The 72089-nt window shown below is 32.4% G+C and overlaps 3 protein-coding genes across 15 annotated transcripts; 1 reads left to right on the forward strand and 2 right to left on the reverse strand.

Moving 5' to 3' along the window:
• Positions 1-32380: 32380 nt before the first annotated feature.
• Cln7 (CLN7/MFS domain-containing 8) lies at positions 32381-39089 on the reverse strand. Of its 13 annotated transcripts, none has more exons than XM_035093342.1 (11): positions 38818-39089; positions 38270-38330; positions 37316-37470; positions 36416-36895; positions 36095-36338; positions 34741-34829; positions 34461-34680; positions 34291-34390; positions 34065-34199; positions 33409-33518; positions 32381-33325 (listed from the first exon to the last, which is right to left on the reverse strand). In XM_035093342.1, exons 4-11 carry the CDS (start codon positions 36593-36595, stop codon positions 32760-32762), a joined length of 1644 nt encoding a protein of 547 aa, XP_034949233.1. In that variant the 5' UTR covers positions 36596-36895; positions 37316-37470; positions 38270-38330; positions 38818-39089; the 3' UTR covers positions 32381-32759. The 13 variants fall into 13 exon arrangements, with proteins under 13 accessions (XP_034949233.1, XP_034949229.1, XP_034949237.1 ...); XM_035093338.1 differs by having other exon boundaries at positions 37316-37496; XM_035093346.1 differs by having other exon boundaries at positions 37316-37374; positions 38229-38330.
• A 7604-nt stretch (positions 39090-46693) lies between these two features.
• Positions 46694-54799, forward strand: LOC118073070 (uncharacterized). Its single transcript, XM_035093363.1, has 7 exons — positions 46694-47281; positions 47347-47491; positions 47957-48094; positions 48172-48392; positions 53452-53678; positions 53752-54231; positions 54296-54799. The coding sequence occupies exons 1-7, from the start codon at positions 46730-46732 to the stop codon at positions 54735-54737; spliced, it is 2205 nt and encodes a 734-aa protein (XP_034949254.1). The 5' UTR covers positions 46694-46729; the 3' UTR covers positions 54738-54799.
• On the reverse strand, positions 49811-52075 carry LOC118073071 (uncharacterized). The gene is made up of 3 exons (XM_035093364.1): positions 51378-52075; positions 50855-51293; positions 49811-50767 (listed from the first exon to the last, which is right to left on the reverse strand). Exons 1-3 carry the CDS (start codon positions 51813-51815, stop codon positions 50076-50078), a joined length of 1569 nt encoding a protein of 522 aa, XP_034949255.1. The 5' UTR covers positions 51816-52075; the 3' UTR covers positions 49811-50075.
• Positions 54800-72089: the final 17290 nt, after the last annotated feature.

Consider the following 72089-nt stretch of genomic DNA (forward strand, 5'->3'; position numbering starts at 1 on the left):
CTCACCATTTCTATTAACTGGAATCTTTTGAGATAATACAGCACCAATACATGTCCAAGGAAAGTGACTTCTTTTTGGAAAAATATACATTTCTTAGGATTTATCATAAGAGAAGCTTGTAAAAGTCTTTCAAGAACATTTTGAAGATGAATAAAATGTTCATTTAGACTTTTACTGAAAATAATATCATCCAAATAAACTAAACTAATTTTACCAAGAAGACCTTCTAAAACTATGTTCATAAATTCAACAAAGGTGGCAAGAGCATTACACAAACTAAAAGGAAGAACTTTAAATTGCCAAACCTCATTCCAAATACAATTTCATTACCTTTTTTTGGAACAAGAACAACAGGAGAAGCCCAAGGACAATTACAAGGTTCTATTGCATTCTGTTGTTTCATTTCCTCCATAACTGAATCAACTTTATCCTTATAATGTAAAGGAATACGACGAAGAGCCTGTTTAATAGGGAGTGCATTTCCAACATTAATTTAATGTTGTAAAATTTTGCACTTTCCTAAATCAAATAAATTTTTCGCACAAATATCTATATTTTTCAATGAAAGTTCTTCAAAACGAAATTTATCATTGACATTCAAAAATTTTGAAGATCTTTTAAACAAATTTAAAACAAATTCTGGAAGTTTATTCAAAGAAAAACTAATTTTATCAATTGAAACAACTTTATTACTTTCTGAGAATTTTTTATCAAGAAGATCTTGGAAATCAATAAATAAACCAGACTTGATTGAAAAATCTAATCTTAGAATACATTCTTCTTCAATTTCAGCAAAAACAACCTCTAAATTAACTTTAATATTGGAAATCTTTACTTCTACAGTCTCGATAAAATCAAAATTAAATTTATCACCTGAAACTGTAAAAGTAGAATGAGAAGTAAAAGAATTATTTGAAACAGTCACCATCCCTTTAAACAAAGAAGAATTAACAACCGTAATATCAGCAGCAGTATCAACTGTCATAATAAATTCTTCCCCATTAACTTCTCCTCGAAGTAAAAGTTTCGGTTTCGAACCAGAAGAATAAGAAAAATCAATTGAATTATTTTTTAGTTTCGACGAAATTTTTTTTCGGATGAACCTTCACCAGTAGACTCATTAGAATTATGAATATTTAATGAACTAGATTGAACAGCTTGAAGAACTTGACAATTCTTCTTAGAATGTCCTTTTTCACCACAAATCCAACATTGGAAAATTTGTGAAGAATTTTGATTTTAGGAATTTGACCTAAAATTTCCTTTAAACGAATTATTTTTATCATTTTTTTCAAAATTGTTTCTAAAATTATTATTTTTATTGAAATTATTATTATTTTTACTAATATTATTATTATTATTATTATTATCATCCTGCGATTCGTCAGAGGTGTCTGGCCAGCGATCCCAGGGCTTCGACCCTCCTAGGGCCTGACCAGACGGGATTATCCTGCAGGCACCCGACTTCCTCAGGTTTGAGGGTGAGCCGGGGCTGCAGCCGTTCAGTCATTCGTTACAGTCGTCTCAGGATTCGGAGAGAACCAAGGATGACCGCTTTCTGCATACGAGCCCCGAGAATCTCAGCCTGACTACGGCAGGCTAATATTGTTCGAAGCTCTGTCAGAAAGCGGTCCCTCATCCCTCCGAGGGCGCCAATCACCAGGACTACGTGCGCTGTGTATTCGTGATAGACATTTCTCATGACCTCAATGAGCCCTCTGTAGCGTTCCTGTTTACTCTCTTCTTTTGCACGTATATTTGTCTGAGCCGGGGCTGAGAACTCAATGTAGTATACGTGCTTAGTGGTATGGTCGAAAAGAGTAATATCCGGCTTATTGTGTTCAATACATTGGGGCGTAGAGAGCGGGTAATTCCAAAGAATTTTTGATCTCCCGTTCTCAACGACTGACTCAATTTCACCGGGCACATAGGGCAGCACTGGTGTCTCGTCTATTCCATAAGAGTGCCGAAGGTGTTAATACAGCACTTTGAGGGCGGCGTGATGCCGGTAGATGTAGGCTAGGCGCGCTAATATCGGGCAAGCCGATAACACATGAAATAGCGTCTCATCTACATCACCGTGGCGAGCTCGGCATCTTGTTTCCTCGAGTTGCTCGTGCATAATATCACGACGATAGGCAAGGGTGGAAAATACACCATCTTGGCAGGCCATAATGAACCCTTTGGTCTCAGAGAACAAGCCAGCTGACTCAAGGTATTGGAAAGTCAGCTGGTGTGACAAGTCCTGTGTTGCGAGATGACGGTAAAACACACGATGTAAGGACTTTGCCACATGTTCGTCGAGCAGTTTCAACTGCTCGGTTGTTTTTTTATCGACCTTTCGCTGCCCTCTGGTCAATTGCAAAAGCCTTAGACCGTCTGGACTGCTAGGGTCGAAAACTGAGCCGAGGTTCTGCGCTGCCTGATATGCTGCTCTATATAGGAGCGCATCCCTTCCCAATAGTTTGAAGCTGTTCACGAACTTGAGAAGAGGATCAGAGCTCTCATAGATGTCATAAGCCAGGCCTATCACTAACCTGTCATGTAGACACTCCAAACTTAGTAGTCCACGCCCTCCCAGATCACGGGAAAAGTATAGGCGTTGGACAGAAGATCGCGGGTGATGACTTCGATATAATGTCATCACTTTCCTCGTGATAATGTCCAGATCTTCAAGCTCTTTTCGGAGCCATTTGAGAACTCCGAATGAGTATAGCAAGACTGGGACAGCGAGCATATTCGTGGCTTTGACTTTGTTAAGGCCTGATAATTCAGAGCCCCATATTCTCTCAAGTCGCCACTTGTACTCACTGCGGAGAGTATCTTTGATGACAGACACGTCCTGTAAAGGAGATTGTGCCTGTCCAAGATATCGGTATGACTCTCCAGTATCCAGAATTTATGATGCTCCCGTCTGTAAGCTCGACATTATCACTCCAGTTCGGCGATCTTCCTTTTACTAAGTGGGCAACTGCGCACTTGTCCAACCCAAGCTCCATGCCGATTGCACTGGTATACTCGGACACAACCTCTAGGGCTGTTCGGAGTCTCTCAGGACTTGCCACGTACACTTTCAAGTCATCCATATAAAATAGATGTGTGACTTTGTGTACGCGGTTGGAGACTTGTCCGGCTTTATATCCAGGCGTTCGGCGTAGAGTGACAGATAATGGCAGCAGTGAGATGCAAAATAGAAGAGGACTCAGGGTATCTACCTGGTATACGCCTCTCTTAAATGGCACTGCTCTGGTAGACACTCTTGTTTCACCAGATGTTACGGTGAAACGTGTCCTCCAGAGCGGCATTAGATGTTCGATGCATCTCACTATTTGTGGGGGTACTGAAAGGCATTCGAGCAAGTAGAGGAGAAGCTTGTGTGATGTTGTATCAAATGCCTTACTGTAATCGACCCAGAAGGAGTTCTCCTTCCAGCTCAAGTTTGTCTCCGACTTGGTCTCTTTGGCATGATTTTTAAAATATTCTTCTAAAAATCACTAACAAAACAATTTACGGCACGCGAAACGAACTTCTTTCCGACACCAATGTAAAATAAGAACAAATAACAACTTTAGAAAATTAATAAATCACGGAAATAGTTTATTAAAGAATGACAGCAATGAATTAAAATCAAAGAATCCGTGCGGTCAATTCAGGTCTCAGTCTAAAACTGGAGATAAACAAACTCTCCCCTCGTTGCTATAAACAATCTAATCTTCAAGCAATCGTCGTTAACTAACGAACTGTCGTTAGTCTAATAGTCATTAGATGGCAACATACAAATATTTAACAATATATTTATATATATATATTACTTTGATTATTTCCATTTTATATACATTATTTTATTATTAGAAATAATTTAATAAACTTCACTTAGCTATTTTCGTTGTTAATTCTTGAAATATCTCGTATCATTCCCAATTGAAATATATTGAGACAAAAAAATTGAATAAAATTAAAATATAACAAAAATCATATGCCTTATAATATTTTATTACGTTTGCTAATCTTATATCTTAAAGTTGATGAGTTAGATAAAAGACGCCATACTGCTCATCTTTTCCGATAAGCTGATTCGTTTGTTTAAACGAAAACTATATTGAAGTGTTGTAATATGGTATACTATAGTAATATTTTGTGGTAAATGAAAGAATAGATAATTGTTTGAATTATAATTTTAAAATGTTCACATAAGTGATAGCAACGCGCGTGCGAAGCGTGCAACCAAGATGCTTGTCAGAATTATTTGCTGTGAGCACGTGTCTATGCAGCGGCCATCATGGGCTAAGCAACGGCGTCAAACATTACTGTGTGATACACGTGGCTCGTAGTATCAAATATGTCTATCTTTTTTCTATGTCTTTATGTTCTGCTGCGTTGTTGTACTCTCATTTGCACAATTTACTTTTCAAGCGCCACGCCTGCAACTAAAAGGAAGTTGGAGCATACATATCTGCCGTAAATACGGCAACGCGTTCGTGCGCAGCTTCCTGTAGTCTCATTTTCTGCCCTGGCTGGGCAAGACTGAACGCTCGAAACGGCGTTCCAATTTACTTTTCCAGTATTTGCTTTCGCACATGTGTCACTAACTATGGTTAGGCCGTCTACGCGTGGGCCCTAACTCCAGTTTGCTTACTTAACTTGATTTAAAATCGCATTCAGTAGTTAACTGTAGTTAAGGCCTTAAAAGAAAATAATTATCACCTTGTTACTTCACGAAAATTTAAAAGTGTCGTTATTGACATTCATTTTCATATAATATATCGAAAGAAGAGCAACCCGAAATTAATGCCGGAATTGAAATCTAAAAATGTGTGGTTTAGGCGAAAAATATTTTTATAGACATTTTTTTACCATAGTAGTTTTACACATAAATATTTAAATAAAAATTATTTGTCATAATTTTACAAAATGTTATAATAAAAATATTTCTTCATAATTCTTAAAGCATTACTTCACTCACAACGTATTCATTGAAAAGTTGGTACAATTCTTGAGCGATGATTTCGACGTCCGTAACTGATACTACCGGTGATGTTTTGTAGATAGGGACTAGTTGTTCGAGAATTTTTGTCATTATTTTCTCTCGTTGAAGATAATTAGCTCGTGTGTTTTGCCTTTTCTCAATTATTATGGTAAGCTGTTCTCGATTTATTATGGTAAGATGTTCTTAATGTTTATGTACTAGTTAAATAATGTACATTTCTAAAACTCTCTGTATTACGGAGCAGCGATACAAATATACCCTCCTAGCTTTTGATTCTGAAACTGAATAAGAAGCAGACAGAAGCCCTAAAGCTAAAAAGATTAGAATTGAAGAAAACGAACATGCGACTGAAATTGAAAATTCTCAGCCGTCTACTTCTACTAACATCATTAACATTGATTGGTTGAGCAGCCTCAACTATTAACTTCAACTGCCGCTGGTATCTCTTATGGAACTGTGTAAGACAATTGAATTCAAGTACGAGGCTCACCACCTTCAACCGTAAAACCTGAAGATATACCTTTGAATCTTAGAAAAGAGCGATAGTTCAACGTTGATTACAGCTATAAAATTATTGCAGAGTTTCATGGCTCTTGGAACGTCGGTGCTGACAGTACACCATCTACAACCTCCTGTTCATATTTACAGTGTAGCTGTGATATCAGTTTTCCTTATAGACTTGATACTGAAGAAGAAACTGATTACGATATGCCTCCATACGGTTTACACCTAACTCCCGAGTCATCATCGTCGTCAAGCGTGTCATTAGTCGATGCTTTTGAGGAAAGCGATGATGAAGTACCGGATTTAGAAAGGGACACCAATGCTGATCATCCTCGGCAACCAAAATTATCATCATCGTCAGAAAGTAAATATTTTTGAATTCCTTTATGTTAAATTCATGTCTTTTACAATTATCAAACTTATTTAGGTTTTGAATATTACGATTGGGGACCTCGTGGAGAATAATGGTGTTTACAACTATCAAATTAATTATAGATATTCAGAGAGGCGGTGCTGCAGCCAGATCTACAACACTCAAAATTATTGATTCAAACGTCAAGGTCAACGTTTCACCAAGCACCTCATCACCTTTGCGGCTATCTATTCACCAGGCCATCGTTTTATTATCGACAGAGAGCGGGTGAAAAATTTCAAAAAGTTTGAAGTTACAGGCAAAGAATGTCTAATAAAAATACCCCTACCATCCTGGGATCAAAATCATTTAGAATGATTTGAGGGCACTTTAGCTGATATTACCACATACATTACACAAGGTTGTACATCGCGTGATAGAATAGCCTTAACTATTAATTATAAAAGGCTGACAAAGTGACCAATATGGCCTCGCTTTACTTTGCAATATTTCTCAAAGTGCCGGTGGTTTAAATAGTAACGATAATGTTGTTTTGACGGTTTCATTTGTTCGAGGAGTAGGAGGACGTGGCCGTAAAGAGCTGACTTTCGAAGATATTTTTAAGGTTTCTATATTACGTATCACGAATAATGATAATTTATGCTTTCCACGCTCACTCGTTGTCGCTGAACGCAGCAAAATTCGCACCGGTAATCTGCAAAAACGTTGGGAGATAATGTGTGACCGTTGGTGTAATTTGCAACGCGAAGCAGCCTTAGAACTAGTAGGCAGATCAGGCGTTACAAATACAGATTTGTAAAAAATGTTTTCATCTAAAAATATATAGTAAATCTGATACGAAACAGCATGTGTGTAACGAATCTTTTTGCCGTAGTTGTAATTGTAGCCGCCCAATAAATCATCGCTGTTATATAAGTCCTCTTGAACCAGTGCGGCCTCAAAAAGTAGTATTTTTATTCTACGATTTCGAAATACAACAGCATGAGCATGTCGAAGGTGATAAAATGACAAAACTACATATCCCTAATCTTTGTGTTGTTCAGAAAGTACGCGTGTATTATGCTGGTAATAATAATTTATCACAAAACTGTGCTTTTTGTGGTAAACGTGAATATGTATTTCATGACAACCCGATCGGTAATCTTGTTGATTTTGCATTTCAAACATATAAATCATTTTCTAAAATAATATGTATTGCTCATAATGCACGTAGTTTCGATGCACAGTTTATTTTTCTTTATTTGATAGAAAACAAAAAAACACGTATTCCAAAGCTTATTTTAAATAGTAGTAAGATTATTGTCATGACAATAGATAATGTAACATTTTTAGATAGTTTAAATTATTTACAAATGCCTTTAAGGGCTTTGCCTAATAATAAATAGTAGATAGAATCTTTTCCAATGGCAACGAGTGTACACGTGTTGTCTCGGTCATTATTAACCTTTTTATACAATTAGTGAATTTATCAATTCGTGAGTGAATTGTTAGTTTTACATTAGTGATTCCATAAGTGTGCTTTTTCCAATGGGTCAACAAAAGAATAAGAGGATATCCCACTTAAGGAAGAGAGTATATGTGGAAAAGTAAGTATTATTGTAATATATTCTTTATAAGAAAAGTTATTAGATTATTTAATAATTAAATTATAGACTAATTCATACTATTTCCTTTAAATTAAAAATTTCCAAGTCGAGATTGTTTTGTATTAGTTCGACGACAACACAGAAAATCCGTAATTTGTTTTATGAAATGACATTTTCTACTTATGTACTAAGCCTATTCTCTCGATATTAAGAATTGTTTTGTTAAATGGTGTGGCTAATATGATAAGATATTGAAAAAATTGTCATTGAATTATTCAACGAATAAGAGTACTAATATCAAACGCTTTATATGTAGGAAACACAAAGAGATACAGTGTGTTATACTGTGTCTTCGTTCTAGTGGTTTAAGTTGAATATTTGAGAAATCATAATCTTCAACTTATTTCTTCTAGACTCAGCATTACAAATTGAGTTGTTTGAAAGTAACTTTTTTTTTTTCTTTTTTCTGAAAAGTCACAAAGTAAGTTGAAGGTTTCATTATCATAACTTTTTGGCAAAATTAATTTAGGAACGACATACATAATGGTGTTGGTATTGAATATTATTAACCATTAATGAATAAAGTATATCTTTGATCACAAGAGAAAACAAGAATTCGGTTTGTTGATATTTCTCTATAGTCAAAACTGATCTTACAGGAGTACCATTTAAATAACAGTTATTGAAAATTTTCTTTTTTGGCTCTAGAAAATCGAAAAATTAATATTTTTAAGTGTTTTCGATTTGAAATTTTTGTTTCTACGACGGATTTAAGGAAAATATTACAGGAATAAAAAAAATTTAAACTTGTATTAGTTTCAGGGCTTTACATGCTCATGTAAACGCACTCATTCACGTACAATTTTTGATAACTTTTTTATAAGTAATCGGATGAAGTTTTTATATATTTTTTCTTAATTTACACAAGAAAAACAAACAAATTAAAAAAAAAATTTATTCCAAAAATGTCGATGTTTGTTTTTACAGCTTAAAATCATAGCAATTCCTCTCAAAATTGACTGTTTCTCACATATTATCGTTTGTACATTTTTATCAAGTAATCATCAAAGTGATATAAGCAAAAACATGCTCAAAATTTAAGTATTTAACTATATTATATCTATACAGCAAATAATTTATTAACTTTCAAAAATCTAAAATTTTAACCATTTCAAACGTTGGTATCTTGCTAACGCTTAATGTTAGAGATTAAGCGTTATCAATTATGTTAGAGATAATTGATAAAATATGTCGTATGGCTTATAAGAGTTCTTCTGCGAAAGTTGTTAAAAAAGTACATCAACCGATCAATTTAGATGTAAAAACATTAATTTTAAGATGGCCTTATTAATCATAATATGATTGTTGTTGTTGTTTGTTTCTCAGATGATAAGAACATATCACTGGAAATTACAAAGCAACACAAAGTCAATTTAAAGGTGTTATACTCTTTCATGAATCATCAACACCTTACGAAAGGCAATATCTGGTATTACGATGTTCAAGGACAATTCCATATAACGGGCAGAGATTATTGCTATTTTGCAACTTTTACAAAACAAAATATGCAAGTAACTTTGATCGAACGTGATAACATTTTCTGGATAGAACAAATGAAGCCTAAGCGTGAACGATTTTATTTGCAGGCTCTTCTTTAACAAAATGCTAGAATTACCGAAAAGGAGGTTGAATAAATAGCTCGTGATCTAGTAGCCAATTATAATGCAATTGTTCAAAACCTTACTGATGAAGATTTAATATCCGAGATTTTACCAAATTAGAAACTACTGAAGGATACAATTATTCATGCATTTGTGCGTATTCTTATAACGTCCAGTTACTAGCGTACAATTTCTTTAATTTTTTTTCAACATCTCAATTTGTTGTTCCCATCCAAATCTAAATATGATATTCAAATTATTGGTGGACGTGCAAGCAATCCGCATTGGATTTGCGTGTATGCGAATTGCGATGGTACTTTTGTCTATGATAGTTTAAATCGTGGTGATTCAGATTTCCATGAAAACCAATATTTATTGAAACGATATTCTAATAACATGCGATACCTTAAAATATATTATCCAAAAATTACACAGCAGCCAGACAGTTACAGCTGTGGAATTTACGCTGCTGCCTTTGTGACAAGCATAGTTTTCGGTAATGATCCTAGTAATATGCCTTATTTGGAAGATGCGGCAGAAATGAGATAGCATATGTATCGAATAATAAGAAGTAGATGTTTGGAAAAATTTCCGGTTAGTACATCTGATGATGCCTGAAAATGTAAGAAGCCACACGAATCAGTTAATAATAATAGTTAATAGAACATTTTTAAAGATAATAGTGTATCTCGATTTTCGAGACAAACTACAGTGGAATAGACCGAATGAGAATACCACTATAAAAAAAGTGCGTCGAACTGCTCTACCTCATGGGTGACTTGAAAAAGAGCTATACTCATTTACGAGAATTTATTACTGTTTCCATAATAATACACAAAATCCATTTTCGTAAACTTTTTTCTTTTAGTTTTTTCAGTGAGGGATCAAGTTTACAGATAAACGCAATGTATAGAAAAGTCCGGTCCTGCTACACTCTCAGTAGAATCATACCTTTTCGTCTACAATTAGTATACTATCTGCTGACTTAAAAACAATCTACAGTATATATTATAATTGTTTGAGTATATAGAAATCTACTCTTATTTCATTATTTTTATTGTATTGAAGTCATTATTATACCATGGTACATGATGTATACTAAATGTAGAGCATTGTGACAAGAAGTGAAAAGAAGCAGAAAAGAAAGAAGAGAGGGGAGCGAAACATCACTAAATGAGAACCATCTTAGGTAAAATAATTCAACTAATTAACACGATGTATTTAAAATTAAATATTTAGGTCAATTGAATAACAAGTTTAGGTAATTTATTGTTGATTTATTGATATTTTCAGATTACATTATTTTATATAAAATATTTTACTTACAAACATTCAGCATAATATTATGTCATTCCAGCTATATATAGAAATCATAATATAAAAAATACCATTAAAGCACTGAACTTATTTTATTCATCTTTCAAACGTCTCACAATCACATACATTATGTGTTCATCTTTGACGCGTTGTTTTCTAGTTATTGAATAAAAAATGCACCATTCGAGTGTTTGACTTGTTTGCCTTGGCTCTTTTTGCAAGCAACAAGTACAATGATGTTCATGTTAGTTCGATAATAACAAAGATATTTCAATTATTATTCTTAATATGAATATATAGTTTTTTGTTTATTAGATAAGTTTATCTTCCTTTTATCAACATTCTACTCATCGGAAGATAAAAATAATATGCACAGAGAATATAATCAGAACTTGATTATTTCATAAATCAAGTAAAAACCTTCATAGAATTACACAATATAATTATTATATATTGATATCGTTATTTGCATCCACACTTAACTCATTATCGGATGCATTATTGTTATTCTGTTTCTATTTTTATATTGTCAATATCACACATTGTAAACTAGTAACGCCCTCTGGTATAGAATATGTCGTACTGTATGTTTTATTGAAAATAAAGTTAGTTCTCGTATGTAACCTACGCGTTTTTTTATGAGAGGTTATGGGCCCAGTTTTTTTTAGTTTTTTCTCGTAATTTACTTGAACATTCCTAATGGAAATAGATTTTGCAGATTAAGAAAAACTGTGATTAACGCTGTGACTGTAAAAATGACGATGAATTACCTTGTCAGTGTACCTCAATTGAAAGGGCGAGAGAACTATAGTGAGGAAGCTATTGCAGCTGAGAATTTCCTAGTTCTGGAGGGAATGTCTGATTGCATCAAGTTGGAGACTGTACCAGCAGAAATAAGAGCAGCAGGTGACGCGAAAACAAGAGCCAAGCTAATTCTGACAATAGATTTGTCGCTGTACGTGCACATGAAAAGTGTACAAACGACCTATGAACTATGGAAGAAATTGAAAAACCTATTTGATGATTCAGGATTTGTGAGGAGAATCATTTTACTGAGAAGTTTGATTTCCATACGACTCGAAAATAGCGTTTTAATGACTTCATAAGTGACACAAATTATCGAAGCAAGCCAAAAATCAAGTGGTACGGGTTTGAACATTAATGATGAGTGAGTAGCATCGCTTTTGTTAGCGGGATTAACAGAAAAATATTTTCCTATGATAATGGCGATTGAGCATTGCGGCATACCATTGACAGCAGACGCCATTAAAACTAAGTTGTTAGACATGGAAGAAAGTGGAAACGAAGGCGACAATAGCGCTTTTAATTCCAATACAATATTACAGCAGAAGGTGTATTATGCGTGCCGAAGTTGACTACAAATCTGTTGTCTGTTAATCAAGTTATATCAAAAGGAAACAAAGTTTCATTTAGCAATTATGGTTGTCAGATTTTTGACCAAGCAGGAGTACTGGTGGCTGCAGTGAGTCTGTTGAATAGGGTGTATAAACTAAACATGCCTGAATATTGTTCATCAGCTGCAGTGATGGTGTTCAGTGAAGTTTAGCATCGACGTCTAGGTCATGTCAACAACCAGTATTTGAACAGGATGCAAGATGCTGTACAGGGATTGATATTTGATAACAAGACCGACATATTAAAGTCATCATGTGTCGCGCGCTGTGAGGGCAAGCAGAGCCGCCTACCTTTTCCCAAAGAAGGTAGCAGAAGTACTGAATTGCTACGTATTGTGCATACTGATCTCCGTGGACCAATGGAAAACCGATCTATATGTGGTTCTAGATACTTTATTTATGTTGTTCATAGATGATTTTAGTCGTATGATATATATTTATTTTTTGAAAGCAAAAGATGAAGCATTGAAATGCTTTCAACAGTATAAAGCAGAGGTTGAGAATCAATTTAATCGCCGCATAAAGATCTTGAGAAGTGACAATGGGACAGTATTCTGTAACAGTAAGTTTGATGATTTTTTAATGTCACATGGGATAGTACATCACAAAACAAACCCATACACACCTGAGCAGAATGGCCTCTCAGGGCGATACAACCGGATTATTGTTGAGAAAGCCAAGTGCCACACTGCAGTGTATTTACAGAACAGGACTGTGACCACATCATTAAATTATAAAACACCTTTTGAGATATGGACGGGCAGAAAGACTGTAAGTCATTTATATGTTTTTGGTAGTACAATCATGGTACATGTGCCAAAACAAAAGAGATGAAAGTGGGACAAAAAATCTGAAAAATGTATCCTTGTCGGCTATTCCAATGATGTCAAAGGGTACAGGAGTTACAACTCAAAGTCTAATATCATCACTATCAGTCGAGATGTTATAGTATTAGAGAAGATAGAGACAGAAAATGTTCTGGAGGTACAGGAAAGTTGTTCAGATGAAGTGAATATGGTTCCAGTGGGGGAAAAAGATTTGACACTCGTGGAAGATTCACTTGAACAATCAGAGAGCTTGAACACAGATGACAGTGGCGAACTGTATGTACCTTGTGAAGATCAAACATTGGATAGCTCTGAATCTGGTACAACAGACAGTAAAAACTCCATAATACTCAACAATGCCAACACAACGAGTGGTCCTCGACGTAGGCAAAAACCTGACAGATATGGATTTGTAGGTGCTTGTACAGAAGATGACAACATATTCACGGGTGAGTTATCGTTGCAAGAAGCTTTGGAAGGCCCTCAGAAAGCACAGTGGTTAGCGGCAGTGCAAGATGAGTTACAGTCGTTTGAGAAAAACAGTGCATGGGAAATAGTAGATGTACAAATAAATGGTACTCGTGCAGTGCAAGTGGGTTCTGCGGAAAAAGAATGATAGTGAAAACAAAGTGCGTTACGTGATCGTCTAGTCGCAGAGGGTTTCACCCAAAAATATGGTGTATTTACGATACGTGTTTTAAGATGAGTTAAGATAAGTTAGGGTATCTAACAAATATTGTAAAGAAGGTAATTCAGAAATAACAGGCTATGTAGATGCTAATTGGGCCTCTAACTCTATAGATAGGAGATTATATACTAGAATGTGTTTTTTGTTATCTGATGGTGTAATATCATGGGAATGTAGAAAACAGAAACATGTAGCCCTCTCTAGCACTGAATCAGAGTATATTGGTCTATCTGAGGCATGTAGAGAAGCATTGTATTTAAAGGAATTACAATATGAAATAACTGATAAGATGTACACAATCAGTCTATTCAATGATAACCAGGGTGCACAGAAGCTGTGTGCAAACCCAGTCTTTCACAAACGTTCAAAACATATTGATATCAAATATCATTTTTGTCGTGATCTATTAAAAAATAAAATTGTTAAAGTACTGTATTTGCCAACAGCTGATATGCCGGCTGACATTCTAACTAAAAGTTTATGTTCAGCAAAACATTATAAATTTATGTTGCTTCTTGGCATAGTTTGTATTAAATAATTTTGTATAAAAATTGTTTAGTGAATATTGTGATAACCGGAGGTGTTATTCTGTGTCTATTTTTGTATCGTCAATATCACACATTGTAAACTAGTAACGCCCTCTAATATAGAATATGTCATACTGTATGTTTTATTGAAAATAAAGTCAGTTCTTGTATGCAACCCACGCGTTTAATTTATAAGAATTATCTTCGTGAATTTCATCCACTTTCTCATTGAAAAATTTTTTTCTCCAAAACTCTATGAATATAACCCATGGTCCGATCACAGGGATGAGTTCTTTTATAAAATCTTCTGTGAGCAAATGGATCACATCGCGTGTTATTTTATGTTCTGGAAAAGTTATAAAGAGGAATCAATATCCATTTACTTTAAACTATTGTTAAATAAAATAACTTAACATTTCCTTAAGGAAAGCTAATTAGTTATTTATAAGATTGTTATTTCCGAGAAAAGAGCTATATTTGTACAAAATTTCTGTTTAATGTAATTTAATAAAATTTAGATCAGTTTTTATAGTCAACTTTTAGAATAATACTGTAGTGTACTTTAATGAACAAAAAAGGTAAACTGTGCTTACGTTCAAAAATATCAATAAAATCATGTAGCTTCCACGATTGAAGAAGATCTTTGACCAATTTGTCAGCCATTATTCGTTAGATCCAGTAAAAAAGCAGTTTCATCAAATCCCACTTTATTTGGAAAATAATTAATAATGAAATATGTACACGTTTTGACTTCAACTCAATTTTAGCCTTTTCGCAGAACAGAAAACTTCATTTATTTTATACTCATGCGCATTAGATAAAATCGTGATAGAGGGAGTAAAAATAATGGTGTGGCGTCTAAAAGCATATAGTCCAACTGAGAAGGATTCTTCAGGTGCTTTCCACGTGTTCTTAAACGCTTGTGCAGTAGCGAAAAATGTGGTGGAAGGGATTAAATTAATGGTGGGGAGCCGAGAGCAACTGAAGAACTCTCCCATCTTTCCTTGTCGTCCTTGACTCTAACTGTCATGAGAGAAAATGTAAGACGATCCTTATAAAAAAATTTAGAGATAGAGAGGATCACTGTCAACAAAATCAAGAAGTTCAGTCGGTGGGATCCCTTTATACCCAACAACAACAAAGGGTTAACTATCAACATGTACAGGCGTCATTATCTCCTGCACCATCGAGATCTTTACCGATGGAACCTGGGCCGATGGAAAACATTTCTGCTCAACGATATCAAGGACTCAATAATCAACTGCTACAGCCGTCATTACAATCTGTAAAAGCTCGTACCCCACAACAACCAGTGAATATGGCGCAACGTACCATTGCGTTCATCAATCACCACAGCAAACTCTTCCAACAGGTCATTCTCAAGCTCAGATAAAAAAAAAATGCTAATAGGATGTCAAGAAAATATATATAATTTAAACGTTGAAAAAGATAAACTTCATAAAAGGTTAACATTTGTTGAAGAAGTAAGTAAAAGTTTTTGTAATAGCATCCCACAAACATATTTCTCGTTTTTTAAACCTCATAGCTGTAGTTAATTCTGACCCATATTCTGCCTTGTTATATGTGAAGTCTCAACTCCCTGTACGCAATTACATTAAAAAATTATTTCCTACTTTATTTATTAATTTGTAATCTCCAAAGTTGTATACGTTGTTGAGGATGCTATTATTAACAAAGAGAAACAACTTTAGAGAAAAAAAGTTAATATTGCCATGCTTAATAATTATTATCCACTTTATTCTTTAATTTATAATCTGATTATTATAATAATTTTGATTACTATAATAATTTCTGCGTCTTTTTTTTGTCTATTCTTGGCTAGTATCTGATATTTTCAAACAATATCTGTCACTACTCAATGGACACCACGAGAGGGTAATAGACTTAGTCCATCAAAAAATTTTATTATACATACATCGTTCATCAAACTCGTTGATGATTTATCAACTGTTTGAATATATTTCGTTCTAACAAAAAATATACTTCATCATATTCACTTCAAATTCGAAAGTGTTTTATTCTAATTCACTTTAATTGTTACAATATGACGGCACGATTTGTTGTGATTCATGTCAAGAACATGACTCGATGTTAAGCTCTGACATAAACTATGTTTACATAGGTTTAAATATATCTTTTTACTGAAAGTATAATCTCACGGACTTATTTGATGCTAGAATTGTTACAAAAGTTTATATATCATTTATTAATTCTACTTCATCATCTGTAGGACACAATCGCATGATTGGTGCGAGTGACCAGTGAAATTTTTGATTACCACAGCCGATAAAATCTGCAATAGCTATCGTTTCTTTACTCATTATGTTTGCTGCTGCTTCTTCAACTTTATCAGTATCAGCATTTTCTTCATTTATCAATTGAGGATCTAATATTTCAGGAACTAAATGTCTCAATAAAAATCGTTTAATTTAATGATAATAATAATTCACAAGGCTACGCAGTTAGAGGATTTGGCCAAGCCCTAGTCACTGCAAAAACCCTTAAACGGGAAAAACCCAAATTGGCTATTGTCGTAGTTATCCCTCTTCTTAAGATGCTCTATATCGACGAACTTAGTACTGCACACTGTATGTGTGTACTTATTGGAGGGCTTGGTTACTCGTTTTACGCTATTTCACATTATTTCCAGCACAAGGACCCAATCGAAGTTCATATCGAACACTTACGAAAGGTCCCGACGACCCTTAGAGGCAAGCAAGCTCTTATCTGTATGGATGCGAACGCCCGATAATCTCTATGGTCACCAGACTTCGACACCAGAGGGGAAAAGCTTGCGAATTTCTTTACCGAATTTGGTCTGGAAGTTCTCAACAGAATCGAAGAAGGCCCCACATACAGCTCCTCAAGAGGAGAATCGTACATTGATGTGACCGTAGCTACTCAGGGACTGTCACAGTACGTTAGCAAATGGTCAGTCAAAAGAGAGTGGGTTCAGGGATCAGATCACATGGCCATCGGAATCCAGCTTGGTCAAAGCGGAGTGCAGGATGAATCTTACACAGAGGCAGCCCGACGGTTTAATGTCAAAGCAACCGATCGGGAAGCCTTCGGTAAGTTGATGCCCGAGCTAAAAAACACACTTTCCGTTGGGCCATTGCTGGACTCTCCGATGAACATTGATGAATTCGCTGACGCCCTTCCAAATGGGTCAACAGATCTCTGCGAAAAATCCATGCCACGTCAAAAAACACGAAGGAAAGCAAATCCCTGGTGGAACAACCACTTGTCCCGTTTGAAGCGTAATGTCTATAGACTGCGCTATAGATTCCAACGTACCGAAAAGCTTGGTGCCGATACCCACCGAATCACAGCAGCGAGAGTTTGATACCGCCAGCAGGTAAGAAGGTACTCCCAAGTAATTAAAACGGCAAAAACAAAGGACTGGAAAAAGTTCCTCACAACCCACGGAAACGAGGAGAAATGTGATGTGGTATACAAAATTCCGGCCGACAAAATGCGAGCTGAAAAAGTCATGAATGCACTTTGCACTGAAGAGGGTAATGGAACCCTGAACTTTCAAGAAACAGCCAAGCGATTGCTGGCAGTCCACGTAGTCGATGACCATCCAGAAATGGATACAGACGAACAGAGCAGGATAAAGATAAACGCTCTCAACCTACCCAGCACAAATGATGCAGAACCATTCAATAAAGAAAAACTCAAGCAAGTCGTCCGAACGCTAAAGAACAGAAAAGCTCCAGGGCTAGACTTGCTGGGAGTGGAGGTTGTTAAACGCGCAATCGCGTACCTCCCAGACAAAATTTCTAACATTTTTTAACGAATGCTTGTCCCAAGGCGTCTTTCCTCGGGCTTGGAAGAAGGGAACAATTCGTATGCTCCTGAAGAGTTCCGACAAAGATGTATCAGACCTCAAATTATATCGACCTATATGTCTTCTATTAGTACTAGGCAAAATCTTCGAAAGACTTACAAAAATTCGTCTTTCAACGAGCGACCTTAAGCAAGGAAACATCTTAGATCACCAATATGGATTTATGGAACGGCGATCAACGGTAGATGCGATACTGACAGTGCGAAGAGCGGTGCAAGAGTACACGGAACGTAACGTGGTTGCATTGCTCTTCAATATTTCAGGTGCGTTTGATAATGTATGGTGGCTTTTAGTCCTCGAAGGACTCAAGTCACGGAAATGCCCTAAAAATATCTACAAAGTGATGCAAAGTCGAAAAACGACATGTAGAAACCGGGTGCTTTCGGTCAATTGAGGTTGGACTCGTAGTGGTATGTTGCGAGGCCTTGGGCTAGATGCGTGTATCCTCGTGCCTTTTTAAATTATCCCAAATTATTTAATTCTGTCGATCCTTTCTTTAATGAAGTGGTTTGTTTTGTTTTAAATGTTTCTCGTTTACTTCCAACCAAATTGTTGATTACTCTATGAATGCTTTGACTGATATTGGTTCAGTAGCATTTTTCGATTGGATCCAACCTAAAATTTAAAAAATGTATTTAATATAAATTTATTGATAGTTTTATTTATTCTGTTGTATCAAAATTCAAAAAGAACCTCACCATATAGGCTATTATACACTTCAGTGTGGATAGCTGGATAATTGGATTTTTTCCCAGTGGCAGAGTATAGCTGCATATCATCCTCGTAAATTTCCATTAATGCATGACGAACTAATTCTTTCCAGTTAATTTGACCAGTTGGTAATTCAGCTTTTCTTACTAGATATGCCGCCACTGATTTTGGCAGTACAACTTCGGAGTTATCAGCAATTTTTATTTTATCATTGCCTTCCGTTGTAAATGTTTCTGGTAGTTCGGGGACGTCACACTGTGAGCTTGGATTTAATTGCTCATTCCAATTTTTATTTTTTTTAAAGCCTTAAAAACTTTATTGAAAAAACATATTTCTTCCTTCGTAACTGAAAAATAAAATTGTTAAGTTTAATTTGTATGTAGAAAAAAGTAATAATTGGATGTTAATATGATAATGGTTGTGATGCAATATACCTTCACTGGGTGAGTTATTTTTAATGGTCATAGACTTTTTCTTGTTGCATGTTATTTTATTGATCTCCGATAAGTATGTAAACAATTGCTTTCATTCTCCGATTTTCAATAAATTTGTATAAATACTTTACTGGAATTAGTCTAATTTGATTTGTATTTTTTGTGAGACGAATCGAAATATTACAAATATCTTTAATATGAAAATTAATAGAAATTTTGCTGTAGAATTTTTATCCGGACTGTGCTATAAAACCTATTGTGCCTGGTCAAACAGGAAAAATCTCCCAGACGAACGTTGTTAAACTACTCAAAACAAGGAAAAAACCCATCTACACCGAATACCACGCAACTATTGAACTATTACATATAATTAAACATTCTTAAAAAAAATTATGAACAAAAAATTGGCCTTTTTTTACATTGGTAATAGAACTATGTCGGTCACACCATAGTTAACGGCGTTAAAAAGTGACAAGAATACCTTATACCAATTTCCTTTCGATTTTTAAACAAAAAAGAAAAACTAGAAGTAACAAACGAGAAGTAAAATATGCAGGTGATAAACTCTGGACACTCCACGGATTAAGTTGCGAAGCGTTGAATGTCCACTCGTGGTTCCCTAATTGTTTAAATACTTTATTTCAATTGCCTTTCGATTTTTAATGGAATAAAAGAGTTAAAGTAGCAGAAAAAGACTTAAATATTCAGGTGATGAACTCTGTATACTCGCTGGATTGAATCGCGAGGCGCGGAATGTTTATTCGTGGCTCTGCGATTGTCTAAACATACTAGCCTCATAGACTATAATTAAATGATTAATTTAAATACAAGAATTCTTATTTTCAACGAATGATTTAGCTTACTTCATTGTTTTAGATGTTCTATTATTAATTGTTTTGGAGTCTAAAAGAGTTCAGGGAATGTCACGAAAGCCTTATTCTTCATTAGAATCAAACATAGCTTGCTCAAATTTTCTGAATTTATCATTATCAATTTTTCTGACGTCCTATATATTGTAGTAAATGTACTAGAATCTTAATTTATTTTGAGAAGTAATTTTATTTGTTATTTTTTATTATATTGATGTATTGAATTGTTAACGCCGGCTATCGAGTTTCCACCGATTATTATATTTCCCTTTATGCATTTATATATATTAATAATTTTTTTTCCATTATTACGTTTGTTTTGTAACCAATTTTATTCGTTCTGCTGCTTTCTTCTTTCATTTCTGTTCTTTGATTTCGAAGGTCGTGAGAGTTGCTGCTGCTGGTGATATGGTTGTTGTTGTTTATTTTGGAGAGGTTGCCGTTTTTGATGTTGTTGCTGTTAATCGTACATAATTTGGTCGGGTACCATATTGGTTTTTCCGGGGTTCTCTACCAATATATTATCTGTCCTTTTTATTAAATTATTAACCGATTCCCGTGAAATATGATTCCATGAAATTTTTTATTAACTAATCGGCATTTGTACTTATTTTTTTTTCCTATAGATAAAAATACTTGCGGTCTCAGTTGTATTGTCAAAGTTCTTATTTGAAGTCATCACTGGAAGTAGTGAAGTAGCTTAATTTGTTTTGTTGGCACTAGCTATAATATGAAAAATAATTTATTGAAATTAAAAAAAAAATATATATTACGAACAATTTTAAAGTACACGATTTTTCGAGTCAAATATTGAGCCTTTACATAAATCCTTACGCAAAGGAACAAAATTTTAATGTGCCTGTTCTTTAAATTTTTCTAGTGAAAGTCTTTTGAATGTCATGGACAATTTTAATTATAAGTTGATGAAGAGAATTTTATGTATTGTTTATGAAATTGGAAATTGAAATTACAAGTGGTTAAAAATTAGGATAGTAAAAATTTAATTCCTCTATTTTCTAACTTATGAAAAACTTAAAAAATTACTATGCCATATTCTACTTTTTTATTTACTTCTGCAAAGTTAATTTTATTTTCTTGAAATTTTTTTCCTTCGTGTATGAAATGTTATGAAAATACTTACACAATGAATGTCAGGTTGAATAATTCACCACACACAGTTTTAACTTTCAAATATCAATTTATATTTCACTTCACTAACACTTTTCTTCCTATTAGTGAGAAACTAAGTTGTGATGTATTCCACTTGACGAATTTATTAAGAATAAATAATAGGTATGAAGAGAAGCATAACCTTATGACCTATCCAAGTATTTCTTGAAACGCTACGTCCCCACCATGAAGTGGAAGGGGACAGTACCCTCTCTACTTGTTCGTTTTTTTTACTAATATAAATTTTATATTGTCCATCAATACTGTGCTGTCTTGATCATGTTGATACAAATGATCGGTTAAGATAATTGTTATAAAAATTTCAATTCACTGTAAAGAATCTAAATAATCATTTATTTAACATTTTAATTATAAATATCTGTAAGAATGTCTTCAGACAAATGTTCGCAAATTAAATGTTATTCTCTACTTCATGAACAACTAAAACCTTATTAATCTATTATATATATGAATCGATAAGGAATTCAATTTTCTATCGATATAGCACAAAGTATCTTTGACATTCCGGAAATTTTTTGCAAAAAACTCTGCAAAATAAATTATCGTTCTGCGTGATTAGCTCTTTTAAACATTAAAAATAACATTTGATTTGTTTTAGCTATTAATTGTTCTGTAGAGACACTATTATTAAATGTTGTAAATAGTTAAAGAACAAGGTAGAAGGTACAACAATTATTATTGTTAGAAATAAGCAAGTTTTAACTCTATTAATTTCTAATCGTCTCATCTTTCGAAACTCAGAGGGTATTGCTGCCTGCATGCATTTATCCAGACTTAATTAATTGTGAATTAAGTAACTTACAAATTTTTTACAATAATGATTGCCAGTACTTTTAACAAGTATATTGTTAACAATCGATAGTCATTTTCTTCGACGTTTAGTCCGGAGGTTCAAAGGTTCGGGCGTATTTTGATTGACTACTTCTGATGCACTTATTATTACACGTACAAATTGTTTGTTTACTTGCTGACAGAAATCTTTCTCTAGGAAGGCATTCGTATTATTGTCCGTAGTTATTGCTTGCACGTGTTCGAAAAATGTCGTCTGCTACTTATTTTTTTAAGCTGATTGTCAATATAGACAAAAATATTATGAGGTGCAATAGAAGTCTATAAAATGAATTTGCTTTCAAAAAATGCATGCAAGCAGCAATAGTTTCTGAGTTTAGAAATATAAGGAGATTGAAACTGAAAAGAAGTGTAATTTGCTCATTTTCAACAATTACAATTGTTAGAATTTGTTAACAATACACTTGTTAACAATACTGGCAATTATTATTGTAACATACTTGTAATTTTTTTTTACAATTAATAATTTATTAAGGCTGGGCTGAAGTCAGAAAGTTTCCCGGAGTTGACTTTACGCCCTCGTGTTGTGCGGCAAAAGGCCGAAGCTTGACGTCAACTGAAATTGAGTAGGTAACAGGAAAATCGTTCGAAAAATGATAATTTTCAGGGATGCACTACAAAAAGGGAGCCTTAGGGTACCAAGAAATTTACAAATTTCAGAATAATCTGTTCCGAGCAAGACAGAGCACAAAATATATCTATCTATCTCCGTCTTATTTTTCAGAGCAGACTGCGAGTTCGAACAGTTGACGAGCAAGCACATTCCCCACCCTCTGTTACTAAGCCTGAAGCTTACGATATCTAAACGTAAACAAAGCAAATGAAAATATGCTAGCTCTATAGTCAGAAGGTTCGCCAGTTATTTTACCGAACGGTGTTCGATTCTAATTGCGGCAAAATTTTTTTTTTATTTAAATTGCATGTAATTGCAATTTTATCATGCCAAAAATGAGTTTTAAATTTCAATTTTTATGTAAAATTTTTTTTTCAATTAATCAATGACAAATGAGAAAATATTTGAACAGGGCCATTAACCTTTTTTTGTACAAATACATTGATAATAGCCTTTTTTAACAACTTATTAATAATAAAAAATTGTTTAAACAATCCGCGGCGAGTTCCGATACTTCGCCGGCAAGCTCGACCCCCACTTTCTGTGCCCAAGCCTGTAGCTTATAATTTTCAAGCATCGTTTATATAATTGGAACTATAATAGCTCAGTGGTTAGAGCCCCGACCTTTCATTTTGCTGGGCAGGGTTCGATCCCAGTCATAGGCAATTTTTTTTTCTGTATCTTGTTCAAGTGACTTTATATACTTATAAATCAATTCATATATTTTATTACATTATTCTTCCAATTAATTACGAAAAAAAACTTGTTTTTCTGAAAATAAGCTGAGGGTGAGGAACGAGTTACTATGAATTCTCTTTTTTAGAAAATGTTGTCTTTAAAAGACACTAGGAATTGATTTTGAACTTATACAAACAACCAATTATTGTATTTATATAAAATTTTTATGAAAAAAAAAAATTGGCTATAACTGGGATCGAACCCTAATCGGTAAAATGAAAGCTTGGTGTTCTACTCACAGAGCTAACATATTATCTCTGACATCATGTTTATGTTTATAAATTGTATAATGCAGGCTTGAGTACGAAAGGTGGGGATAGAGCTTGCCGGCGAAGTGCCGGAAATCCCCGTGGATTATTTCAACTACTTCTAAATATTTCTAAATTGCTTAAAAAAAAGCTACGTTCATATAGCTATAGTAAAAAAAGTGTTTATAACTCTGTTCATATGTTTTCCGACTCGGCGTCGATAAATTACATAAATAATTGAGAAAAAAAAATCAAATCGTTGGTAAGAATTCATTTTAGCATGTTAATATTATAATTACATGCAAATCTAACAAATGAAAAAGAAAAAAAAAACTACCATGACTGGAATCGAACCCTGCCCATCAAAATGAAAGATCGATGCGCTAACCACCGAGCTATTATGATTACAAAACATCTATATATGCTCAAAAATTATAAGCTGCAGGCTTGGGCATAGAGAGTAGGGGTAGAGCTTGCCAGCGAAGTGCCGGAACTCGCCACGGATTGTTTAAACTACTTTTCAATGTTGATAATAATATGATTAACTTGTTAATAACATAACATTGTTAATACATGTAAAGATGTATAAGTTGTTAAACACAGGCTATTATCAATGTATTTATACAAAAAGAAAGTTTATGGCTCTGTTCAAATATTTTTCGACTTAGCGTCAATAAATTCAATGAATAAAGAGAAAAAAAAATCAAATTGTTATAAAAGATTAATTATAGCATGTCAATATTATAATTACATGCTAATCTAACGAATAAAGTAGAAAAAAAAAATTGGTTATGACTGGGATCGAACCCTGCCCGGCAAAATAGAACTCTGATGCCCTAACCACATGGCCAGCATAATCTCGATATTGAGTAAATGTATATTTGTTTTTACACTACATGCTTGGATACGCCGACTTGGAATTGAGCTTCCTTATTAACATTTATACCTAATAAAAATGATACTAATGGATGAATATATGTATTTGAAGTCATTTGCAGGTATTATATTAATTAATGTTAAATGAGTATCATCATTTTCATTTATCCTAACTGCAATAGTCATCAAAGTGTAGGGCATTGTAAAGTGATACACTATGTTTACATCACATACATATATTACCCGTACACACACATACAGAATTTACTCGCCAAAATGCAGGGCACCATCAGTCCTGGATACGGATTGAGCATTTTTTCAATATGGATGACTGAGGTCATCTGCGAGCATAATGCTGTCACCTATCAGAATTTTTTAAAACTAATTTTCCGGAGAATATCATCTGGAATACAAGATTTCTAATTATTTCTAAATTATTCAATTTTATACTATGAATTGATTTTTTTAACATTCAGACAGGTGGCAAGGACTGACGCAAACACGAATTTTGGGCGAAAAAACGTATAAAAATGAAATAATTAGTGATTTTTCATCTGAATGATGTGGCCGCCATCTTGAAATTTAAGCGCGGCAAGTCAATTCATAATTTTTTCATTATTCTTTCTAATTTTTTTAATAAAAATATTCACTATATACAAAAAATTGTTGTTTACGTCAGTCCGGCATTAATTCCTCTGTAATTTGGTACCTAATTTTATAGAAATAATTGTAAATTGGCGAAGAAATTAGAAATTTCCCGATCCCATGTATTTGGATAGGGGGAATCAGTTGCCTTTCTGACTTCAGCCCAGCCTTAAGCCTTGAGCAATGCAGACAGCAATACCCTCTTAGTTTAGTTTATAGGGCTGTATAATTTGTGGCTGCATTGCACCAACTTCTGGTGTCAACCGACAGAGGCGCAATTGTGCCGGCCTTGGCAGTTGGCAGCAGTGGAAAAGCAGGCAGGCAGTATTAAAAAAGAAAAGTCTAATTTTATGTTCACGCCACAGCTATGGTTTAATAAATAATTTAAAAGTTAATTAAGGATTAATATGTTGTATCGTTTGAATTGAATAAATATTACTATTTTGTTTAAACAATTGTTCTCCCACTCTTTAGTTAGATTTCCTATAAATCTACAAATTATATGGCAATGCTGCCATCTTTTGGTAGTGTTTTTTGTCTGGTAATATAACATTTTACCGATCGAATGGTTCAGAATTTTTTTTCGTCCCCAAAAGAATTTCTTTTGACATGCCACTGGCCTGTCAAGTGTCATGGCCGTTTATTAATTGTTGTCTATCCGCTACTTATTTACAATTTTATTAGATATTACTTTCACATCATTGGGTTTTTGTATTAAAAATAAATAATAATCAGTAGCACCGATCTTCTAATTATCTCGGTTTTACATATAAATTAATTATTTCATCATAAATAGTGTTCAAGTGTCAAAACCGTGAACGTAGTGTAAATGGGTATTCTCTTTCTTATATAATATTTCATGCATATGAGTAATAATTATTATTATTTAAATTTTCTTGTTATTATTTAAATTAAGGCTGGGCTGAAGTCAGAAAGTTTCCCGGAGTTGACTTTATGCCCTCGTATTGTGCGGCAAAAGGCCGAAGCTTGACATCAATTGAAATTGAGTAGGTAACAATGAAATCGTTCGAAAAATGATAATTTTCAGGGATGCACTACAAAAAGAGAGCCTTAGGGCACCAAGAAATACACAAATTTTAGAATAATCTGTTCCGAGCAAGACAGAGCAGAGAATATATCTATCTATCTCCGTCTTATTTTTTAGAGAAGACTGCGAGTTCGAACAGTTGACGAGCAAGCACATTCCCCACCTTCTGTTACTAAGCCTGAAGCTCTTGATATCCAAACGTAAACAAAGCAAATGAAAATATGCTGGCTCTGTAGTCAGAAGGTTCGACAGTGATTTTACCAAACGGTATTCGATTCAAATTGCGGCAAAATTTTTTTTTTTCATTTAAATTGCAATTTTATCATGCCAAAAATGAGTTTTAAATTTCAATTTTTATGTAAAATTATTTTTCAATTAATCGATGACAAATGAGAAAATATTTAAACAGGGCCATTAATCTTTTTTTGTGAAAATACATTAATAATAGCCTTTTTTAACATCTTATCAACAATAAAAAATAGTTTTAACAATCTGCGGCGAGTTCCGACACTTCACCGGCAAGCTCTACCCCCACTCTCTGTGCCCAAGCCTGCAGCTTATAATTTACAAGCATAAATAGCTAGATTATAAACACGATAGCTCTGCGGTCAGAGCGCTGGACTTCTATTTTACCGAGTGGTTCGATCCCAGTCATGGCAAAGATTTTTTTTTCTTTTTTATTTATTAGAATTGCATGTAATCATAATATTAACATGCCGAAAGTAATTGTTTACAACAATTTGATTTTTTTTTCTTCAATTTATTCATTTAATTATTTGACGCCTAGTCGGAAAACCTTTAAAAAGGGTTATAAACATTTTTTTAAATACAGTTCTATGAGCGTAGCTTTTTTTTTAAACAATTTGAAAATATTCAGAAGTAGTTGAAACAGTCCGCGGGGAGTTCCGACACTTCGCTGGCAAGCTCTATCCCCACCCTTCATACTCAAGCCTGCATTATCTAGAGTAGCGGTAGATACTCGGCGCCAAGTGCACATTCACCTTTTCCCTCTCTCTCTCTCTTTCTCACTAGCGCGCTCTTTCCCCCATGAGCGCCGAGGCTACCGACTACTCTATACACGAAAAATTTTGTGTGACGTCATCAACGCATCTTTATATGCAAATATCTTTATAATTGCTACATATTATGATTTCATATTTAATAGGTAGTTATCTTATATCATGAGCTTCCAATTAAACGTTAAACGAGAATTTTTTATTAATTATTAACGGAGTTATAAATAAGCCACGCCCCTAACAGCGATATTTCTGCTATTCAAGATTTTTTCGCTCGCTGTTTCACTGTACTTAATCGAGCGCTCTATCATGTGTTCTCTCTTACTGAATGTGTCTTTTGTCACTTTCTTTCACATTGGGCTCCCTACAGTGCCCTCTTTCTTGCGTTACGTATTGTTATCACTCTTTTTTACGTTAACCTCGTAATATTTCCTTCTCTCTTGCCTAACCAAGAGACATCTATGTTCTGAATAATGAAAAATGTTTCCCGCGTGTTGTATATCGATTTAAATAAACTTTTTTAGGAATTATTGGTAAAGGAAAGTTTTAAATGATCAATGAAAAATAAGTGTTTGTCGAATAATAACAACAAAAGAATATGATTAAAAAAAGTAAAAAGTGTTTCCCGCGTGTTGCATATCGATTTTAATAGATTTCATTTGGAATCATGAATGAAATTATGTTCTAGATGATTGAAAGAAAAAACAATTATAACAAATATCCAAAATTGTTATAAATTTTGTGGTTGGCTTCAAATAATGTCTTATTGAAATATCATATTTTTCACTATTTTCATAAGACATTATTTCATTGAACTTTTTTCTATTTCAGAAAAATAAAAAACTGGCTTGGCAAAGTAATAAAAGAGCAGAAAATACACCTATGTAGCATAGGAACTACCTAAAATTGTTATAAAGTTTTAAATTTTCGAAATAAATAAAAATAAAAATTAAATAATTTTTAACGTTGTTGTCTTGAGACAGCGCGCTCGGAGAGCGCGCGTTGTTTCTAGTTACCTTATTGAAAAAAAAAATTAATTTGGAAGAAGAAAATTTTTTTGGAAGTTTGGTGACTGTCTCCAAAATTCCACTTTGATCGCATGAAATATTACCAAACTTCCACTTGCACGTATATATACTACTATATGAATTTCTGGTGTCTATCTGTCTGTTCGGGGTAATCTCCAAAACGGTTAATTCGATTGCGACCAAATTTAACAGATATGTAGAGGGGGTTGTTCGGAAAGTTATATGCTACTTTTTGTTAATGTGAATTGTTTATAACAATTAAATTTGTTATAAACAATTGAAAACAGGATTTATTCAATATATTCGAGATCTTTCAACGGGAAATTTTTTCTTTTACTGAAACAATGTTATCCACTGTGTAAAATGGATATAAACATACTTCTTTTGTTCGTAACATACCATTTGTTGTAAAAGAACAGAAATTGAGTTTTACGATCATTTCCTTTCATCATCAGTAAGAGTGCTCCTGTAACTGGAGGAGTTACCCAGTGAACACAGAATGTAAATGTGATATAACAAGGAAGTAACAAGTTACGTAACTTTTTTGACTTATAGGTGACATAACAATTATATCAAATTTGAGTTTTATGATATGTACCTAATTGTTACTTCTATGTTACGTATCAGTTACATGGCATTGTGATTGTAGTATAACGTCACAATTGTGACGGCTATATTATGTCCTCGTGACCAAACAATGTTACTTTGAAAAAAACGTCACAACAGTGACTCTTATGTTATGTTTATGTTATGTCGCAGCCGTTTCCTCAGTGTAACATAGCATCAATAAAATGAAATAACATCAGTGTAATGTAACTTACGTTACATATGTTATATAGACACTGCGATACATGAATTATTTTGCATTGGATATAATATTTTGTTACATAACTTAGTGATGTTGCTTATATGTTTATGTATATGCTTATTTGTAATACATAACTTATGCTACATAAATGGAACATTAATGGTACATAACTTTGTTACAAGTGTACTATGGTAAATGTATACATGGATGTTATTATATATAACGTTCACGTTTTAATCTTCAATATCCGTTATTAGGTAAAAAATTAAAAAAACTAATTGTCATAAATCTATTTTTTGTAACAAATTTTGATATTTCCTCAGTTATTCTGTTCCTTTTAGATTCTTGAAGAACAGAACTCATTATATAATATGGTTCTTAACCGTATATCCGACATTTATCGTATTTTTCTGTTACTTTTCTTTTTTTTATAGATTTCAAAATTATTTTGGAAGTTCGGTGACAGTCACCGAGTTTTTGTAAAAGATCTATTTTCTGCAACAAATTTTGATTTTTCCTCAGTTATTCTGCTTCCCCTAGATTCTTGAAGAACAGAACTTATTATATTATATGGTTTTAACCGTATATCCGACATTTATCGTATTTTTCTGTTACTTTTCTTTTTTTTATAGATTTCAAAATTATTTTGGAAGTTTGATGACTGTCACCAAACTTCCATAATCGTTGTAGGGAAGTTTGGTGACAGTCACCAAAATTCCAATTCGTCACCAAACTTCCACTTTGGTCGCACAAAATGTTACCAAACGTCCGCTTGCATGTATATATATATATATATATATATGTATATATACTTCTACTGTTATTCAAGAGGAACGCTTCAACTACATAGCTATAGATATTATATCAACGTTACTATGTCAGTAACACGGATGATTTGGTGATGTGAACTTACAAGTTTGTCCCCTACTAAAAATTGCTCCAACGCGCCTAAAGAAGTTTTCACTTCAAAAAAAAGTGAAATCCGCACAAAACAGGCATCTAGGAATGCCTGTAAAAACTGGCGCCAAGTCCACATTCAAGTAAAATTAGGTTAGTTAAAACGCCAGGTTAGCTGCGTCTTTTTTCATAATTTTTTCAAACTAGCAATGTACTATTGACTTATAAAATTTCAGTTAATTTTGAAGTACCAAAAAAAAAATCTTCAAAACCAAAAAACTATGGAACTTGGCCCAATTTTGTCTTTAAAGTCTGCCCAATTCAGTTTCAAATGTTCTTACGTAGGAACTATAATATATGGAACTGTTGAAAGAATTTAAAAAATTGGGCCAAGTTCCATAGTTTTTTGGTTTTGAAGATTTTTTTTTTGGTACTTCAAAATTAACTGAAATTTTATAAGTCAATAGTACATTGCTAGTTCGAAAAAATTATGAAAAAAGACGCAGCTAACCTGGCGTTTTACTTGATTTCACATGTTTTTTTGATCTTACCTTTTTTCCATTTATACTAATTTTACTTGAATGTGGACTTGACGCCAGTTTTTACAGGCATTCCTAGATGCCTGTTTTGTGCGGATACAACTTATAAACATAAACATGATGTCAGAGATAATGTGTTAGCTGTGTGGTTAGAACACCAGGCTTTTATTATACCGATGAGGGTTCGATCTTAGTCATAGCCAATTTTTTTTCATTAAAATTTTATATAAATGCAATAATTGGTTGTTTATATTAGTTCAAAATCAATTCCTATTGTCTTTTCAAGACAACATTTTCGAAAAAACAGAATTCTCAGTAACTCGTTCCTCACCCTCAGCTTATCTTCAGAATACCCCCCACCGAGGGCATACTCTCCCTCAGCGTTCATTAATTAAAAGAATTATAAAAAAAAAACTTAAATTCTTATAAAGAATCAATTTTGGCTTATTAAAATTATAATTACATTCAATTCCACTGAAAAAAAAAGAAAAAAAAATTGGCCGAGATCGGGATTGAACGCTGCTCGGTAAAATAGAAGTCTGGTGCTTTAACCACAAAGCCATCATATTTCCAATCAAAATTTCATGTTTATTCATCTTAAACTACATGCTTCGATCCGTATACTTGGAATTGAGCTCGCTTGTTGAAATTTATACCTAATAGAAATAATAATAATGGATGAATATATGTATTTTAAGTTATTTTCAGGTATTATATTAATTAATGTTCAATGAGTATCATAACGAATAAAGTAGAAAAAAAGTGATTATGACTGGGATCGAACCCTGCCCGGCAAAATAGACCTCTGACGCTCTAACCACATGGCCAGCATAATCTCGGTATTGAGTTTATGTGTATTTGTTTTTACACTACATGCTTGGATACGCCGACTTGGAATTGAGCTTCTTTATTAACATTTATACCTAGTAAAAATGATAATAATGGATGAATATATGTATTTGAAGTTATTTGCAGATATTATATTAATTAATGTTAAATGAGTATCATCATTTTTATTTATTCTAACTGCAATAGTCATCAAAGTATAAGGCATTGTGAAGTGATACACTATGTTTACATCACATACATATATTAGACGTACACACTCATACACAAATTACTCACCAAAATGCAGGGCACCATCAGTTCTGGATACGGATTGAGCATTTTTTCAATATGAATGACTGAGGTCATCTGCGAGCATAATGCTGTCACCTATCAGAATTTTTTCAAACTAATTTTCCGGAGAATATCATCTGGAATACAAGATTTCTAATTATTTCTAAATTATTCAATTTTATACTATGAATTGATTTTTTTAACATTCAGACAGGTGGCAAGGACTGACGCAAACACGAATTTTGGGCGAAAAACGTATAAAAATGAAATAATTAGTGATTTTTCATCTGAATGATGTGGCCGCCATCTTGAAATTTAAGCGCGGTAAGTCAATTCATAATTTTTTCATTATTCTTTCTAATTTTTTTAATAAAAATATTCACTATATACAAAAAATTGTTGTTTACGTCAGTCCAGCATTAATTTTTCTGTAATTTGGTACCTAATTTTATAGAAATAATCGTAAATTGGCGAAGAAATTAGAAATTTCCCGAACCCATATATTTGGATAGGGGGAATCAGTCGCCTTTCTGACTTCAGCCCAGCCTTAATCAAAAAAATTTTTAACAGAGCTCAGAGGAGTTTGGAAAGAGAACAAACTCTTCCTCAAATTAATTTTAGAAACATTTTAGTCGATGATTTAAAATTTTCCTTTGTTTTTGTAAAGTATTGGAAATACTTTAAGCAATATTTGTTTTTTTGTTGAGCTTCTGATTGTTAAAAATAATTGTAAGAAAATGAGTTTCGGATATTTGTAAATTGAATCTAAATGAAAGAAACAAGAGATGGTAAATATTAGAAAGAAAAATGGGAACTTTTTTATTAGAGATGAGATACATGTAAAATAATTCCTTTCTTATAGAAGTTGAAAATGTTGAAATTTTACGATGAACACACCTTATGCGTGTTATTTTAACACGTTTGTAGAATGTTGGAATTTGCAATTTTTTGTGTATAGAAAAAATTAATAAAACAATGATATTTATTGAAAATTGGCGAAAAATATCTTTTATTATGGCTCTTGAAAAACTTTATTATATAAAAAATAGGTCTTCATAGTTATGAAAATCTCAAAAAAATAAACAATTCGTCAAATTTTATATCAAGTCTCTTGTTACTTTAATCAATCACATTACTTGAATAAAATATTTATAATCTCACTAAAATAGTCTAATTTAAATCTCGGGAGTAAAGTCTAATATTTCAACTACGAGAAAATGATCTCTTTGAGTTGAAGGCAAGGGACGAAATTTGATTGATTAAAGAATTTTACATCTATTCTCATAATATGGATTTCATTTTTTGTCATATGGCTATGAAAAGTTAGATTTTAAAATAAAAAGTTCACATAGGAATATGATAAAAAATTTGTCAATTGGGCTCACTATTTTTATCATGATTAATACTATCTTTGTTTAAAATTTGCATTTCAATGTCTTTAACACTACCATTTTTATTAGAATCTATTAAAAATGGTGTTTCCACATTCACTTTATCACTAGTGTAATTTTCAACTTCTGAATTGTTAATCAAATTCTGATCTTTCACAACCTTTTCGGTAACTTTCGGCACCAGACGCTCGTCCATTATTTGCAGCCAAATCATGGCGATTATCAAAGTCACTCCAGTGATACCAAAAGTGTGATATGTTCCTAAACGGGTGTAGATAAGTCCCATAAACACCGGGCCTAATACACGTGAAGCACATCCAGCACCGGTCATCAGACCCATCCAGACACCTTGAGGACGCGGGCCAAGAATTTTACTGAAAATCGTCTGGACCAGAGTTACACCCACTGGATAGCCGATTGTTGTGAAGCCATAGCCAATCACGAACTGGAGAACTGTCATCCGAGGAGTGTATCGACACCATTCCTGGTCACTGGGACAGCCAACTATTTCGGTTCCATTAAGGAATGTAGTTCCATTGATAATATCTAGAGAAAAGTAGTTCGTAAGTTGATGAAAGAATGTGATATCAATCGTTTAATAGAGACTTGAGCAATTAATTATGTTTCACCATTTTTTTCGGCAATCAGAGGTGTATCAGTACCCCAAGGAATGCAGACAATTCGGCCAATTAACATGAAGAAAAATCCGACCCAAATCATAATTTTTCTTTCGGCAAACCTGGATAAGATAGACATTGCATAACATTAGAAATAACAGAAAAAATTTTATAATTAAAAAAAGATTTTCAATGTGCGTCGTTCGTCTGTTAAGATATAGATGGAGACATATAACTATTTTACAATATTATAAAAAAGCTTGCTTACAGTAGACATATTAATTAAAGGGGTCCCGAGTCAAAATAGAACACCTAGATTTATTCTTTTTATGTTATTTTCGCCCTTTTCACTCTAGATTCAACCTTTTGAATCTACTATTACATTGTTTATTTTTCAAGTAGATGAAAATTAGAATGAAATAGGCAGTAGAGCCTAATTCCAACCTTCTGATTCTAATTTTATTTTTATTTCAAATTAAATCTTTGAAAAAGATAGTCTAGCATAAAAATAGGTATTATATTTTGATTAGAAGTCTTTTAAGATTATCATCATTGTTAGCAAACAAAATAGATCTTCGAAATGTTTAGCTCAAACTTAGAAATTTAATATTAGACAATTTGATTTAGAGCTAAGGTTGATGACTTTTTATTCAATTTTAGAAACTTACTTTCTGCATAACGGTCCAATTATTATAAACATAACACAAGCAATGATAGCACCAATGCTCAATAAGAGACCTATGTAGTAAAGCGACTCTTTTTTCGTCCAAGCAAATTGATCCATTGTCAATGGTGTGCCGAGTCTAAAAAAATATTTTTACGTATAATAATTTTGTTATAACTTATTGCCATGATTTTTATGATTGAAACTGATGCTGAAGTCAATTTGCTTACGTTTCCAAGAGAACAAAGTTGAAAACCAAAATGAAAAATGCACAAATTAATGTCCATACTACTAAATAATCAGGCTTCATAGCTTTCCATGTTTCTTTTTCTAAGAAAAATTAATAAATTATCAGAAAGGAGTTCATTTCATCATCAATAGTTATAGTAGAAAATGTTACCTGATGATTTTCCTTGATCCCTCATCGCTTCTCGAGCAGCTATTTTGCGCTCGACAAAATTCCACGGCAAGAAAAGGAAGAAATTGAGGATTCCCATGAATACATTTATCCACCCAGCCATTGTGTACATATTGAAGGGTAACCCGAAAAGAATAAAACCATCATTACCAAGCGGTGTTACTGCTGACTGGAGTCCAGGACCGACAACGAAACCTAACACCTGATTTTAGAGATTTAATTATTTTTTACCCGTTGAAGTTTATAAATTTATGAATTTTACTTGAGCCAAAGAAACCATGGACACTGCTTGGGTCCTTTCTGATAGTCTAGTTGCTGCTGAGAGGTAAGATCTTGCTACTGCAATGTTTGCTGGGGAAGAGAAAAACAGCTTTTATTTATCGTCAAGAAGTCAAAAGGTTATTGGGAACATTTAGAATTGGTATTTATTATCAACAGTTGGAAATAATTCATTCTTCGTGATCAATTAGGGATTGAGTGGTGATTAATTTTTAGAAACATTAATACTCTCTGCATGATTGAAAACTTTAGGAAATATTCTAAAGATCGCAAAAATAATAAGTGATAATGAAAAAAATGCTTCAACTCAGATCAAAGGGCAAAATTATCAAGAAACTACTGTTAGACCTAGTTTTTTGAGATTATCTCATAAACTATGAGAGATACAGAAAAAAGTTTTAAACAAAAATGGAATATCTTTTAATTTTCCACAAAAAAGTATTTAGAGTTTATTCCCTATCTCTCACAGTTTAGCTACCAAATAACAATAAAGATCATGATAATCAATTGTTAATATTTTTCCACTTTTGTCACCATGTTATAGCAAAATTATGAGAGATAGCAAATAAAGTCTTTAGATCTTTTTTATGAAAAATTAAAAGACCGTCAATTTTTGTTTCAACTTTTTTTTCGTATCTCTGATAGATCACGAGCTAACCATGAAAACCTGATTTTAGAGTAACTATTTTCAGCAACTCCAAAAATATTTCCTAAAATTTTCAACCCTGCTAAAAAATCCTGACTTCACAATATTGATGACTGGATTAAAAGTAGTCCAACTCCAAGGATTCATGTTGATTTTGAGCCAGTTGTTTGTGTGAATACTCTACTTACATTCCTTTAATTACAGCTCTCTTATCTCTTGTACTTAACTCAACGATTATAACTTAGGATTAACATGTTCATTCAAAAATTTTCTCAAGTTATCTTGTACTTGTGATTATTAATGTAATTAAAAAAAATTATCTTTTTTTGGATAATATTTTTCGAATTAATTTTGGTTGAAGTCGATATATCAATCCGTTCTTGAGATATCGAAAACGAAAAGAATGCTGACGTTCATACAAATGAAATATGGAGATTTAATTCAAATTTCACCAATCGACCCAATTTCAATAACTTCCTAACGGGAAATTAATAAATTACATTCCTTAATTATTAAGATTAATGAGAAATCTAAATTTAATTAATCCAATCTAAATAATCAGAACTGATGAAAATAAAATTCTTATCATTCAGATCAAGCAGTTGAAGATAAAAGTTCTATTGGTGCTTAAAAAACATAGAGAGAATGGAACAATGATCATAAAATGTGATAGATAAGTAACATAATCTACCAGAACTAACGCCTACTAAGAATCTTCCTGCTATCATCCACGTTTTTTTATCCCCAGGAATAATCTCCAACGTGCTGTAGATTCCTGAAGCTATGACAAAAAGTGCTAAAGTGATGAGAAGCGGAAGTCTAACGGATCCTCTTTTATTTCCCCACCAACCAACCACTGGAGAGAATAACATTTGACCCAATGGATTAGCTGCTACCACATAGCCCATGAATTCTTTGCCAGCAGTTGGATCTAACTGAAATTGAAATATTCATTGTGAGTTCATTAGATGCCAAACAACATTAATTTTAAATTATGTTTAATTATTAATACTTTATCTAAATATGGCCAAACTCCAGTCAAGACGATACTGAAGCCCAACGACATTAAAAACATGGTAAAATAAATTACATAAATGCTTCTCCATCGTTCTGACCTCTCGGTTAAGGTCTCAAGATCATCATTCAACTGTGGTTTCTTTTTCTCAGAAATTTTCTTACGAATCCAATCCATTTTTCTAGCGCTTCTTCAGGTATTTATAAGTCTCTAAATATTTTTCTTTTTTTATTTATGTTGTTACCTTAAGTATTTAAATAATAATAGATAACTTTTTTGTAAATATTTTTTTTAGCTTGTTGGAATCTCCGGACATTGGACTGGCTTTTATCATTATGCCAACATTATAATAAGTTGTTGTCATCTAATGTTCTCTCTATTATTAACTTCCGATAACAGTAATCTTTTTGCTGCCATTTTACTGAATTCCATAAACTAACGTACTTTAGACACTATAGATATAAGTCAAAAAAGTATCTGAAAACAACAGAGACAAGTTTTTTTGTAAGTGAATCATTCAAAATACAATCTGTAGAGGAGAAGGTAGGATTATGGTCCAGTCTTGAATGTGGTCCACTCGTTTATTATGCAAGCACGGTGCATCTTTCATCAGCTAACCCATAAATATATTGAAAAATAACTTCTTGGCATTAAACAGAAACTTCAAAAAGTAACAATTGGTGATAATTTAACAGAGTAAAATGTAATTAAGTAAAAATAAAAAGTGATTCATAATCCTAACGTCTCCTCTATTTAATTGAAAGCCAAATAGAAGATGACTTGGATAAAATTAACATTTAAAATTATAAAAAATAATAATTTGAAAGAGTAATTTTTTGGCATTTCTATCAATCTATTAAAATATAGTATTGACATCCATTCAATCTAAATATTTACCTTTCACTAGTACCTTACGTGAAGGTGCCAAGGCTCAACGAGTGCATCAATGCTCAGTACTTTGATTTGTAATATTTTGTGTTTAATTTATAATTTTTGTTTTTATAATAAAATAAATTTTAGACAAAATTGATTAACCGATTTAAACTTAAACTCTAAACAATTAACATTACGTCAAATTCTATAAAAAATAATAACTAATGAAAATGAAATTTTTTTTTTAAACATTGGTATCTTTACTTCAAATACTTCAATTCTTCACAATAAACTACTCTAACTTCCATAAACTAGAGTTAAAAAAAAAACAACTTTGTTAGGCATTGTGAAACATTTTTTGCTCAGAAAATATATTTATAGGTTGATTATCATAAATAATTCTTGCATGTAAGATTAAAAGTGCAAGAAAAAACTTTTTTCCAACCAGTTTTCATGAGATGTTTTGCATAAATAAATTAATAACATGTTTGGACTTAGAGTCAACCTAATTAATTTAATCAGCACTAAGACCTATTTCCGTTCTCAAATGTATGATAATATCACTATTACAATTTGATTCATGCGGAAAAGCAACATTTAATTTTTTTTATTAGCTAGTTATTTATTATTTAACCTTCAAGGTTTATTTACGTAAGTATTTTCACTAGAAAATATTGTATAGTTCAACTTCACGGCTAATTAGAATTTAATCATTCACCTTTTACCAAAAAACAAAATAATTTTGTCTGCTATTTTATAGTCAATACGTCCGTTACATCAACTGTTAATCATGAATTTGCATTCAAATAACATAAATATCACTATTAATAATGACTTTGATAATTATTATTAATGAAAAAAAAAAACGTTTTCTGTAAATTTATTTAGCAAAGGTTGTTGGTAATTTTAAACTTTAGATATGTCAGACTGAACTCACTATTATTAAACGTCAAGAGAATTCTAATGAATAAAATTTACTATTGGATACGATCCAGGTTATTGTAGCTCTTCACTTCTAACTCTTCGTCAGCAACATTATCTAAACGAAGATAAAAGTGACCAAACAACATATTGTTTTACGTAAAATCATACACAATTATAGGCACGACTACGGTTTCCGTGGCGCCACGAAATGACAATGAATTTCGATAGAACAGTCCAAAATAAGACGAAAATAGAGAATAAAATTTTTTCATATCTCACTTAGTTTTCGAGATATTGATACTTTAAATTTTTGATTTATATGGGCTTATTCATGGGCTTATACATGGGCATAATTTTGGACTACAGAATTAGAGGGTTCTCTCCGGTGGCGGCCTTTGGCCGCACCGTTTGATGGAAAAAAATCACCCTGCAAGTACATTGTACCAAGTTACAACAATTTTGCGAGTCAAAAAAAAATTGCGACGCCACAAAAACCGTAGTCTCCCCCAATTATATGCCAGTAAAACATTAACAAATCAGGAAATCCATGTTTTCAACAATTAATAACAGCAATAAATTGAACTATCAAAAAAACAACAAACTTTGATGGCACTCAACAGAAGAACTGATTTATCACTGAAAGATCACTGGATTATTTATTATTTATTTCATTTCAATGTCCCAACAACCATTTAAACATTTCACATACGCAACACTAGTTAATTATAAAATTGTACAAATGATAAGCACAGTAATGTTTTCTATTTATGAAAGTTTCAAGTGCAAAAAGAACACAAGAGATACACAAACGTGAAGAAGACAAAGACTCACGAGATATCAAACTTTACTGGCTGGCATCGTGCTGAGTTCAAACAGCACAACGCAACGTACTCACTTGTATACTCCCCACTCTTGTAACAGTATTTATCCTTGAGTTTACGTGCCATTCACATTCTCTGTATGCCAGTAACTACTATTCTTTGTTGCTATCAAATGATATACATTTAATGACAGCTAATAATTATCATCTCAAGTTCTATTTACATTTTCGTGCTATTGTATATTTGATTCTTATTTTTCGGTGTATTATGGAAAGACTTATTCACAAGGTGTCTGCTTGCAACTTTAACCATTGAGGAAAATAATATTCAGCTAATTACGGTTAATTTAGAACGGAAAGGATTTTTTTTAAATTACAAATGTGCTAATTATGGCATGGAATTATGCAAAGTAAAATTATTTATGAAGATCAATTCCTTCAAATGCTTTTATGACGCACTTTGATTTTTTTATACATTAAGAAATAATTTTTTTAATGTTTTTAAACCTCTACAAAATTAACAAAGTGGTAAATATTTTATTTAAACTAATTTTTTTGGTAGCATTTTTTACATTTACTTTATGAGAGGAAAAGAATTGCTTCTAACTTTGAATGATTTAGTCATTAATAATTATAATAAAATTCTTATCGACTTTAAATAAATATCAAACATAAACTGATAACAGAATGAAAATTCCTCCAACTGTTCTTGTTTCGAAGTATCTTGGAAGTAATTTTATTCATTATACGATGAACTTTCTATTCAAGCTGTCTTTTCATAATCTCATCAAAAACATAACAACCAAAAACTGGGCGTGACTGTTACTTATTAATGGATTTAAATATTTTCAATATAATCGAAATTTTATGCTTTTATAAAATCTTAACAATCACGCCAAGTTTTTAGTCGTTATGTTAATTGTGTCACAAGACGTACTGAATTTTTTTTCGAAAAAAACGGAAAAAAATAATTCATTTTGAATATTGTTAACTCTTAGATTCAAATACTTGGCGTTTAATGATTTCAAGACTCTTTGTGATTTCATCATTGTCGTTATTTATGCTTGGCGCACATTTTTTACAGCCCAGAGGGAGGGGGCAGTTTTTGATGAAATTTCTCAATTTTTTGTACATATTGTAAAATATTTGTATGTCGCCATCTAATGACTATTAGACTAACGACAGTTTGTTAGTTAACGGCGATTGCTTGACGATTAGATTGCTTATAGCAACGAGGGGAGAGTTTGTTTATCTCCAGTTTTTGACTGAGACTTGAGTTGACCGCACGGATTCTTCCTTTCTAATTAATTGCTGTCAATCTTTAATGAAAATTTTTCTTGATTATTTAATTTTTCAAAGTTGTTATTTGGTCTTATTTTACAATATCAAGCAAAGGAATATTAAAAAAATTCAAATTTATCTATAAAATACTTCAATAGTTTATGTATTTGCGTTAATGCAGAAGAAACTTGTTACCCACTTCATAATCCGTAAATAAGGAAACTCCATGGCAATCAAAAACTCTGATGACCAACTTTATAAAAAAAAACGTATGATTGACCTATGAATAAACTCTCATTTTACTCAATTTTTGCGAATCGAAATTTTTTCAATTTCGCATATTGTGAACGAAGCAATGATGATACTTCATAGTATGCTTAATCGAAAGCCAAAAATTACTTTTCGTATAAATTCTTGATTTCAACCCATGTTTATGTTAGAACATTAATTGTTACAATATAAATAAGCGATCTATCATTCACTCATTAAGAGATCTCCAGAACTATGCGTCCGATTTACTTAAAATTTGACATATAATTTTGCCTATCATTAGTCATATATTCATACTAGCTGATACCCACCTGTTGCTATCGTAAAAGTTGCCATAGGAGCTACTGCTATGGTAATTGTTCTCATAGTAACCGTTGCTATGGTATCAGTTGCTATAGTAAACATTAATACATTAATTTTTCAGTTTTAGAAAAATAAAATGACAAAAATCAATGCACTTAAAAATAACTTGAGAAAATGTCTCATAAGAAATTCAATAGTCATTTAATTGTTATAGTGAAAATTCCGCAAATGAAAGCGGTAGAATATCGATCAATATATTTTGTACACTGAGAAAAGAATTTATTAATAAAAGGATTAATTAACATGTTATGTTTATAAACTGAGAAAATTTTTCTTGAAAAATTAGCTATAATGTGTAGGTAAAATTTACCAAGCAATTTATGGTAAATTTGTAACAATAGACAGAGAGTGGTTCTCAATCTGCGTCGACTGTTGTGTTAATTAAATTTATAATAAATCCGGGTACCAGGCAGGAGGACAATCAGGTTCTACCTACCAAAAAATAAAATTATAATTAAAATAAATAACCTTGAACTATTTACTAAATATTGGACCGGCTAGCTTTTATAATCAAAGAAAAGATAAAGCGTGAGACTTCGTAGGGTATGTCACCGCTGGTGATCACTCAAACTCCGCTTAAATAATTAGTTTCATACATTCAGCATATTTAATTTACTTAAATCGTAATTTACTGCCAATGCAACGCGTCCACGTACCCGAAAGAAGTCCAAGTCACTCATACAACACTCTGGAATGCCGTCCGCTGGCTAACTATTCCCTCAATCCCGAGATATGTCGGGATTCAACATTTATTCATTACTTTGCAATGTTACAGCTCCAATGGGTCGTCGTATTCTTAATAAGAATTATCAATAAATTTAATTCGCGTCAGCCGCTAAATAACAGAATGTCTAAACACGATTGAATCGCTAACGATTCCTCGCAGACTCTTGCACGCAGCTTGACAGATTAAGTAAATAAATAAATCAATCAATAATATAACACGTAAATCATCAATGTTACAGAGCACGTAATTGGTTTCTCCGTGAATTACAATAACAATGCCAAAGTGGCTCAAAATATATTACAACAATTAATCAAGTATCAACGAGATTCATAATAGTCTCTAGAATAAGAAATATTTAAATATTAATCAAATAATTATATCAATCTAACATCGATCAAACGACTACTCATGAGTCTAGTGGAATAATAATTTCCAGTCTTAAGAGAGTTCGGGAGATACGGCACGACAAAGACTCGTTGCCGCCAAATTTCCTGACTACTACGGCGTTCCTTAATCACTCAATAAATTATACAATAAAAATTGCGTGACACACGCTCGCTATACAATAATAGTAGATCTATTAGCAGAATAAAGATACAGCTTACGAGTGACGTCCCACGTTGCACCCAGGGTCAGAAAATGGCTCCCTTTGTAGCTGTCGTTGATCTGCTCCACCACCAACGGCTGGATATCCAGGTTTACTGAGAACTTTCCCCAACGATTTCCTCCTGGCCACCAACGGCTTCTCCAACAGTGAGAATAAACCCGATGATACAATAGATCTTCTCTCAAAATTCACGAACATTCGCTTTTGTATAATTAATTGTAAGACTCACAAAACAGTGATGTCCTTTCGGCACAACAAGCAATGCCAAGTGACGTCTTTTCAACTAGACAGGCAACCACCGAGTGAAGCTTCTGGTAATCAATCGTTTATCCATGGCTTCTTGATTAGAAGTAAGGTAAAAAGCTTAATTATGCCTTTATCTATAATTTTAAATTTTGGATCAACTATTGATACTTTCATTGATTGAGAATTGGGTCGGTCGGTAATTATTGACCCGACCCTCTATGATAACCTTACGGGAGTGCTAGGTGTCGTCTCTTAGCTGACTATTTCCTCAGTCAACTAATAGAATAGTAAGGGTATATGAGACGGACGATCCTCACAGAGCACGTCGTGTTACAAATTGTACCTCAACTTTTTGTTTAAATAGAAGGAGAATGATTTTTTTTTGTCAGTGACGGGAGTTGCGGCCAGTTTTATTACTGTTTTCCCGGATATAAACAAGACTACGCTCACGTGTTCATTTATAGTTATCTGAATAGTAGGCATATGTAGTCAGGAAATTCTAATCCTAAGCTTCGCATTTATTTAACTAAGTGTTGTCCATTTTTTTCATAATGAATGAAAGCACAAGTTTTACATTGATTCGTAAATTGTCGCAACATTGAAACACATTTTGTCTTTTGTTTCAATGTTGCGACAAGTTTGAAAACAAATTTTCAAGGTTACGACAAGAATGAAAACAAATGACATTTCATTCATTTGAGTAGATAAAATGATTTCAATTAAATATTCATAATGTCGAAGAAATATTTTATTGCGACTATTTGAAATTTCGATGTTAATGATCGAATGAAATATTTTTTGTATGAAGTAAATTTTTTTCTCAGTGTACGGCTAAAAATTTTTTTTTGTGGAAAAATTTTACTAGAGTAAAACATGCTTGGTAAAAGTTACCCAGATGGTTCTGTAATAATTCATTGACACGCGTAGTGTGTAAAATTTCGCAGATTCTGAAAGTATCACACGGTTAACCGAAAGTTAAAGGCAATTTTTAACAAAAAAATTTCTTATTGTAATTAAAATTTTATATTAACCATTAGTAAATCTTACTTCAATTAAACATGATTTTTTCAATGTAGGTATTGATAATAAATTAGGATTATTAAAAAATGCTATTTTCACGACGAACCCAAATTATGTTCTTTAGAGCCAAAATATTTTTTTTTAACTTTTCTCTAAAGAAATTTACTAATGTAACATAAATAATATTCGACAATTTTAACTATTTACTATACTGCATAAGTGTATTTCATACTATCCTATCAGGCTCACAAGCCAGTTTTTAATCTTTTCCGAATGGACAATAGTTTAACATAAAAATATAGTATCGGTGTAATGACACTTTCGTGCCAAACTGTTTTATTATAAGCTTAGGTTAAATATGGTTAGGTTAAGTAAGTCCATATAGTGTTTTCCCGCGCGTTGCCACATCCCGAGTAGAATTTATTTGAGCATGCCTAAATACCTAATAGGCCCTTATTGGGCATGGAATGGGTTAGTGTAAATTAGGAATTTCTAACCTATAGTCCAGTCAAATGAGGGAAATGGGATAATTTTGGTTTGCTGCGGCCAAATTAATGATTTATAGATGACTGGATCGGAAATTTCGCGAGAAACACAATGGTGTAGGTTAAAATTGTTTGGCACGCATAGGGGGGGAGTAAATCGCGAAAAACCGCCCCCCCTCGCGAATTTCTCGATTTCTATGATAGATATGAAAAAATGTTTTAAATAAAAGTTGTTCAGAATTGAATTTTAATAAAAAAAGTACTGAACACTTTTTTTCATATCTATGATAGATAAAAAGTTATTCGCGACTGAAGCTTCACTATTGACAAAAGCTTCAGTCGCGTCTAAGAAAATTAATAAAAAATACTTAATGTTAGAAATATTACTTTTTGGCGATTTATTTAGAAAAAGGAGATATTGAATTTCATTTTTAGAGAAAAATTTTTTTTTTTCATTAATTTTTTCATTATTTTTATAAACAATGAATTATTTAAATCATTCCCATTTTTGGTTCAAATGCACCGATCAGCCCGATTTTGGGCTCAAAATGTGCAGAATTAAAAATGAAACATTTCATATATGCAAAGTTTTTCATTATTTTGCACCTGTTAAAAGTTATACAGGTATAAATATTTGGGCCCCCGAGAGCACTTTTCCTCTTCTGCCGCCGTTGGGTGCGACAGAGAGCAATACATATCTCTCTGCTTCACTCGCACTCACACAAAATTTCTGCGCATGCGCCGAGTATGGTAAAGCATGAGTGCGAGTGAAATGCTCACTCCAACCGTAAGTGTGACAAAGACACTATACGGTGAGTGGAGAGGGGATGTTTTGGGCACATGCTGGTTGCTTTAAAAATCTTTCCGAGCTCGAAATTTTTCAGCGCGAGATTTTTCCACACAATTATATCGATCAATTCAAAAATTTGCATACATGTTCTCAGAAGTGTCAAGAACATGTATGCACATTTTCAGATTTATTGAGGTAATTGTGTGGGAGAGATAAATTTTTTCTCTCCCGAATAATTTTTTTTTTGACAAAAAAAATCGGAAAAAAGTGCCCAAAAAAGTATAGCTAGATCGATAGGAAATTTAATTCTCTATCGATCTATATATATGATTATTGGATCTAAAATTGACAAATTTTCTCTAAAATTTAAAGCGCGTAAAACTTAGAAAAAATCTCGCGCTGAAAAATTTCGAGCTCGGAAAGATTTTTAAAGCAACCAGCATGTGCCCAAAACATCCCCTCTCCACTCACCGTATAGTGTCTTTGTCACACTTACGGTTGGAGTGAGCATTTCACTCGCACTCATGCTTTACCATACTCGGCGTATGCGCAGAAATTTTGTGTGAGTGCGAGTGAAGCAGAGAGATATGTATTGCTCTCTGTCGCACCCAACGGCGGCAGAAGAGGAAAAGTGCTCTCGGGGGCCCAAATATTTATACCTGTATAACTTTTAACAGGTGCAAAATAATGAAAAACTTTGCATATATGAAATGTTTCATTTTTAATTCTGCACATTTTGAGCCCAAAATCGGGCTGATCGGTGCATTTGAACCAAAAATGGGAATGATTTAAATAATTCATTGTTTATAAAAATAATGAAAAAATTAATGAAAAAAAAAAATTTTTCTCTAAAAATGAAATTCAATATCTCCTTTTTCTAAATAAATCGCCAAAAAGTAATATTTCTAACATTAAGTATTTTTTATTAATTTTCTTAGACGCGACTGAAGCTTTTGTCAATAGTGAAGCTTCAGTCGCGAATAACTTTTTATCTATCATAGATATGAAAAAAAGTGTTCAGTACTTTTTTTATTAAAATTCAATTCTGAACAACTTTTATTTAAAACATTTTTTCATATCTATCATAGAAATCGAGAAATTCGCGAGGGGGGGCGGTTTTTCGCGATTTACTCCCCCCCTATGCGTGCCAAACAATTTTAACCTACACCATTGTGTTTCTCGCGAAATTTCCGATCCAGTCATCTATAAATCATTAATTTGGCCGCAGCAAACCAAAATTATCCCATTTCCCTCATTTGACTGGACTACTATGCCTATTAAAAAGAACTTATTTTTGCATTTTTTTAAAAACAATCTTTCCATTTTAACCCCCTCTAAGAAAATACCCTATGCGACTTTTTAAAAAAATGCAATAATAAATTATTTTTGATCAACTCAGTTTTTTATTCTGAGTTGATTAAAAATATTTTATTTCTGCATTTTCTTAAAAAGTGACAGAGTTTTTTTACTAACTTAACTTCATTTTTATTTTATACTTTGAGAATGCTGACCTTGTGACGTCAGCCACATGGTTTGAGCTATTTTTTCTTTTTTCTAGATGTTGAACACACTCTTACTTCAACTTAAACAAAAAGTTAATTATATACTGTGGCAAATAATTGAAAAAATGTTGCAAATAACAATGTGAAAAGAGCATATCGCAATAATTTGAATTATCAATTTCATAGAAAAACCAAACGTTTAGCTCAATGATAAAATAAATAATTAGGTGACCAGTAACCCACACACCTTATCAGGATAATTGATACAATAATAACAATACACAATGTTTATCCCATCAACTTAATTGTGAAGCGATAATCACAATATATTTTGCTAAACGTAGTTCACTTAAACTAGTAACTAGAAGTTAAACAATAGTTAGAAGTTGTCATTTATAGAATTATGATTAAAACAATTAAAATTATATTCATTATTTCAACATTACTATATTCGTCCCATTGGGTTAAATCTCTTGATATTCCTGTTGTCACTCAGATCCAAGATATCATAGGACTTGCTCATGACATTGGTGATATATTATCCGGAAACATTCCGCTTCAAAATTTATTTATTTCTGAAGAAAACCCGATAGATAAAGTATTAAATAAAATAAATGGTATTACCACTCAAATAGAGAAGTTGGATATTAAATTAGACACTTTGTTAGAAACAATCATCAATCGACTTCCATTGGAAGACAACATCAACAGTGATGTACGGAACTTACAAGAACATATCAATAGAATTGATACTGTATACGAAGACTTCTTGGCATATTCTAAAAATATATCGGCCTATCGCAATGAAACAATCTTGGAGTTTATTTCAATTATTACTTCAGCTAAAGCTGGAAACATCCCGGATATATTGAACAAAATGTTCAATATAATTGTGCCCAAAAAATCAGCATTGAATCGTATGAGTTTTCTAGAAAATCTGTTGTCACGAAGAATTGTAAGAGATTTTGTTTATATAGTAACATAATGATAATTTTTATAATTATATGAATTTTTGTTCAGATCAGTAATCCTTTGGAATTGTGTGACTCTTCAATTTCATTTCAACACCGGTTTCTTCAGATTTATAATCTGATATCAATTGCTGAAACGAAAGTATTTTTGATGACTTCGTTTGCTCACAAGGTTCAAAATGCATTTCAAAAAAGTAAATATTGTTTATAAAGTTTATTGAAACGAAGTATGAGTTATGACAAATTTAATTAACTTTGCATTTTTTATTTTTTATCCCTAAGAGTTATTACATTTGATTAATGCTAATTAATCGTATGTATTTGAAATAATTGTTGGGTCTGATTAAAGGAAGCCAACCTACAAAAAGATAGTTTATTGATTAACTACCGTAAATTGTTTAAAAAACAGCGTTTTTTTGTGCAAAAAATTAACTATCGCGAGTACTAATAATTGCAGAAAGTCGAGATTGGTCTTATTTTATTCTTTATGAAAATTCTATAAATTATATGGAAAATATCTTGATCTACGAAGCGTTGTTTTTGAAATATTCAATCTAAATAAGCTGTTTGATCACCAATCTCTTTGTTGTAACTAAAAACAAGCTACAAAACTGAATAAGTTGCTAGACTATAGAAATTAATAGAATGACTATTTTCAGCTAAATCAAAAGGTGAAATGGAACGATCTATGAGTGCATACATCATAAGATTAGAGCAATATTTAATTGAGTTTAGAAAAAACATGATGAAAGCTTCACGAGAAATTTATCGCTGTGATCCTAAATCCCTTACAGATAGTAAGCCTAAGCATTTCTAAAAAATCCTCAATTGAATTTTGATTATGACTGAACGATTTTTATTCAAAATTTTGTAGAAGAGATGTATCTAGAGCTTGAAGGACTCTTTCAAGCTTATGTGATGAATGAATATGAAGTAAATATGAATCCTTGTTCAACTACTTGTCCTCAAATTTATACATGGGTCCATCACCGCTGTTACAAACTCTATGATGAAAACTACTGTACTATGCATCCTTGCAAAGGATTGATTCATGATTGTGGTTGGATTGGTGGAGATGTAGACCTTTGCGAATATGTAAGTATATGAAAAAAAAGTATGCATCAGTGAAAAACGGATGATATTTAAAGTAAAACTTTTAAAAAAATGCAAATTCATTATTAATAATTGCACTAATTATACATTATTCATAATTATGATTTACTGATGATTATTATACTTATGTGCTTGACGACTATAATCGGCATCTCCCATTTGTGCGAATTTTCGTAAACTTCTCTGTTTCTATCACTTCATGGTTGAGCAATAAGCTACACGCAGAGAAATGTATAGTAAAAATTACCCTAAATTTTATGGTAATTTGGTGACACTGCAGGGTGACGGTAAAAATTACTATACACATTGTAGAAATTATTGCGCACATTGTTGAATTTACTAAACTGCATGGTTATTTTTACTCTAATTTCACCCTAAAAATTACTATGCAGTTTAGTAAATTTAACAATGTGCACAGTAATTTTTACAATGTGTATAGTAATTTTTACCATCACCCTGCAGTGTCACCAAATTACTATAAAATTTAGGGTAATTTTTACTATACATTTCTCTGCGTGTAGTAGAAGAAGACAAATAGCTTAACAAATGTCCGTTAACTCGATAATTTAATAAATACAAAATGCAAATGTGATATAACAAGGAAATAACAAGTTACGTAGCTTTTTTGATTAAAAGGAGACAGTTACATAGAATTTGAGTTTTATGTTATGTTCAAAATTGTTACTTCTATGTTAAGCAACAGTTACATGGTATTGTGACTGTAATACAACGTCACAATTATAATTGCTATCCTTGGTGGAACAATCTAGTAGAATCTGCCAGAATATAATTGAAATCCATAACCATTTTATTAGAATTTATGAGTTCTATTGGAACGTAGTTCGCTTTCAATAGAAAAATTATAAGAACGAATCAGAACTTACCGGTGATGCAAAAATTCGAAACTACGATACAAGTATTATAGAGAATAAATGGGAAAACCCTATAGGTCCTAATAAGAATAAAAGGGAAAATAATATTTTTTATTTCATCGTTCATTTGAATAGTGAAGGTGAAAATACTATTACACTACAAGGGAAGAAAGTTTGAGTTTCCTTCCCTGCGCACTATCTTGCCCGAGGCGAAGCCTCGGGCAAGATGGCGCGCAGGGCAGGGCTCTCAAACTTTCTTCCCGTGTAATGTATACTATTTTTCTTGCTACCCGGTCGAAAGTACGGAACAATGACATTTGTTAGATAATAGATATTGATGCCTGCCCCGACATTTGCAGCATGAGCGAAGCGAGTGTTGCTGGTCGGGGGCAGGCATCAAATCAAATACTTCTACAAATAGAGCTTACATTTTAAACATTGCTATTTATTCGTATTACAATTACAAATATTTTTATAACAACTGAGATAATTTTATCAATTATAGCTTAGATAGTAATAGTCATTTTTTAAAAGTAATTATCGACATGAATATATATTGTATGCATTCAACTAAACTTACTGTTATAATATATTGACTTTTTATTTTCATCACAACCATGAATATTACTTCATAACAGCCGAGGTTACTCTATCTATTACTCTATTATTCTATTATAGTTTATATAATAATAGTTATTTTTTAAAAATAATTATTAATTTGAACATTCATCGATTATTGCCTAACAGTAATATTATAATTTTAAATCTTTTAGATCGTAAATATTTTACTGTATTATTCATTTGGCTCTGGATTTTGCTTATTAGATGAATAAAAATTATTGATTATATTTCCGTGAAATACACAGCTCTCGTACATCACATTAGGAGTCTTGCTTGAAAACGTTTCCGTAAGTGCAGACGCTGGTTCATCAAAATTTCTTGATTTAGTTTCTGATGTTTCTTGTTCGACTTTATTTTCACTAGTCTTAGACTCAAGTTTTCGTTTATTTACTATTAAATTATTAAATGCTGATGTCGATTTTACATCACTGTTTGCATTATGCAATTGCTGAAGCTTAATCTTCTTTTCTGGAGGTTGATTTTCTTTTCCGTTAGAAAAAACCGAGATTGGTGGTTTTTTCAAAAAGTGGCAAGGTCGATCTGTTCTAGGGTCAGAATTTATTATTATTTTCTCATTATTGGCTGTAGTGAAGGAAGGTGGTGATGATACTGGGTTTTCTGATATAAACGAGTTATCAATTGCCGTCAAAGTGGCATCATCCAAAACAATATCTTCAAAACAATCTTCATCATTAGTTTCTGTTGATACAGATTGATCATTTTGAATTAAAGTTTCAGAATTAGCTGGATTAGTTTTACTTGTAAATTGTTGAAGATTTTCATCTGACGGAGGAACAACTTGAGCTGCATGAGTAATCTTATTAAAGATTTTTTGTCTATTAAGCAAGGAGTTTTCAATATAACCTGTAAATATATAGATACAAACATATTATTTGAATTATTCACAAATAATTAACAATTACAGTTTTTTTTAATCAATAAAAGAATCACCTTCTGCGATATTTGCCGATTTCCATCCTCCCAATTGTTTCAACATTGTAATACTAGCACCAGAATTTGATAGCAATGTCGCTGATGTCCTGCGTAAGCAGTGTCCAGTGTAACGTTCTGGATAAGCCAATTTCAGGAACTCAGCGATAATTCTCGGAATTTGACCTATTTTATTTTTCCCTATCGGTTGTCGAGTACATTTGCCTTTTAAGAATTGCACAAAAAATCTCCCTGAATCAAAATCTTCAGGCCTAAATGAAATATAACTTTTTACTTGTTCATAAAAAGGTGGTCCGACTAAAAATTTACGAGGAAGACCATTTTTGGAATCATTTATGGAAACAAGGTAATTTCCATTAATATCTTCGACGTCAGAAACTCCAAGCTCTTTCAATTCCTCGCATCTCGTAGCTCCACAAATGCCAAAAATTAAGACAACCTTAAAATATAAAAATAAAGATAACAATAAAGTTAATTAATTAAATAATCAATACAATTTAAATAAATATTTATAAGTACATACTTTATGGGCTAAATGTGTGTTGTCTGGGGCATTATTTATGAAGCTGATTGCCTGGTCCCACGTTAAAACAGCAGATTTTTTCGACTTATGACCTTTTGCATTATTTTTAATAAGTCCTTTTAATTTGTAAAATTTACTTATGTCAATATTATTATTTGCATTCAGTGTTGATTTTAACATGGAATGGATACTCCACAATGTAGCTGGGCATAGTTTTGAGGATAAACTTTTAAAATAAACAATTAAATTATTTTCCTCCGACCCAGATAACGAATCCTTATTTTCTTGTTTCCAGTTCATATAATTATTATAAACCAACATATATTTGTCGGCAGATTTCTTTGGTAGAGTATCATTCTGCACAATTAATTGTGTTTCCGCATCAAAATTCTTAGTGACCTCTTCTTCATCACTAGACTCGTCGGACGATTCATGCATTTTTTTGCTTCTTATACTTTACTTTACTTTCACTACACTTTATTGATTACAACTCTATGAGTATAATTTATTAATTAAAATTAGCGTTTAATGAGTGTGAACAAAATGTGAGGTTATATCATTGCAAGTAAACGTCGAAGTTATGGATGCACGCGTCGCGGGTTCTAGTGGTAGTATTATAGAGGGGATATTTTTACGTATGTATTGTGTGTCGGTGTACGCGGCTAAATTTTTACTCCCGCTATGCTAGATGGCGCGCGAACAGCTTGACCAAGGAATAAAAATTAGATTTTCTTCTTTGAAACCAGGGATCAAAATACGTACTTTCGACCGAAGTAGTAAGAAAATAACATTTCTTGATTCCTGAATTGATTTATAAGAAATGAAAAAGTAACACCGTTTGATTCTCTGTCCGACTGTATACGATTTTTTTTTAATGAATGTCATCAGATTGAATAACAACTTATTGGTAATTTTTATTGACATATTAACTTATTCAATGTGATGACATTCATTCTAATAGAATCGTATAGAATCAGTCAGAATATCAATCGGTGTCATCAACTAAAAATTCTTATAGGATGTTGTAAGTAACGGTCCCATAGTTTCTCATAAAAATAGTTGATATGTTGAAGAAATTATTTACTAATAAGAATTTATTGATTTCCTGCAGAAATTGTTCTAATGTTCTCCTTTTAAATAAAATTCATACCATGGAACAGTGGGCTAACGATGTCATTTCTAAGTTGCACTCTAACTGTGATATCTTTACAAATGACAATAATTCTATTTCTCCTTTGAAATATTTGCTGGAAAGCAAACTTAATTGATGTTTAAATTCTTCTAAATATTTAACTCTATCAGATAAGGCGGAAGACATGTTTGCATGTTCTAGAATAGCGCAATCGGTAGCGTACTAGACTGTGAACCCAAAGATGCCAGGATCGAATCTCACCATAAACAGGATTATTTCGGACGAAGTTTCTAATAAATTCAATTTCCGATGCATATTTAATTAACAAATCCATATAAACAAAAAACCTCCAGAGCGAATTAAAATTTCTTTTTGTTTAACTGATTTTTTTTTGTGGTGAAAGGATACATCCAAGTAAAGAAAAATACAGAACGTGCTTATAGATTCTTATACAAAACGATCAAAAAATTTTCAATAATTTCTTATGAATTTCATAATTACTAGACATAGTAATAGATTTATCTAAACTTTTTTGAATTTTATTTCATCCATTACATCTATACTATTACAATATTTTTTATCTAAAAGTAACATCAGAGTTACATTTTCCTCAAACATAACAAGAACATAACGATGTTTCATCACATTTTTACGTTTATGAGTGGGCAATTGAAAGTTACATGTGACTCACATTTATGTAACACGTAACTTTCAATTCGGTCACGGAGACATAAAATTTACGGCACAATGTTCACTAGGGAGTTTATTCTTAATTTTAAAACTGGTGTAGTTTTTCATGATAAGTTTCACTTCTACAATATTCTTCACTCTGTACAGCAAATACTCATTGTGATAAGTAGTTTAAGATAATTCAAGTATTGAGCAAAAATCTGTAGGATGATATCATTCGTAAAAAAAATTTTTTTTTTTTAATTATTTTAGCCGGAAAATTATTTAAAACGCTATGACTATGTGAGGTCCTACACTAATGGATTCTATGGAAAGTGGTCTACATGCCCAGACTCGACTTACAGACAATTGAGTGGCAGACGTTGGCATTGGTATTCATGTGATGTATGTATTTGTAAATGTGAGGAATCCTTCGGTTCATCCAGAGCCATAAGAACCTTTAGTTTGCGGCAACAAGTCTCCAACATTAATGAAAACAAGTATCCTTCTTTGAATTAATCTTTCGAAAAGTATTTGTGAAGTTACATTAAATGTACGTATTGATGATTCTAGAGTTATATCAGACGTCAAATTTACTATGAAAGACAAAATGATTCACATCCAAATTGAAGAATCACCACTGCTGCCTATTGGTCAGGTAGATAAGAATCAATCATCCTGGGTTCTTTTAGAAGATTTTGTGTATTTATCCAACATTACTGATGGAGGTTACATCCAAGTAAAAGATGGCAAATACATCCCCATGACACGGGACACAGACTTTGCATTCATCAGAAGAGATCAGAGAGTAATTAATCTTGATGAAATATCAGGTGGACCGAATTTCGTCTTGACAGGAGTCAGGTTGCGTCATGAATCTGAAAAATATAGTGACGATGAAGCAGCTGGAAACATAAGTCCAATCCAACTGGAAATTCAAGTCACACCGTACGATTACATTAATGGTAAATTGATGCCCACCGAAGAGAATCCATCAGTATGGATCACGGCACTAACTCAGCCTAAATTACCACCAGCGTACGGTGAAGAAAGGTATGAGAATATTTTTTTAACTCTTAGAAAATCTGAAAAAGTCTAAAAAGCTGTTTTCTCACAGAAAACAATTAAAAACCGGTGACAAAAGTTATCGATATGACTCTGTACAAAACCGTCCTCATGTGAAACCGAATCAGTTTGTATCATTTATACAGTCATCTATTTTCGATGATGTTGGCCAAAGCACGGTACCTTTCATTGATGCTAGACCTGTAGCACCTATTAATCCTATCGCACTCGATGGTCTTGGGATTATGTACCGTGGACATGAAAAATATGGAGGATTTGTAGCTATGAAAGCCATGTCCATAGACTTGACCAGTTACATGGATTCATCAATGACCGAAGAACAGCAAAACTATCACACAAGACATTTCCGTAAACCTATACCGAGTCCAATTCGTAAGGCCCGAAAAAAAGGTAATCAAGGAATTTTGTCTAGCTTTCCATCTTCCAGAAGAGCCAAAACTTCACAGCATTATTACATCGATGATGATTATTAGGTACCGTTAGTTTAACATTTTGTTCAATAATATAATAAAGATATTGAATTATATGAAAAGAAGTTCAAAATTTTTTTTTTTGATAAAACTATTAAACAAATAATAATTTGTACATGGTTAATTCACTAACTCATTTGATTCTCGAAATTTATATATGATTTATATATTTATATATCTTTCCTTCAAGGAAAAGAGACGTCATCCCTACTTTTTTTTTCTTCTTAATGCCATTTTTTTCTCGTGGTGCATATTCATTGGTGCACTAACGTGAAGTTAGGTTGTCTCTGTTGTAAGGTTATGTTGTATTTAGAGAAGGTGCATGTTTTTTCAGTATCAAATGAATAGAAGTATAAATATTCAATAGTTTATTTATTAAAAATATCTGGTAAAATAAAAAAAAAGTGGCACACCCCCTTTTTGCAAAAATAATTATACTTAACGATTTAGAAAGAAGATGCACTGATCGCGATATCACCGAAGAATTAAATGTGCATGTGAAAACTGTTAGAGTGTGGAAAAAGCCAACAATAAAAATCAATAACTTTTTTGGTAATGTGAAAGAGAATACAACCAAAGAACAGAAAGCAATTCCTAAAATTAGGTATAAAAATATTGATACGGTAGTATGGCAATGGTATACTCAAAAACGACCCTGCAGAATTTCCCATAGAATATCAAATCTGTTATCAAGCTTCAAATATCTATAAATATTGTAAAATATTTGTATGTCGCCATCTAATGACTATTAGACTAACGACAGTTTGTTAGTTAACGACGATTGCTTGACGATTAGATTGTTTATAGCAATGAGGGAAGTAGATATATAAGGAGAGTTCTAGATCCACCTGCAATACCGGCCGAGGTGAAAAGTGGGTTCTGATCCGCACTAATTACCGACCGCGGTAACTTCTGGCGGTAAGTTATCGACAGCGATAATAAGTTATCGTCAGCGATCATAAAGATTGCGATTTTTTTTACCAATTGCGATTGGTGATAAATTATCTTTCGTGATAATATCGGCTTCGATTGGCGACAAGTTACCGACAGCAATTTTTCACTGACTTTGCTTATAATTTAATTATCAGCAAAAAAAATAACCGTAGAAAAAAAATGGCGGTAACGTGTCTCAAGGATGTTAGATGATCAGAGAGGTTTTAAAGTAAAAACAATTTCTCTTTCGGGTTAATCCTTTTTTTATAAAAAAAAAAAAAATTACAATATATTTTTCTTTTTTTTATAAAAAAATAATGATCCCTTGAATGATGGTTTCCAAGTAGCATTAATCTACCTGTAAGAATCGAAATAATCTCCATTAATAACTTTTTTCATGGAAGTAAAACTAGAAAAACTAATCATAGAATAAGAGTTAAAGTATCATAACCATTATCATAGTCAGGGAAATTATCATCATAATTACCGTCATCATCAATTGTTGGAGGTGAAGGAGGTAGAAATTCTACCTCACTATCCTCCGATGACACAGTCACTGAAAAAAGAAGTAGAACTTCTACCTCACTATCACTGTCTTCGACAGTGATGATTTCCTGGCTCGGAGGTGGTGGCACGACGGAGATGTCTCCTTCTATCCGGAACCATATGACGTTACCGAAGAACGTTAGGCAGGTAGCCGTCACGCCACAAAGTGTGAGGATAGCGCCTTCTATCCTTCCCGTCCCTTCCCAATGATCTTCAAGTGTCATTAGAATACTAATTTCTAGGAGGGTGATCGGTAGGTCGAACCAGGCCTCCGGGAAAATAAAAGTGCACATCTTTTTCTAAAAAGTAATAACGATTATGATAGATTCTTTTTAAACTTAAAAAAAAATTTCCCCATTTGATATATTATTATTTAACAATTCATGAAATTCACAATTACACTCAATAAATAATCATATTAATGTATAAAAATTTTAAAAAAACACACTTTTTATACTTAAATGAAGAAAAAATCACTACTTACTTGGTATGGTTTGATCAGTTTGACCGTCGAAAATGAACTGAATATTTTGTCCTATGCATCATACACCATGGCTAAATGTTTATATTTTTTAAATAGGCCAATGATGGAAAATCATTGAACGATATTGACTTAAATCTATATAGAGAGGCCTTGATCACATCACTCAGCATCGAATTACAGATAGAGAGAAGAATTCGACAACAAGAAAAAATTCTCACCAAAAAAAACAATTTATAAATGACATTTTTTTTTTCAATTATTAAAATAGTTTGTAAACGATCTCTACTATGGATAAATAATTTTAGACACAAATTTTTTCGATTGGATTTTTAATTAAACGTGTTTTCTTTGTCGCTCATGCCTCTGCTATCTTCTTTTCCTCGCTCCGCCACCGCTTCCTCACTTTGTCTATACTTTTATTCTTCGCTAAGAAGCTGTGATTCATGCAAGAGTTGAAAGGGCCACGTGTCGAAAAATAATCGACTTATTTTATTTCATTTGGAAACGTTAACATTTGACTCAGTCGGTCGACTGCATCATATTTTCCTCACCCTTATCTCTTTTTCACTTTGTTTATACTCTCATTCTCTGTTACTTATTGAAGTAAGACATAAAATATATTATAAATAATCAATTGTAATATTTCATTTACTGTATGAGTAATCATAACTGAACGTATTTTAAATGTAAAAAAATTATTGAAACGAAAAATTATTATCTTTTTTCATTTTATATTTCCTGAACTACGATTCATAATTATTTACGTCAAATGACTTCTTTAACAATAATAATAAGATTTTTATCTTGAGAAAGAATTTTTATTTAAGAAATAAAGATTATACATTTTATTTTATGTATTTGAATGAGTGTTTTTTTTTCTTTTTTACAATATATACAATTAATTCTTAACGTTCTCGTACGGTCTAATGGCATGTAACGTTTGTAACATTTACGATGCAATAAAATATCTCTATCCAGTTGAAAAAAAATACTTTGGAAGACAAGCAATATCTCCACTTGACATTTTTGTTATATTTTTCAATAAACAATACAATTTAAACGACTTCTTAAATGGGGTTTTTTCATGAAAATTCACTATATACCATGCTTTTAGAATTTTTACATTCTTTTCTGCACATTTTTTATTTTCTCCATTATGCACTCCACAATCTCTTAGATGATCCATATCCAGAACATGTAGCGAAGGACATCCAAGCTCATCCAAATTAATTACAACTTTTGAGCTGTCAATTGAACTTTTTAACCATTTTTTCTTTTCATCTCCTTTCACGTAAATACGTTTTCGATCTTTGACAAGTGTTATAACCTGGATTTATATTTTTTTCTAATATTAATAAAAATATTAATAAGAAAACAGTGGAAGCAAAGGACGTGGAAGTATCAGGAACACAGATAGGAAGGAAGGTGACCAGGTAATGAAAACTTACAAAAAAATCAATAATAAAAAAAATAGAGACGCAAGGAAAAAGGTGTACGCCATGACAGCTCAGGTGAAAACCATGTAGGGGACATAGAGCTTTGAGGCGCATGCTAACTAAGCACAGGTGAATCCTGCGTGGAAGAGTCCTACAGCCAAAAAGATGCGCCGGCCACTAGACAGAAAGAAGAGGGAAAAATTGCGTAGATGATTGGAGGAAATTAGGGCTAGGCCTAAGTAATTAAATTAATTAAAACTTTGGATTGGAGAACGCTAATCTAGAAGCTTCTGAAGGATGTGCAAAAAGCACATTAAAAAGCGCGGACTTGGACACAAGAGACACTCTCTTCCGAATTTTTACTGGGCACGGTGCGAATCCAAACTCAGCTTGATTTTGAACTCAGAATATTTGATTGATTAATTCTTGATACAAAGAATCAACTTTAGAATTTAAGCATAAAAATTTATTGAACTTGAAATTTAGTCATTTGAGATTAAATAATCCTACATGGATTTTCTCCCAAATAAATTGCATATTGAAATTCATTTTTCTTTATCTCTTAACAAATATTATTAAAAGAAAAATCGCGAGTGTAAGAAGAAAGAAGATCAGTCGACTAGAAGACTTTAACGAAGATTTTCAACGAGGCAACGACAATCTTTTACCAAGACAGCCATAAAACCATAAAGTCATCTCAACAGGGCCGAAAGACACCGCACCAACGCCGAGAGCCGAGAATCGAAGCGTCAACCAAACCAAGCAATTGCAGCCTTCCACTCGTATCCAACCTTCTGCTACCTAGCTATCTGTTAATCAAGCTGTAAAACAATTTAGTGAGTAAAAAGATGACAGAAATACGATAAAGAAGTGACTATCATGAAAACGAATCTCTATCTTTCTTCGAGAAAAAGAAATGCACCAGTGCGGTTTGTAGAACACTAAGAACCTTTCCTATTTCTTTAATACTCCATCTAAAATATATTCTGCGTGGTCTCCGCACTCAAGTTGAGTAGAGGACGATTGGGTCTTGACTCGAAAAAGAGACTATTCTGTTACCGAGACGTAACACAAGTACAGGAAGAATATATGGAAGTTCCTCATATGGTAATGTTCCAGATTTCCATGGAATGCCATGATAATTACGTATCAGCCACGAATTTATGCGTTCATATTTTTCAGGTAAAAAATATTCCCACTGATATGGCTGTTTGAAAGTTAATACTGAAATGTCTTCCATACCATCACTATTATTGTGGATTGTAATAGTCGCCAATTCTTTCACTAAAAACCGATTATTTGGCTGCTTGAAACCTTGAACATCCAATATCATTTCCATGATGCACGTAAAATTTGTACACATGCCGAAAATGTAAAACCCAACTGAATAGTTTTACGGTAAATCATCTCTTTATATGTTCAGCCCCACTTACTGAAATTATAGCATCTAATTTTATTGTTTGATCACTACAACGATTGGCTATACAATTGTATTTTGTAGGATTCTTTTTTACATTACATGTAATTTTTGTCAGTCTGAAATGTTCAGCAAGAATGATGAAACACCATGCCTCCCCTCCTTAAGATATTTCTTGGAAAATCGGGCAAGAATTTACATGATCTCAAGGCTGATTCTCAGCCTTGACATGTTCTGGAAGTTTTCTGGATGATGAAACATCATGTAAACGTTTTATACGCATGTTTTAATTTATGATTGCATCAAAATTGAAACATTCTGGAATCTTTGTTTGGAGGGGATGAATTGTATTTATACCCATGAAAGTCATGTTTAAAATCACTGATAAATTAAAACTGTAAGAAATACGTTGTGATACATAAATCAAACAGTAAGAATGGATTCATCAAGAGTAAATAAAATTGCCAAGTGTGAGACATACTTACCAACCAAGAAGATGGAAACAGTAAAACCCTCTAAAACGTACAAAATTACTGGTCTAAAAGAACTTGAAACTGTGTATGGAACAAAAGTTGTAGCAACAGTTAAAAATAGCTACATGATATTTTTATCTCTAAGTACGGTGAAAGTTTTGGAAGATCATAAAGAATTTGAAAAATTGGTTGAGTTGCCCGCTGACAACAGATTATCATTGTTGTACGATGGTGGAGCTAACAATTCTTTTGAATTCATAGTTAATGATGAAATGTAAATCTTACAATAATCAATGTAATCGAAAAATTTACAATAAATAGAAAAAATTTAAAATTATTGTTCTTTCAATTTAAATATTTCCCCTCTTACATTTAAGTAAAATAGTTATTTTATGTAAGTTAAATTTGGTAATTGATATTTTCGAACTTCCAAGAAATTTTTTGGATCGCACTTTGTCCCCAACCTCAAATTTAGTCTTTTTCATTTTTTGTTGAACTTTAAGTTTATTATTATTGTAGATAGTATGACGTAATTGTTTCTCATTGGCTGAAGTAACATCAATCGGTTTCATTTTGACGGTTCTGTGTTTGCTATTGTTATATGATGTCATCAATTTTGGTAAGATGTCCATCCACTGGTAATTACCTTGCATTGTTTCCACATTTCACTTTTTAATGTGCGATTAAATCGTTCATATATAGATGCCTCAAGATTACTAAATGTAGAATACGTTTCGACATTACATCGTTTCATAAGTGCTTCAAAATCTCTATTGTAGTATGCCTTTCTTCTATCAACATGCAAAAATTTTGGCACTCTTTTTTGTGATAGAATAGATTTCATTGCATGAGCGATATCTTTACCATTTTTAGATTTTGTGGGCACAGCTCAAGCGTATTTTGAAAAAATATCAATAACAGTCAATAAATAATGATGACCTTTATTATAAGATTCATATTCTGTCATGGCAACTAGATCAGCTTACCAAGTTTTATCAAGCCTACGTATATCAACATGTCATCGTTGATAATTTCTCCTAACCGGTCTCTGCAGCTCTTCAGTGATTTTTTTCTCCTTGTTCATGATACTGCTGATCAAGATATTTCCAAATATTTTCTTCCAATTGTTTAATACTTTCAGCTTGTTTACGATTTGCTTTTATCAGTAAACGTAGTCGATCTGACTCATGCAGTTTAATTGTTTCATTCAATTCTTCTTTCAGACGTTTACGATGTTCTTGTGATGATTCAATATGTTGCTCTACTTGAACATTAATGATTTTGATTCTTTCTCTATTTTCTTCAACAATTCTTCTTAAATTTGCTACAGTTTCGCGTAACAGACGTAATTCTATTTCAATAAATTTTTTTAAAATTGTAATCTTTTTTTCAATTACTCCTAATGATGTTGCGTTATTCAAATCTACTGGGTCAGCGAGATTACACAATCTCTTATGATCCATGTCAAACTGTTGATCCACAGTTAATTTGAATCCTTCACCAGGAAGTCCACGAGTAGCACTTTTCACAATATCTTTTGCTAACTGTCGTCCAAAAACGTCAACACTCATTTTTGAACCTCTCACTTCGAAAGTTCTTTGAAGAATGAGTAGCTGTGTAGAATACATCAGATTAATAAATGATTTTAGTTTCACGCAATTTCTCTAAAATTGATAAAATTTTGTTAGTATGACTGAAATTTCGAGCAGTTTGAGATGCAATAAGTAAACGAAGTCGATCTACAAGTTCATTGGGATCAGCCCAATAAATATAATCGGTAGGATGATTTTGTTTATGTTTAATCATATATTGTGGTAAACTTTGCCCACTTTTTGGTATATATTTACTGATGATGTCGGTGAATCTTTTTAAATTCTCATCTACTCTGATACTTCTGTCAGGAAGATAATGCTTTCGATGGGCGTTTGTCATACTGATAATTCTGCCATAAGTGTTTCCATCTTCTTTTGTTATTTTTGATTAATCAGGTGAATTTATAAATAATAATTCCAAAAGACCAGAAGTAGTATTTTATTTTTTATCACCAATATAAATGAAATTATTGTCGAACCTGACTTCAGAATTACCCATCATTAGTCGATTACCTTTTAACTTTCGTATGCCATACTTTGTATCTAATTCTTTGGACAAGAGCTTAGAATCGAACATCTTCGAATACCTTACTACAGGTATGTCTTTAATAGGAGTACTTTGATGGGTAATTGTTGCTGTTGTATAAGAATCATCATCAGTTATTTCGTAATCAGGTGTGAGGCTTTCTTGCTTGCTTTTAACTTCTTCTTTAGGCTCTTCATTTTTTATTTTTATTTCTTGAGGTTCCTCTTTAATAAGTGTTTTATCAGCTAATTGTTTAAGAGGAGTCACCATAGGTTTAAATATTTCACTCATGGCTTGTTGACTCATATCTCTTCCAAGTTTAATCAACTTATACTAATGGCGTATTGCATCGCTAGCTTTCACTATTTGATGCAATATTTTTTTTTCTTGTTGCAGCTTCGTAGTTTTCATGTTGACACTTTGACAACTACAGACATAATGTACAATTTGATGTATTCACGATAAATTTATACTTTTAAAGCAATCAGATCCTCTTTTATATCGCCCATTTTCAAGATCACTCTCTTTATCAATTACCAAGAAGCCATATTTATCATTATTCCAGCACATTGGACATATATCTCAAAAATGAGAATAAGTCATGTCAGTATTTACATGATCATCGTAAATGTGTTTTAGATTCATGTCATCTTGCCTGAAAAGTGCAAGAAAGATTGTTTTGTCACGCACCAAATGTTTAGGAATTCGTGCATAAGTTTGACAAAAATAGAAGCAGTCAATATCTCTAAGTCACCCCATACAAAAATAGGATTGCATATTATCTCGTTTTTCGCATGCTACGTCATCGAAAATCATAATTGAGTTGGGTTTTGCTTCATCCGATTTTATTACTTCCTCATACTCATTAAAAGCATAAAATTTAATACCTTCAATTGGTTCAATTATTTTTTTTAAAAACTGATATTCAGGTTGGTTGAATGATTTTGAATACAAATAAATATTTTCAAATCGTTGGCTATTTGGATGTACAATAAGTGCTAAAAGAGTATTTGTCTTTCCACAATTTGATGGACCACAAATAACACCACGGACACTATTTGGTAAAAGTTGGCCGTGACGTTTGATATTTGTGTCTCGTGATAGGTCAAAGTTGATTACAGGCAACTTAATGTCTTGTTGATTGAACTTCATCTTGATGTAGAATGACATTCTAGCTATAAATTTACATCTTTTATAGGTGTCGAGTTAGTCGTTCTTGAACAATAATAGTGCAAAGACGTATTAAAAAACGAGGTGCTGGTATTGTTAACACACTTATAAACAAATTGCCATTTGAATTTCATATACCAGGATATCATTATTGTGGTCCGGGAACTAAATTGAAGGAGAGATTAACACGTGGAGATCCAGGAATCAATCCATTGGACGCTGCTTGTAAAGAACACGATATTGCATATTCGCAAAATCGAGATAACATTGAAGCTAGAAACGCAGCTGATAGAATACTTGCTGAAAAATCTATGAAACGTGTTTTTGCAAGAGACGCAGATATTGCTGAACGAATTGCTGCTTTAGGAATTTCCAACGTCATGAAAGTTAAATCAAAATTGGGAATGGGTTTGAAAGAAAAAAACAAGAAGGACAAGGGAGTTCAACGTTTGCGAAAAGTTGTTAATTCAGCAAAGCTTACGTTAAATTCCAGTTCAGATCCTATTAAATCTGCATTAGTTGCTGCACGAAAGACTGTTCGCGATGCTGGTGGAAAGAAAAAAATCAAAGTTCCACGTATTATACCAATGCCGCAAAAAGTGGGAGGTATTTTACCTCTTATACCTCTATTTGCAGGTTTAAGTGCAGTCGGTGCACTAGAAACGCCAACCGTCAATTAGAAGAAGCTAAACGACATAACGAGAAAATGGAAGCAATAGCTGTGGGTAAAGGTCTACGTCCAAAACCGCACAAGAGAGGATTAGGATTGTATTTAAAACCGGCAAAGAAAACTTTTAAATTTACCTCATCGTGCACTGACTGATATTGAACTTCAAAAATATGCAAAAATCCTGAAAATACCCTTTTTTCGTGGTGTTTTTATGCGAAATGATCTTCCAAAATCTAAACCGTAGAAAAATGAATCAGCACTTATTAATCTCGACGATAAAACTGGACCTGGAACTCATTGGGTGGCATATAAAAAACGTGGTAATAAAGTTATATATTATGACAGTTTTGGCAATTTGCAGCCACCACATGAGCTTATAAAGTATCTTAATGTTGATAAGATACTGTACAATCATGAAAAACATCAAGATTACAGTACAGATAATTGCGGATACTTGTGTTGACACAAACGTCCATTCTAGAAGCATTTTATTTTCCACCAATTCAATTATCATCATCTAAAAAATATACCCTAGGACTTGTGGAAATGTTAACCTTTAATTCCATTTCAAATATTGATAACGGTAACAATAAATTTTATTATATACTCAATGGTAAAGATAAAAGTATTAAAATACCCACAAGAAGCTATGAAATTGAAGACATTGAAAATTATTTGAAGGAAGCTGATACTCAATTATCAATTTCTATTAAGCCCAATAATAATGATCTACACAGTAAAGTTTACAGTGGAAATGCAACAATAAATTTCAAACCGCATGATTCTATTGGTAGTTTGTTGGGCTTTAGTCCACGAATTATTTTTCAAAAATTGACTCACACATCAGATTTACCAGTGTCTATCTTAAAAATTTATGCATTAAGGATTGAATGTAATATTACTACAGGAGCATACATGAATAATCAGTTGGTACATACGATTCACGAATTTTTCCCATCAGTTCCACCAGGATATAAGATCACTGAAGTTCCATCAAACGTCATTTATCTTTCAATCACCGTATAGACAATACATAATTTACAACTGCGCGTTGTTGATCAAGACGGTCAATTGGTTAATTTACGTGGTGAAACTGTAACAATACGTTTACATTTGAAATCAGTCACGTGATGTGGATTGTTTATAAACCAATAGTAGGGGGAAGCTATAAAACTAACATATCATGCCTGAATCCCATCAGTCATCGAAGAAAACTCAAACGATTAACTTATCAAAATCGATTATTTCTACAAAGTCTGGGACTAAAAATACGCAAATGTGCAACAAAATTGAAGTGAAAGTGTGTTGTCTTGCATGTCTTTTACCATGGGAGAAGAAAAATTAGCAATAAGCAAAGGTGTCATATTTGATGAGTCTATTGAACACATTGAGGTGCATGCTCATCAACCATATGCATTTACAACACATAATAATAATAATGAGATACATATCTCAGTTCACTATGAAGATTTATGTCTGTTGCCAAGCAAAAGTTCCCTTCATATTACGGGGAAATTTACAAAATCTAACGGAAATGCAGTAGCAGCAACATCAAGATTCGTTAATATGGCCATATGCTATTTATTTAAAGAAATACGATATGAATTGAATGGTGTTGAGATTGATCGAAATAAAAATGTTGGTCTTACAAGTCTCATGAAGGGATATCTATCTCTTCATCCAGGTCAAAAAAATTATTTAGATAATGCAGGTTGGGTAACTGATAATGGAAGATGATTTAATGATAATGGATACTTTGATGTTTCGATACCATTACATATGCTATTGGGATTGAAAAAAGTAGAATTGTTAAGTTACATTGCAAAAGACCCACCGATTCCAGTGAGTTTCAGATCATGGGAATTATATGAATATCCAATGCTGCCAAACACAACCAAACACGTATGGGTCGTAGAAACATCAACTCAATTGGAAAAGCCCCGCTATGTTATATTAGGATTTCAAACTGCACGCAAAAATGATGCTACAAAAAATGCAAGTCATTTCGATCATTGTGATTCAAGGGATGTAAAACTTTTCCTCAATTCACAATGCTATCCATATGGCAACATGAATCTTGACATAAGTCACAATCAATTTGCCTTATTATATGATATGTATAGAGATTTCCAAACATCATATTATGATAAAAAAGCAGAACCTCTACTCACGAAAAAAAAATTTATAGATATAGCATCACTCGTTGTAATTGATTGTTCTAAATAAAATGAATCCTTAAAATCAGGACCAGTTGATGTTCGACTGGAATTTAAATCATCAAAAGCTTTTCCTGCTAACACATCAGCCTATTGTTTGATCTTACATGATCGAATAATAGAGTATAAACCTTTAAGTGCGCAAATGAGAAAACTAACATAAAATATTGTAAAAAATATATATATTATATAATTATGATTATATCATTTATGTATTAATCAAATTTTTTTTGCTATAAATAAATTGTGTACACAAAATAGATTACTGTTTTCATTCATTTCCAGAAAAACCCGATAGTCGGTAGCCCAAATTTAAGAGAATATCAATACATTGACAAAACTTTGAAAATCAGTTATTTTTGCTGATAATGAAATTTTAATCGCAGTTGGTAAAAAATCGGTATTATCATTGAAGACAATTTATCGAGGTCGGTAAAAAAAATCACAATCGATCGCTGCCGATAATTTATCGCCAAAAAGTTATCGCAATCGGTATTATCGCTAAAGATAACTGATCGAGGACGGTAAAAATCGATATTATCACTGTCGATAACTTATCACCGTCGGTAACTCGGTAACTTATCATCAACGTTATCGCAGTCGGTAATTAGTGCGGACCAGAACGCACTTTTTTGAATTAGCCGGTATTGCAGAGTGATCCGGAACCGGCCCTGCTTATCTACTGTTCTCTATAGCAGTAATTATATTAAAACAAAAAAGACTGACAACAGTTATGTTTTAATCATATTACAAAGCTATATGCATTTGGAATTCAATCGTTCAAACTACGAAATGACCATTTGATACTTTTTTTAATCTATCTATTGCGATGCCATGTAATTATACTCATTACGCAAATTAAGTTGCAGCAATCAGCTAGTATATACTTATGTGTAGATGGAGTGCAAGAAGTTTCGCTTTAATCCTGTCGTCTAAAGGACACTCGGTTTTTTTTTGTAGTTGGACAATTTTCATTTAATCATGTACATGTCGGCGTACACATTGTATGTAGAAGTGTATAACTGTTTATATCTCCAATTAGGTAAGCTCTCCCAAGTAGACACAAAAGAGTAAGGGAAAACTGCTCAAAAAGCAGTATCGAACATCATGAAAAAAATTTTAACGGATGAATTGTGTCCGCAGACAACGTGGTTCGGTACCAACAAAGAAAAAATTGCGATGAAGGACAGAAGACTTCCTGATATAATATTTGGTAAGTCGAAAAATTCTTCATTCTAAAATATTCTAACAGACTTGTCTGAAGGGTAATTTTTTTAATTAAATAATGCTATTGATATGAAGTTTACCAATGTAAATACTAATATGCATCTAATATTATTATCACAAACTTCACTTGTGGAATTATTGTTAAAGTTGAATTACACTTATAATTTGTAAATATTTATGTCGTAAACCATTAGTTGCATAAATATCGCACTACCTTGAAAATTTTCTTTTCTTTATTTTGCAATACATATATTTAATTATAAATTTATTGATGTATTTTACAGAAGTTCTCCGCGGACCGCGGTATAAATTAAACGTTCAATTAGATAAGTTCGAGGCACAAATGAAAACATTCCTAGGGACATTCGGCGATAGAATTAGAAATGAAAGAAGAAAGAAGACGGCTAAAGAACAAGCAATCCAAGCTCGGAGGGATCGCGAGAATGCCTTATTAAGTAACGACGTGGATGATAAGTCCCCAACTAGAATGACGTCACGAAAATGTTGTCGAAATGTTAACTTAAAAAGTTAACGACTTACATTCAGGCATCCTAAAATTCATTATTACGTTATGGAATACATGTCGTAAGTCAGTCTGCATGATAACTTCACGTATGTCGAAATATTGTCTTTATGCGATCTTAATGATGTCTTCATTTTGTCTTGAAGATTCATAAAAGACATCTTTACTAAGTATGGTATAGTTAACGTAATTGGTATAGTAGGAAGTTACTAATTCAGTATCATTGTAGTTAAAAATAGTTCATACAATTTTGATAGAATTTCGCCTCACTTATTTGTGACTTATTCAAAGACTTAAATTTAAATTATTTCATAACTTCAAACCTACATTTGTATGCTAATATTTTCTTAACATAATTGTGTACATTTATTTTTTAATTTTTCTTCACTTTATAATAACTAGTATACATCCGATTGAATTAACTTTTAAGATATCTAATTGAAGATGTTGACGATAGAATTATCTACGACTAAAATTCGATTAAATGAAAACATCATTTGTTGATATGAATAATTACATATTTTTATTGAAGATTATATATATATATATGTTATTACAAAATAGGCGATAATATTGTACTATATATAATCTAAACATCTACATATATATTATATAGGAAAACAATAAATATTAATCGTCATCTGATGATTCTGAATGGGTATCATCCACGTCGTTACTTAATAAGGCATTCTCGCGATCCCTCCGAGCTTGGATTGCTTGTTATTATTTGTGCCTCGAACTCATCTAATTGAACGTTTAATTTATACCGCGGTCCGCGGAGAACTTCTGTAAAATACATCAATAAATTTATAATTAAATATATGTATTGCAAAGCAAAGGAAAGAAAATACCTTTCAGACAAGTCTGTTAGAATATTTTAGGATGAAGAATTTTTCGACTTACCAAATATTATATCAGGAAGTTTTCTGTCCTTCATTGCAATTTTTTCTTTGTTGGTACCGAACCACGTTATCTGCCGACACAATTCATCCGTTACAATTTTTTTCATAATGTTCGATACTGCTTTTTGAGGAGTTTTCCCTCCAATCATCGCGATTCTGTTTACCTGCAGAAGTATAAAAATTGCATATTATTTATGATCGATAAATATACACATGTATACACATGTTCACAGGAAATGTTTTTTCTAAATTCGATTTAGTTACTTACCAATTGTTTCTTATATGCAGGGTTATTTTAAGATTCCGGTCGAATGTGAGGAAACTCTTAATGTCAGTAAATGGCATGTTGGGGAGCAAATCAGTCTCTTCTGCGTTAGCTGCCTCAACATTTCGTGATGCATTATTTTTTAATAGCTGCATAATCTCTTCTAATTTTTTATTTTGCGAGTCCATTGCCTCCATCATGACCCGCTGATTTTCACCGAGTACTACCATATTACTTGTGATTGCGACCGTATCTATTACTTGTACTTCACTGATTTGGCTAGATGCTGTAACATACGCACAGGTGTAAGCATTATTGATAAAAAGAAATGTTTATATCCATGATAACAACTGATAATATTATGATACAATAATTTGAATAATAACAATCATATAGTTCTTAAATAATTAATTATACTAACCAGTTGTAAGATTTTCCGGAGATTCCTCAATATCATCCACAAATTGACTTGGAGGGGGCGGTATAGGGATCGCTGATAAATCCATTACTTGTGCAGTCACTTACAATAAAACTTTAAAAAGATATCTTTTCAAATTGTCACAATTTTAAAATTATAGCACTTTTGAACTATTGGAATAATGCGCAATGGTTGGAGAAAAAACAAATATCACTTTTTATGAAATACTCGATAGCAAATTCACTCGAACTTCAGCTATGCACTCGCTGATATATCACGAACAATTGATTTAGTGGAGATAGATCATTTGACGATTTCTTATGATTCAAAATCATAGAGAAGAACAAGTTTCACTGATTGGTTAATATTTTTAAGTGGGGATGTACGTCATGTGTCGGGGGTAGTATGGTAAAAGAAGAAGGCATGGTACGGATATTACTATGAGATACAAAGGATGGTAAAAAGCGATAAAATTTATAATATTTAAAAACTTCTTAGCCCAACATAGAGCCTTTCAGTTTTTTTTTTATTCTGTTTGTACAGTTCCTATTGCATTGAGAATATTTCTACCAATACTTGTAGCCCATGCCGATTGTCTACAAATCCAAACCAGATGTTAAATCTTTTATTGCACATATTGGACCAAAAAGGGAAATTCTATATAAAAAGTAACCATTTGGATTTCTAACGATGTAAAAAATACGCTCTCGATTAAATACGCTCTCGATATTAAATATTGTTTAATAATTATATATAATTATATTTTATTAATTTTTATTGTTTAATCAGGTATTTTGAAGAAATAATACCTATTATTTTCTTGCGACATTCATGTAAAATTTTTATTTAAAATCATTTAAAAATTAATTGAATAATTGAAGGAATAAAAAAAATGTTATTTTTAAAATCAAAGATTTAAAAACAAGTGTAACAATTCAATTAATAGCGACAGAAAAGTTTGTATGTATCAAAGGATATATGAAGTAATCGTTTTCAGTTTTGACGATAAACCCCTTTTTAGATATTTTTTTGACAGGCCAAGATTGTAAATCTCCAAGTTCGATTATTTTCATTATACCTAATATGCGTGAATCGAAAGGATAATGAGCTACTGATTCATTTCTTTGGACTTGACTCCCGAATATAACAGGTTCATTGCCTGAATAACAAATATGTTTTATCAATATAATGGTATTATTATCGAAATGAACACAATTATTAGGAGGTTTTGTAGTAACAACGTAATTTGAAAAACGAATACTTTTATGATAATTCTCAAATTGAGGTGGGAAATTTGGATTAGGTTTTAAAGGACCTTCAAAAATGAATTTTGAAGAGGGTAATTTTTTAGGTGGTACAAGTTGAGATAATTTCGAGACTCGCCTTACTACTTGTGCTAGTGGATGATTTCCGTGGCAAAATGTCAACTTTATCTGTCGTAAAAAATCTTCATATGGGAAACAACTAAAATTATCCAGTTGTCCAAATGATAATGAATTAGATTATGGAGATTAAAAGTTTGAGTCCAATCACCATATAGTAGTCTTATTGTTCCAACAAAATATCGTAGGTAATCATTAGCAGTCGAATTATTTTTGCGATATAAAATAGGATCACTCAATATTCTAATAGCACAGTGAAGTGAGATAAAATGTCTCAATTGTTCAACTGTTAAAATTCTTTCTAGAACAATTGGACCTAAATATAATGAAAATATACGAAATTCAGCGGCTTTCCATTTATGAATTTCTAATAAGCATCTGGGTTTCCTGGGAAATTCTAAAGGAGTTGAAAGCCAACATTCATATAGAAGTGACTAAAAGGAGCAATAACTCTTTTATTATTTGAAAACATTTGGTTAGATAAATTTCGATTAATTTTTTAGTAACACCTAAGCACACCAACCCGAGTAGAATTTATTTTAGGCATGCCTAAATACCTATTGGGCCCTTATTGGGAATTGAATGGGCTAGCGTAAATTAGGCATTCCCAACCTATGCCTGATCAATTTGTTTTAGGATGAAGTAAAATTTGCCCAATTTCGCACTACCCAATAACTTCCCAATTACAACCTTATAAACTTGACTGAAACGATGTCTTAGTTCGTTATTTATTAGGAAATGTTTATCAGGTCCGCATTAGGCTAACAAAAATTACATCTAAATTAGGCACATATTACATTATCCTCATTAAAATGTTTAAAGAACAAATAAAAACTTTGTGAGGATGAATTTAAAATGAATTTGTAACAATATAAAAATTTTTTATTAAATTAAGTATTTTCTTTAGATTCCCATAACAAAGTATTGTAATAATAAATATATTTTCAGATATTGTTTTTTCTTTAAACAATAGTTAATTGTTTTTATTAAACCTTAACTGAATTATGTTGACTGGAAATATATTGTAGTTTCAGAAAAAATAAATAATTTAAACGCATGAAAATATTTAAACCATTAACATTATTTATTATGGAGATTTAAAATAAATAATGATTTACATAAATCTTTTAAAAGATTATACATGTGGATTCGTTCATATTAATATAATAGTAATA

This window comes from Chelonus insularis, unplaced genomic scaffold (assembly GCF_013357705.1).
Source record: "Chelonus insularis isolate UGA/USDA-ARS -01 unplaced genomic scaffold, ASM1335770v1 contig_95_pilon, whole genome shotgun sequence".
In the NCBI taxonomy this organism is placed as follows: domain Eukaryota; kingdom Metazoa; phylum Arthropoda; class Insecta; order Hymenoptera; family Braconidae; genus Chelonus; species Chelonus insularis.

Bases quoted from the DNA above. Each gene is read 5' to 3' on its own strand.
- Cln7 (XM_035093349.1), bottom strand. From the start codon at position 36,595: ATGGATTGGATTCGTAAGAAAATTTCTGAGAAAAAGAAACCACAGTTG. The intron at 36,339-36,415 runs GTATTAATAATT...TTTCAATTTCAG, and splicing joins TTTGGCCATATTTAGATAAA to TTAGATCCAACTGCTGGCAA. The intron at 34,391-34,460 runs GTAACATTTTCT...AATTTTTCTTAG, and splicing joins GGATCAAGGAAAATCATCAG to AAAAAGAAACATGGAAAGCT.
- LOC118073070 (XM_035093363.1), top strand. From the start codon at position 46,730: ATGATTAAAACAATTAAAATTATATTCATTATTTCAACATTACTATAT. The intron at 53,679-53,751 runs GTATCCTTCTTT...TGATGATTCTAG, and splicing joins TCCAACATTAATGAAAACAA to AGTTATATCAGACGTCAAAT. The intron at 54,232-54,295 runs GTATGAGAATAT...GTTTTCTCACAG, and splicing joins CCAGCGTACGGTGAAGAAAG to AAAACAATTAAAAACCGGTG.
- LOC118073071 (XM_035093364.1), bottom strand. From the start codon at position 51,815: ATGCATGAATCGTCCGACGAGTCTAGTGATGAAGAAGAGGTCACTAAG. The intron at 51,294-51,377 runs GTATGTACTTAT...TTATATTTTAAG, and splicing joins ACACACATTTAGCCCATAAA to GTTGTCTTAATTTTTGGCAT. The intron at 50,768-50,854 runs GTGATTCTTTTA...ATATATTTACAG, and splicing joins ATCGGCAAATATCGCAGAAG to GTTATATTGAAAACTCCTTG.